Genomic DNA, 72089 nt, shown 5'->3' with positions numbered 1-72089 from the left:
AGGGCAAATCTGCCTTTGTGCTATGAAGAATACATTCCAGACAGGTAACACTGGATGAGGTAGTTTTAATGTTAAAGAAGACGTAAAAGTTCCCTAAGAAACAATACTGGTGATATGCAAAAAACCATTAAGGGATACATTCATATTTATCATCTGAGATATATGAACAACTATTAAGGTACAATACATTCCAAACATAACCTTCTTCAACTCTCTTATTCAGATGACAAACTATTAGCAGGACATTTGACTAATTCAGTCATCCATAAATATTTCTGCAGCATGATTTGTGGGTTAATTATAGCAGGAAAATTATAATGACAAATATAGACAAAGCAATATACATTATTCATATATGCAATAAAAACATCAGTTGTATTGTCATGACTTATTGCAGTGCAATGTGTATGGCCTTTTTGGCCAGATGATACACCAGATGTTTCCTTTCCTTTAGATTTGAAAAGTTCGCATAAAGCAGAAGTCAGGTCCTGAGGGTAAGGGTGGAGTTTAACTCTTTAAAGTTAAATGTGAAAATATTGACAATTAATAAACTGTTAAAGTCATATAATTCATTATCTGCTTAAGTGTTATTTTTTTCCTGTCCATATCATTATCAGAATGCACAAACTGCTCAGAGAGACTGTAGAGAAAGTCTTGCTTATGGTTTTGCCTTTCACTTTCTCCCCACCTTTCCTAATTTAAAATAAATTTTATTAAATTTTTAAAGTGTAATAGGATAAGAACATCTAACTATAGGATGCATTACAAGCAGGATTATATCACTTATATAAAGCCATTCTTCTGACCAGAAAACCACCACCACACAACAACAAAACAGGGAGATAAAAAATTACACTTTATTTTTAAGTATCAAAGACGTTTGCTCTCTGAATAATTTTGTCTGAAAACAGAAAAATACAAATAAAATATTGTATAGGTACCAACTTATCCCTTATGCCTTCTGTGCTTGGGTCTTCTCATGTATCTCCAACTGATGTTAAAAAAATAAAATAAAAAAATAATGGGATCAGAATTCCAGACAGAAATACATGAATAAGGAATACATACAAAAAAAGTACAGGTAAAGAATGAAGGAGTGTGCTGCCAACAGAGTAGACAATGCATTCAAATCTTTATTGAACCTTTGGACATAGCAAGAATATTGCTGAAGATTTCACTAGAAATAAAACACTTCAACTTTATTTTATTTTTTTTTAGTACCCTTCCAGGTCTCTGCTCCCTTCCAACAAAGCAGCAGCGTTTGACTGGCCCATTCCCCCATTTAAAAAAGAAAAAAAAAAAAAAAAAAAAAAAAAGGCAGTAGCCACCAGTTATCCCATCAGCTCCAAAGAAATTTCATTGAAAGTTTAGCAATACTTAAGGGCATGGTCCAAACCTGGGCCAACCCCATCAGGTGCAAAGGGACTATAAAACCCTGCAACACATAAGGATCCCACCTTTCTTTTCTGCAACAACTACTGACCTCTCAGGAGGGAGGCAGAAGCAGTCTTGCACAACTTGAGATTTTATGGATCTGAAGGGGACCAGGGGTAAACTGCAGTTAGACTTAGTGCACTGTTAAATTTTAAAAAGATAGTTCAGAAGGATTTTCTGGGTCTCACAGATGCCTGCATACACCCTTTATAGGCATCCCAGCAGATTTGACTCAAGAGATGGGGAACAGATCAGGCTGTCTTTCATTTTCTGATGCCGTTTGCCTATCCTGAGCCCTAGAAAGTAAGAGCCTGGAAACTGAATAGACCATAATGGAAACTGTATTAACACTGCACTCTGCTGTATGTTATATGCTATACATCCCTTCTATAATTTCTTCTGCAACTCTGTTTAACCTCGGGAAATAGTTTGAGCTCTGTTTTGTATGGTATCTGCTATTAAAATAAAATAAAAAATAAAAAAATAAAGAAGGAAAGAAAGAAAGAAAGTCATGGAGCACATCTGTGCTTGCTTCTTTAGATATCCAGAATGTATCTTCACTCACTAAATAGATGTAGACAGCAGACTGAAGAATTGTGAAAAGAAAGCCACAGACCAAAACCATCACTTCAGAACAAGAAGTCTCCTTTGGGATTGTACAGATTGTCCCCCATTAACTACACAGTCATTTGCAGAAGAGTCTTTGATCATCTTCCTCCATGATCATCTTCCTATTGTATTTCTCCTATTATGCCTGTAGTGGATAGAGATCAATTTTCACTTACATTTTTCAAACTAGTAGAAAGGCTTTTTTATATGTCCAGTGTTTTTCACGGCACAGGAAACTTTGAAAAGCAAAAGAAGAAAAAATATCGCTTTATGCACTCAAAATTGAAGCAGCACGTTTCAAACGCTAGGTGGCAGCACAGCAAATATTTTTTTCTTCCTAGAGATGAAGGTTTAAAACTTAAGTGTAGTACTTTACAGTCCATCTCTTCACAAAATGACATGGCAGAATTTTGCTCAACTATAAAACTGTGAGTTCTACACTGGGCACAAGCCGCTTCTCAGCTGATTTGAACAATATGGGTATCTAGAGTTTATCAGCTCTGCCTTCACCAGAAGGAAGTTGTTCAATACACAGGATAGCACCAGAAGACTGGGAGGAAGCTAGTAAGTACCTACAAATGTAGGTCTAAAGAAATATGTTGCACATACTGTCTTGGACTGGACTAGAGGGAGATGCTTTTTTACATCTTCTCAGCCTTGCATTTCCCTATGCTTTCTTTTGCCTGACTATTCAATATGTTTCTTGTAGTCTAGTATACTCCAGCAAGATGCCTGGATTTTTCTGAAATATGCTGAATGCTTATATGTAACAGCAAGCTATGATCATTCCTGGCTCTGACCTAAAAAGAAACTCCTCTGGAAACAATTCTGAACTTCAGTCTCATCCTTTAAAGAGTGCATGAGCACCCACACCCATACATAGACACATGTACAACCTTTTGGTTGGTGTTTAGCTTAGCAAACTAATTCCACTGTTCCTGACCTTTTACAGCTGTTGACTTGGTGTTGTAGAGGGTCCCAGAGCATGAACTTGACTGGAAAAAAAAATCTTAATAAACTGAATGTCTGAGAAACTGAGGAGCAAATGTAACTTAATGTTAGTATTTGTAACACGGGCAAGGGAGAGAACAACCACTTAAACACTCAAATGATAGACACAAAGTTATCATAAAAATTTCATTAGCTCCCTGCTCAGTGACAGTTAAAATGGGAAAAAGGGGGATGGGGGAGGGCGGGGGCGGAATAGAAAAATAGAAAATAAAAATAGAAAATATAATAATGACCAACCCATAGCTCAGCCTCAGGACACTATGAGCCCTGTCTCTCAAAGACACAGCAAAATCAGGAAGTGTACAAAATTTATAGAGATGAACACATATATGAAACTGTCTCCATTTGGTGAAGGATCAGATGGTATACGAGTCTTCAGCTTGGAAAGAAAACAACTGAGAGAAGATATGGTAGGCAACCTTAAAATCATGTGGTATAGAGAATACAAAGACAAAATGATTACATTTCTCAGCATCTTGGAATGTGTGGGCATCTCTGTAATTATCAAGCATCTGATTTAAAATGAACAAAACAAAATATTTCTTGACACCATAATCAGCTCTTGTTAACACAGAACGTTGGGGAGACAAAGTATAAAAGGATTTTAAATGGACTTGACAACTTCAGGGAAGACAGGACTAGACATGACCCTAATGAGATGGTCCAGATGCAAGCTCCATCTCTTGAAGTTTATAAAACACCATATACCAGATGCAAGGAATGTCTACTATGGAAGGATTACTATAAAAATCCCAGTGTTAATAGCTTCCCTTAGTATCAAGGACAAGACCCTGGCCTAGATAGTCCATTGGTATTGCATAATAAAGCTGTCCTTGAATGTTATGCTAGAGCAAACAAATGACTTGCACAGCATACAAATCCTACAAATTAAAGATTACAAATGTCTGTACATAATAATAATATAATAACCAACAACCTAAACAACATTGAGTGTGATGTGCTGCATTGACCCATTTTCCTCCCCTGTCATTTCCCTGCCAGGGACTCTTCAGCTGGCTTTATGTACTGTACAGTACTCAGTACTGGCGGTGAACAACTAGAGACATCATCAAAGGCTTCTGAAAGCATTGACCTTATGAATGTCAGTGGTATTTTTCTTATGTTAAGTAAATGTCACAAGCTGCCCAGAGGTTGTGGGCTCTTCCATCCTTGGAGATCTTCAAAAGCCACCTCGATGTGGTCCTTGGCAGCCTGCTCTGGGTGGCCCTGCTTGAGCAGGGGGTTGGACCAGATGGTCTCCAGAGGTCCCTTCCAACCATTCTGTGATTCTGTGACCTGATTCTTCAATTTGAATTCCAAACATGAATTTGCTCTACCATTCCCAAATTTGAAAATGAAAACGTCTCAAAGAAATATAGTAGCTTCCTTGCAAATCCGGATGTTACACAAGCTTAAGAAGGACGTAAGATCATTAGTTCCACAGTATATTGTCCCTGATAGACACCCCAGTTAGTGGTGATTAGGGGAAGAACTTGCTTTTTCAGCCTTTATCCCTAAGCAAACAGAATTTGTGTGATTATACTCTTTCCACATGTTCCACTTGTGCAAATTTTATGAAGACAGGTGCCAAGCACAGACAGAGCCAATTTATTAAAGCCTCCACAAAAAGGAAGGGTACATAATGAGAGGAAGTATCTTACATGCCAGAGGATTCACACACAGGATCGCTGCAAAAATTCTGCTCATAGAACTATCTGGTTTTGCAACACACTCACCACCTGGAGAAATCTGAATGAACGATTAATACGTAGGAGGTCGGCTGTATTTCAGGGAGTAGACAAACATGCAGAATATGATTAATTGACTTGAAGACCAGAAGAGGTTACAGTGATAATCAGACAATCTCTTGAATACAATAGGGAAGCAAATTTTCCTAGACCTTGTGCCTTTGACCCCAACTTCTCTGTCTGAGTTACAACATGATCTTATGAAAAGCATCTACATTTCCATTTCACATTTCCAATAGTGAGCAACTTGGTAGGCTGCTCCAGTATTTAACGACTACTAACAATTTAGAGCCCCATTTAGTTTCATTTGTATACTAAGAGTAAGTCTAACTCTATACTCTAGAAATGTATTTTATTGTTTAATGAATGAAGTAGGATGAACTCATTTTCAGAGTAAAATGCATATTTTCCAACTCTTCCAATCAGGTTTCTAGGTTCTTTTGAATATTTATTGTTTTTTTCTTGAATTGTGGTTACCAGAAATTGACTTCATGATCCAGGTGTGATTCCAGGTACCAAAGAGTGAGGTAATAAAACTTTTACATAGTTACTGAATATTCTCCACTCTATACCTCCAAGGGTTGTTCTTGTTAGGAACTTCTCTATCCATAGGTGAATTAAATCATTTCCATAGGCAACAGACTGCTGGAGGAGACAGACAACCATAGTGATACTAATTTACTACAATAGGACCTTGAAAATTCACTTCTGTTACTGCTGCTATAGCCAAGACAGGAAACATAGGTGCAATGTGGCAAGAACATTGGAACAAAGGCTGGCAGCTCACAGCTGCTACTATACCTCCCTTCACTTCTGCATCCTTTCTCATGTCCCCCCTCATCCTGCCTAGGGTAGCAAGAAAAGAATTGAATCTCACCTCTTCCAACAGTATTCCGTATTCACTTGCTCCACATCTTTCTTTGTCCTGACTGGAGTTAAGCCAAACTTGACCTGAGTTTGAATACCTGGGTTGTCATTATTCATCCTGCTCCCATTTCTGGTTTGGGGTCATTTGGCTCACCAGATATCCACATACAGCTGAAGACGCACCTGGGCTACTAGGATAAAAGCTACATCATGTAGATATGGCTTACTTGCCTTCTTTTCTGACAGGTGAGTCTATAATTCACCAGAGTAAAATTGCTTGTTTCTTTTCTGTAGCCAGAGCTGCAGCTAAACTGCAGCTAAACTGCAGCTAAAGAATGGGGAAGTGATAAATGGACAGAACAATATGTACTAACAATAGTCTCATCTTCTAAACCAATGACATAAGTATGAAGTAAAATATTTTTAAATGGTTAAGATGCAAAGACACTAAAATATGTATAGATGAATTATAACAAAGAATTTAACACGGTGAAACTTTGGTTAGAAAGCTATAGTGTAACAAAGAACTTCTCCAGAGCTAATTCTGCTTGAGAGGAATGGGGTAAAAAAATTAAGAAAAAAAAAAAAGTAAAGAGGAATTTGGAAATCAGATACCACCAGATAATATAACAAACAGTTTAAAAAAATGTAATGACAATGTAATTAATATATCTGCATATCAAGAAGTTGGGGTTTTTGTTTGTTTATTTTCATTTGTTTATTTCTTTTTTGCAAGATGAAACTGTACGAGTGATAGGAAGAAGAGGCTGTGCTGTGGGCAAGACACTGTTCAAGCTGCACTGAATATAGGTGGGAGATGCTACAGTCATCTTAGTTCCTGTTTTGCCTAAAATTTGGCCAGATCCACTGATGGAAGAGGAGCCCTTCTGCCCAGGAGTTTTGCTACCTGTGTAATGAAAATGATTCCAAACTAAAGCCAGAGAAACAGGGCATGTGTGGGCCACAGTACCCAGAGGGATTCAAAAGAGGTTTGTATTAAATGTTCCAGTTTTGGATTAACTCTGATTTCAAATGTAAGTAACTCTAATGCACCGCATGTGACTCAGTGCATAAGGGTTCCTCCCTTTTTTGACCCAGTTGTTATTGGAGAACTAGTTTTTCAAGCTGTGAAATCCACTTTATAACAAGTCCTTAAAACCTTGGCAATGCCTTTGAATGACAAATGCAGGCCTTCTCTGAAATACATTTCAGCTATGTGACCCTGATTTAAGTTAAAATTCATAGACTGTTAATTAGCATGTGGAACAGGAAGTTCCTAAATAGCTCACCAGGTATGTATTTGGCAGGCGGTACACCAACACTTGAAGTGTGGTTAAAAAAAAACACACTTTTTTACATCACTGAAAGTTTAATAAATATTTATTTCTTCAGGGACCTCCTATGTTAATGAAACCTGTCTGCTCTTGTTTGAATCTTTAAAACTCGTGTTAAATAGTAACGCTGAGGTAGTGTCTCTGAAATTACACCACTAACAGCAGAGCAAATACAGAGCATAAGTGTTTTTTGTGTCTACTTAACAGCTTTTATGTGTCCATTAAGTGCTTGTTTTCTGTTTTGTTAATCATTCCAGCTCCCATAATAATTAGACGAAAGAGGAAATCACAATCTCAAATGCTACCGTTTCTCTAGTTCTCCAGAGTTAAAAGGAGGAAGCAGGATTAGATGGCTTTCTCAAATGTTTTTTTTTTCTTTTGCTAATCATGCCAAAATCACATTTCTGTGCACATTAAATAGTCAGATAGCCCATCAAAATATTGTGTTATTTGTTTAGTATCAGGAAGCAATTCCATTTACTGTACTAAGATAACATTCAATGACCTGAACTATTATTTTATCAATGTCATCTTATTCTAAGACCTTGTCCCCTGTCCTCAAAACTTGTTCAGCTACTGGTCCCACAATTTACTAATCTGCCGTTTAGCTTTCCAGCCCTGGAATGACATACTACATGGCAGAGCAGCTTGGCAGCCTGATAACACATACAGCAAAATGCTTCCAGTGCCAAGAGTTGTTTTCCAGGAGAAAGGTCACAAAGTCTCATGTTGAAAGGAGTTCTGCTCAGACCACTTTCTTTACAGGAGACTTACTTTCCATTTAACACACCTCCCACCTTCAAATCATGTTTTAACTGGATCATGAATTGCACTTCTGTGTTTCAAGTCAATGTCTGCATTCTTTATGTCATCAACCAACCTCTTGAGATGCCTTCCAACCTCAAGATCCTGTGAGTGTTACTGAAAGAGCCTGCAACACTTTAGTACTGTGGTCATTACTCTTGTTCATTATCCCAGTTACATACGTTCATCTCGTTATGTGACCCAGGCAGATGCATTCATTAGGACACAGAAAATGTAAAAGCCCACTACCATAAATCTGCCCCAGTGAGAGATAGCAGTGCTGGGCTTGGGCACTCAAAAAACTATCTTCTTTTCAATTCTGTTCCCAGCTTTCTATGAGAGTACTGCACTTATATTGTTTCTTTCAACCAAAACTTCATGTGACAGAAGATTCTGGGAGATTCAGAAATCTAGTCCTTACAATGCATATTGCTTACAGAATAAATCAAATTCCTATAATCCTACGAGGGGTCTCAAATCTTGGAGATGCAGCTTCAATTACAGGGCCTTTCCTCCAAATGAAACCTGGGAGAAACACTCAACTCTTACTCCCTACTCCATAAGAAACATTTCTGCTGGAGTTGTAAGGCTCATGAGGCAGTTAAAGTGAGAGTGGAAGACATTCCAGGAGTGCCAATGGAGAATAAAAGCCTGAAAATAGACAATAATGGGAGGTTTTGTTCCAACGGTTCTACAGTTCTGATTCTTGGCCAAGCCAGCCAAGCCAGCTTTAACGGGTGTTGGTGGTACCTCATATTTGCTGAATAGAGAGTTGCACTTTCAGTCTGAACAAATGCATAAGCCTGCAAGGGTTTTGTTTTTCCAGATTGCTAGAAATCTACACTCTCAATATTTACAGTATACTAATCTTACAATTTTAATACCACATTCTATTATAGAAGAAAATCTATTGTCAATGTAAAGCTTCAGCTCAAATCTTGATTGTCTACTGTTTTCTGAATTTCCAGCTTCATATCCTAAATGTGTGCCTCATTTAATTTATCCAGACTAGGAGTACATCTGTTCAGTATTTGGCATACAAAATATTAAGAAGTAGACATTGAAGAAATATCCAGACTAAGTTATCGGCCTACGTACAAAAAGGAATTAAACTGAAATTTGAGAACTAATTTCACCTCTCTGATCTGTCTGGCAGATCTTTTCCTTTTTATTGTCTTCTCCAGTACATCCATTCCCACAATGCCAAATAGGATTTCATATACATAAAGGCAATAAAAAGGTAGTGGTGAGATCCACCCAGCAGACACGGTACTAATGTCAATGGTCAGCTGGCACAGAACAAAAGAAAGGAAAGTAAGATACTTTTGATTAGTTTTACCCTGCAGGTGGAAGGAAAGAATTTGGCACACATTTCAAAATGACAAGGGGGAGTAGCTAATTCTCTTTTTCAACATATGATTTTCCATTTATTAGCATGATTATTCTTTTTACTGGAAAAAATATCTAAACCCTGCAATCCATTTCATTGCCCTATTTCCTCTAGAAACACACTGATATGGCATTGCCATAGTGGCACTTTAAAGAGGACTAGTAGTCCTTCCTGCGGGAAGGCAAATGGAACTTCACATATCAGAATGTCATAATCTCTATTGTAAGCATTATGTATTTCTTTCACTTCCAAATAAATGACCTAGATATGGAATAGATGGAAAACAAACAAAAGAAAACACTACTGACAGAAAGCTTAGAAAAGAAACAAGATTCTGGTGCATGAGCTTCTAAGAAGTATCTTATACTCTGCACAAGAAAGCAGGAACAACATGGGACAATTCATACAATAAAATTCTATTTATGTAATACATAAATAGAAAGGGGCTTTGTCAATGAAATGAATGATATGGCTATACAGGTTAACTGTGAGTACCACTGGTATCTGAATATCTTCAAATGAACATTCTTTCTATAATTTTAAGAAATAACCACCCTGATCACTGAATGGTCTATCAGATTAGTTCCTAGGTATAGTATGTAAAATTATGAGTTTTAAGAAAAATTAATCAACCTGAGACATCTCTCTGAAATGGATGCTTTTCAAAATGAATGGGAAAACATCAACAACGAAAACTGAAACTTTAAAAATAAATAGGTAAATTAATGATGGGAGCACGGTGAACAAGACTTAGGTTATTTTTGGAAGAACATTAAAAATTTCTCCCCAGTGGAACACATATCTTCAATTTTCAGTCAATATTCCTTTTGACAACACAATATGGCTTTTAGATTGACTAGCTAATCTATTGGAGGAAGCAAATAAATATCTGTTATGATGGTAGAGACGACATTTTCAAAACATCATCATTGTTAGGAAATAGTCTTAACACATAGACTGTGAGTATTGCCTGGGCAGACACAGCTAGACAAATAGACAATAGATAAACTTCTAACTGTTTAAGTGAAAAATATAGAGCAGACTCAATTCTCACACCTTTTCTACTTCTGCCACCACAGTGATTTTAATATCTCTGTAGAAGCACAACAATGTAAGTTATAGCCCAGCACTTCTACAGACAACTTCACAGCAGTCCTCTGAGCTCCCTGGCAGCAAGTCTTTGGGGCAACGCCTCCAGGGGTGCTTTTCCCACCTTTTCTTGACTGTTCCAGTGAAGAAAAGGGGCATAATAGCTTTCAAAACATTCTTCCTCCAATACTGTTTTCCCTCCCTTCCTATACTGCTTTCTAACTTCAAATACATCCTATTCTGGGAGTCAATGCTGCAGAGATAGTTGAGCTGATTGCCTGCCTCCCATTCTGACTACAGGCAGCATCAGATCCTTTCCATCTAGTGTATCTATCCTGTCTGGCAACCTATCAATATCACTGTTCAGCACACTACAGATATTGTCATGACAGGTCAACACAGCTTATCATTGTATTGATGCAGCATTCTCCCTTACAAGAAGTATTAGGAAGTTCACAAGAATATAGATACCCTTAAACTGAACATCAATCAAAGCGTAACTCATCGATCTTTCCTAAAGTCAAGCTTTGCAAATATCCTTAAGAGTAAAATTCAGCCCATGAATGTAAACAGAACTGAAATGATGTTTCAGTAAAATCCAGGAGCTAGTGACAAGTATACTGTTACTTGTACTGAATAAAGATGCCAAACACTAAGGAATAAACAGAGCAAGATCCATCTTTTCCAGCTGTGCAGTGATCAGATGGGGAGCAATGCAACAACTGAGTAGTATGGTCCAATTTCTGCAGTAGCACCACCACAGTTACAACCTAAGCATTACTGGACACAGGTTATCTTCTCTTGTGTTCATTTTGTCATAGCATCTATTTCTGATACTGAGCCATCTGCTGAACAAGCAAACTGCATAACAAATACTTCAGACAAACAGAGGTACTAATTCAGGCTTGTTGTCTGTTAAGACCTGAAGAAAATTCAACTTTTATCCACCCCATTGAGGATCTAACAAACCTAAACTGTAGAAAACAAAGGCTTCGATCTGTAATTTATTTTATTGGCAATATGAACTATCTTAATCATATCAGTAAATCTATCAAAATATTAGCAGCTGCACAAAGTTCCTCAGCACTTTGAAAACATCAAACCACTTATTTGGGTGCTTGCTTAGATGTGATCTGTCTAATAAACAAAAGATAACAGGACGACCCATGACCCAAGTCACTACTAAAGCCTGCTCCAGTTCTCACCACTAAAATCTCTTTCCTTCTTGATGTTGTCTGAAGTGAACAAGGTTTTATATTTAAAAAAATATAGTAATGTTCAGTAGTGTTTCATCTTAGCATAGTGTACATTGTTGGATTGAATAGATGTTTTAATAAAAAAAAAAAAAAACTTCATTTCAGAACCTCTTTCTGAGAGATAGGACACATTATCTGTTGATATAGATCTCCAAAACTCCACTCATTCTTTGGATTGCTTAATACAGATGGCTGATAACTATTTGAAAATTCCCATATTTACTAGTCAATGCAAGCCTCAATTCATGTCTAAATATATCCTTATACAGGAAAAGTACTTAAGCATGTGTTTGATTCCCAAAGTCCCAGGCTCAAACACTTTCTGCAGTAGAGTTGTAACTGCGATTGTCTAAAGAGACTGCTTTCCAGATTTTTTTTATTTTTTTTTTTTGAATAAAAGCCACAGCTCATTTTAGAAATATGTGCCTGTCTTACCAAAATGAAAGGCACACGGTTAGAGCCAATGCTCCCATACCTCTGTGAAGTGACTATGCTTCAGCAGCACTGGGCTTGCTCCTCACAGCAGCACAGTGACGAGGGAATTTTTTGTGAATTAAAAATCTTCAGCTTTCATGTCATCTGTAGTCTTGATTTCATAATTCTGAAATGTGAAAAAAGAAGTCTACATTTCTTAGCTCTCAGATTTCTGTGGATTTCCATGATTCTGGGAAGAAGTACAATTTTATGGAGCTGCACTAGTCATTGCTAATTTAAAATGAATATAAAAACATATTTTAGAGCTAAATTACCTTTTTCAGAACAAATGTTGCATCATTCTTTAACCATAACTTATGATTTCAGATTGCAGTTCAGGGACCTGGAAGCCTTTTTTTTTTTTTTTCTTTTTTTTTTTAGTTACAGTAAAAAATCTGCATTAACAGCATAGTAGCATAGTTTCTGTTCATCAAAGTTCTAATTTCCATTGGTTTTTTGGTTTTCAGCTCTATAAATCCTAAATGTGCCTTTCATTTAATTTTTCCACACTTAAAGTACATCTGTTCAACGTTTGGTTCATGAAATACTAGGAAGTATGCTCTGAAGAAATATTCACTTTACTTGTCAGCCTACAAAGAAAATGCAACAAATCTGTTCTAAAGTTTTTCTTTTCAGTAGCTCACTTAACCAGCTAACTCCCACACTTACTAAAAACACATCAGTAATTTACTTGACACAAAGATAGTCCTATACATAAAACATTTATTAAAATATGGTTTCCCATTTCTAGAGTGTTAGAATCAGAGAAAGCAATAAAACAATATTAATGTCTTTAATCTATATATGGCAAGGCATGTCAGATTAAAATTTATTTGAATAGATATTTTGTCCTCTCTTACTAGCACTCCCATCAGCTTTCTCTTACTTAAACAGTGTAATATTTACTTTTTGCAACACTGAACTCTATACTGGGACAAAGGTGTTCCTACCTATTTCAAAAATCTCCTCCTATTTCAAATATATATATACCTACTCCTCTCTCATAACTAGAGATAAAGAAACATTAAACAAAGAGCTAAACTACTTTGCTCTGCTACAACTCAGGAAAACAGAGCAAATGTGTTAAATGCTGGTGGAAGCCATACTACTTCAGATGAATGAGAATGCAAAGTGGCAATAAAAATGCTGCACACTTCATAACACAAATCATTTCAGCTCCTCAGTGATCTACTCCAAGTCACACCAAAAGAAAAAGAAAAAAAAATGTTTTGACCTGTTCTAGTGTAAATTCTGATTTCAAGTGAGTATGACATCAGTATAAGTTTTAGTGGAGCTACTTCTCTCCAGTTACATGATGGAATAGCAAAGTTCAGTGTCTGGCCAAGGCACTGATTATTCTGCAGGCTGATGTAAGTAAGTTAGGTCAGGATACAAAAGCTGCAAACCAAAACCTTTATGCACCAGCCAGACCAATAATACCTGCTGACTGACAAAATACAAAAAAAAAAAAGTTTTCTCTATAACCCTTCTCTACCTTCATTCTGTCTAAAATGTAAGGCTTCTTAGATTGATGCAATAGCAATGCCTCCAAGTGAAAACTGTACAAGACACTGAAGTTCGCAGGCGACTTTTCAACCCATCAAACAGTGAAATGAACCCTAATATCTTGGGAAGGGAAGGGAAGGGAAGGGAAGGGAAGGGAAGGGAAGGGAAGGGAAGGGAAGGAAGGGAAGGGAAGGGGGAAGGGAAGGGAAGGGAAGGGAAGGGAAGGGAAGGGAAGGGAAGGGAAGGGAAGGGAAGGAAGGGAAGGGAAGGGAAAGGGAAGGGAAGGGAAGGGAAGGGAAGGGAAGGGAAGGGAAGGGAAGGGAAGGCTGTATGAGTACTTGGGGAAAGACCATTCTTATTTAACAGTCCTGTATGCAATTTTCTTGGCAATAATAATTTTTAAAAAAATCTACATTTCCTTTCAATTACGCCAGTCTAACATCATATAAAAATAATTGATTTTTCCCTCCTGGCTGCAAAGCTGTCATAACTGATATTTTTCTTTATTTTGATGTGCATGTGTAAATGCTCAGAGTAGTAACTGTGTGCTTCAAGCCTGTTATTTAAAACTGACTGATTCTAGCTTGTATCAGAAGCAGAAAACATCAAAATAAATTTGAGTAATTTCTGCACAGGTATTAACGAGAATTCCATTGGATTTTGACTGCTGTTGAAAAGGTAGATTCTGAGCATCAAGGTTTATTTTCTGCATTAAATTTGGCAACATCACGCATTCAACAGATTGATAATTTCCCCTGATCTCCTTTTCCAGTTTTTTTGGCTTCTTAGAGTCCCTTATTAAAAGTGCTCAATCCATTTATTAGCTTATAAAAAACAGGGCTGTTTTTGAATAGAACAGGTTAGAAGTGCTGGAAAGTTAGTAATCTGAACTCCCCAAGTGAAATGAAATTTGCAAAAAGCTATTGCTGTTATGGGAGATAATAAGGAGAATGGTTTAGATATGAAGTTTTTCTTTCATAATATTCCACCAGGTGCTGTACACTCTGTAGCATGGGTTACTCTGTTACTGAATTCACCCTTGGGAGGTAATGATAAAAAAATTAAAAAAAAAAAATACCTGGGAGTCTATTGATCTGCTTCTTATTTGAAATATCTTTTTATTTGATCCCCAAAAGGTAACACTACTGGCACACTCCCTCAAATAGCTCATCCACTGAACCACTTTATTAGCACAAGTGACCTTATATACATTAAGACCTAGAAAGAGATTTCTTTATCTTTTCTTATCACAGCCTCAAAGCATACATTTGGTTCCTTATGAGAGTCATTGTTTCCCCAGAGTAAATCTTCAACAATCTCTGTACTTATATCCTTAATGAGTGCTAAAACTGTCTGTACTGGCTGAAGTGCTGCCTTGTATAAGAGCATTAAAAGCTGAGCAACATCACCAAAAAGGCATATCTCAAATCCATACTAGTCTGCCTGCATGAGTCCTGGTAAAAATATTGACTTATTTCTGAAAAAGGAAGCCATATAGGCAAAACTTCTGCAACCTATAAGCTATTTACGTGTTTAGCTTAGATGGTATAATATCTTAAGCAACTCATACTGAATTTCCATCTGATGTTGTTCTTGCCCAAGAGTTCTTTTCCCTTCAGCCATTCCTACCTGGTGCCATCTATAGCACCAAGGCCACCTAGGTGGGAGGTCCATTTAATTTATTATTCAAACACTGAGAAAGGTATAGGTTCAGTTTAGACATTTGGTGAGCCAACAGTCACACCACTTCGTTGAAAGTACAAACATTTTAATGGTCAATATTTAGCCTCACGAAACATAATCTTGGTAATTTTTCAGTGTTCCTTATTGCTTTAATTTTCTGTTACTATTTAGCCCCCAATACCAAAGGTTTCTGGATTACAAATTACCTGAAAACCACAACATTTAATGACATTAGATTAAACTTACAAGATTTTTTTTCCCTGCAAAGCTAAACATAGTATAAATACTTTTTTAAAAAAAATTTATTGCACACTTTATACTTTGAGGAGCACTGAGAGTACATGGTTTCCACCAAACACACGTGACTCAGACGAATAAAAACTGCAGTTAGGCTTGTAAAAAGCATATTATTTTTAAAGCCCTAACCCAATGTAGCGGAAAAGTCTTGTATGTCTTTACCTCTTTTATAGGAGATATTAAGTGCAACCCCAACCCTTTATAACAATGTATCATCTGTTTCAAATTGGAAGGAAATCAATTCTCTAATATGGTAAAATAACATATAAGTTAATTTTCTAATTGAACTCTCTGGTCTTAGACTGCCTGCAATAAACCTTGACAATCTGAGACCCAGGCAAGCTCTGGTATTTTGGAGAGTGGGTTGAATGTTACTAATTATATATAGTTGAGTATTTCCACCAGTATAAAGGAAGAGCAGTTGTCTGCATACTCAACATTCAGTGCAAAAAAATATACTAATATCATATTATCTTTGAGAACTAAAATCTGCAACAGTCAGGAAATTTTAAGCCCTGGTTCTCATAGTAATTACAGCTCAGCAATATCCTCCCAGCAGTATTATGAACTGATTAAAAACTCACCATTAGCATATGCATAGGACAGGACTTTATGGACTCTTGTAACCTTTAGGTTCTTTCTCCCTGTCCCCCTCTCCTCTCAACAGTGTTTACGGCAATCCACAATGGAATTCAAGCACTTGTGAGCCAGCAAGATTTTGAACATTTTGGAATGGAGAAAGTTCACAACGTGAGTTTCAGTCATAAGGTTATATTATAGCCATTCAAAGCCTGTTCTCCCAAGCCATAAGAAAATGCATTGCACCTTCCCCATCCCTGAATGCTTTATTATAAATGGTTATTACGAACAATGTGCACTTCACCACAATATGCAAGGGGCTATGCACAAACACCAGACAGCATATAGTTTAGGGGGTTTGAAGTCCAAGTTTTCAGACATGTTGACTCCCCCAGATTCCCGCAAAGTTACAGGTTGTAGGTACTCAGCACGTGACAAATAGGACTGCAGTATTCAAGGCATACAAGGAGGAAAACACTATTCTTTGCTGAAAGACCATTTCTATCTCCATTCAACAGCCATGCAAGCAGTAAACAGCTTTACCTCATCTGATGCTTTGCTCTGTGCACTGGAACAGCTTTTCAAGAGAGAGTTGCCAGCTGAAACAAACTTGGGAAGTCATATCTTGAAAGTAACATGGAATTAGTCCTATAAATACTGATTAGTTATCAAGCTTAATGAAGCTCAATTAGCAGGAGGGAAGCCATATTCAAATGATTACACTGAAAAAATAAGGTGTGTATATATATATATGAGTTAACTCTTGTAGATCTGAAAAGAAAAAAGAAACTTTATTTTACCTCTTACCACAGTGTCTAACTCTGACAGTGGCCAAGTACACTTACAAGTCTCTCGAGTTATCAGGAAAGGTCTCATTATTATTGTGTGTGTATACAGAACAGATATATGAGAGCCTACATATACATATAGGCTCACATTCATCTAGATTTTTTTTCCCTGAGATCAGTGATCTTTGGTTCCATCATGGCCAAGATTTATTCCCAGTTGCCATTCCAGCATCAATCTAGTAAATCCAGACTTCAGTGGTGGGTTTTAACAAGCTTCAACCATGAGAAGAATGCCTTTATTAAAATATGAATATGTAGGCTTATACTCTGTACAACTTGGTTTTCCAAAACAAAACTTATTTTTTCTCTACAAAAATGAGACAGTCCCAGAAATAGTCCAAGAAAAATACAAAAGGGTTCACTGATACAGCTGGTAATCTGCTCTATTCTTCTGAACTTCCTATTGTGGTACAAAATGATTATCTCCATTTTGCAAGAGATATACACAAAATGTATTTCTTCTTCATTCAAATAAGGGGATAAAAAAGTTCTGTTTTCTTTTAAATGAAAATAAAATCTTCCTGTTAAGTTCTCTCTTCAGAATAGGTCTCCTGAAACCATCTTAATTTCTTACATAGCTAAGTAAAATAAAGTATGATATTAGTTGGACAGGCAAGAAAAAGGATCTTCTTTCCAAAGTCAGAAATTTTCTCAAGTTGCAAAGAAACCACAGAAATGCCTCTTCTAATGCCTACTGAAAAGAGGAACCTAAGCCAACCTTTGTTTTGTTGTTATGAGTAATTTTGTCACAAGTATCAGACTTTGACCGTTACAAGAGTCAGGTATGCAGTTGAAGTTGTTACTGTACTCTGCAGCTTCTCTCTGAGAAGAGCAGTGAAATACATGGTCATCTCGGTTGTTCATCTTCAGGCAGTGGCAACAGGTCTCTAGTCTACTGACTCTAATTAAGGATCATTTTATACCTAGGAATCATCGACATAGCCCCAAGAAAGCTGTAGGGCTAAATTTAGCACAGCACAGCTTTCAGAAACAGCAACTGAACTAAGGTAGGGAAGACCAGGAGAACTGCACAATTGGAATAAGGAAGAAAAGAAAGTAGTACATGGTTTAACATACTAAACAGCTGGAAAATAAACTTCCTTTTAATTAAGGATTCAAATTTGGGAGGTCATCTCTGCATGAAGACTTTATTTATTTTTTTGTTTATTTATTTATTTTTAAAGGGGGAAACCAAATCTGATCTTGCAATACTCATGGTTGCAAATGCAGATAAAGTTGAGCTTTGCCAAACTGGAAGGACAAACATTCTAGGTGCAGAGCCAATTGTAATGCACACCAGTCATGACCTTCAGTGGAGAAATGCTGCAGTTCAAGAGATCAACTAGAGTTTAAAATTTTATTGCATGAGATTTTCTTTAAAAGCCCTGTTTGACTTTATGATTTCTCTTCAGTGACAACCTTAATATCTATACTAAGACTGCTGTAGCAATAACCATATACAGAAAAGTGAATTTTGAATGTGCTTTCAATGAAAAGCAATTTACAAGGCATCTTGGGGCGAATCTTCAGTGAGCTGTACAGGGTATTAGCCACCTGAATTGCATTAGCATCAATAAGAAACGGCAGTTAAATCTCTGCACACTGAGCTAAAAATAATAAAAAAAAAAGTAAAATAAAAAAATCTATCTGCATGTATTGAATTGTTAAAAATGAAAGTGTACAGTGGTTGCAGGCAACATGAACTGAGAAGATCTTGTGGCTGCTTGGCATATTAGATATGTGTGGCTTAAGAGATGTCCTTACATTAATGTACAACAGTGGAAGGCCCAAATATCTATCAGCAGTAACCTCCACTGTTCGTGTTCTGTAAGAATATTCACATAAATAAATTTGACCATGGAGTAGACTCCAGACAAGGCTAAATATGTTCCTGATTATTATAGTCGGTTCTGTTCTGCAGTGACACCTCTTTTATTCTAAAAGAGCATGACTGCACTTTCTGCATCCCAAAAGCATATTCTGATTAACCTTTCAAAGCTGCATCATCTTGATATTTGAAAGGCAATGTATAACCAAAACTTTAGAGTGAGAATCCATGCACTGTAATTTTTCTGTAAAAAGTTTGGTTTGAATTTCTGCCATTAGACAATGTGGGCAAATATGATACTCCAAAATCATACATTTCCATCTGGATTAGGTATGCTCTTGAGGCGGGATGGTTGTATGGAAAGTCTTTTAACTTCTATATACATATGCACCAATGAACTCTCTCAAACTCATAGTTCCAAATTCTATCTGAGATAACTTTGAATTTCCCTCTTTAAATTATTCAAGATACACAAAGTATTAAGTTTAGATTATCCTATGGACGTTGTGTCTTTCTTAACTGGTAGATGATCTCACTTGCTGTGGGACTCAAAACATATTTTGAACTGAAATCCAATCAGTATGTTGAAGGAATTGTTACCATATGCTTCATGGTGTAGAAGCCATACTTTGTAAAACACCCTCAATTAATAACTTTCATTCTCAAGACTGTCTTAACATCTTTCTTTCACAGCCTCTGTCTACTTGACTAGACCTCTGATGACAAAGATGTACAATACAATCAATCAAAGAGAATGAAGTTATTTTTAGGGTTAGATTTTTATGTGGGTTATAATTACTTATCTTTTTAATTTGGAATAGGAAATAAATTCTGACCTTTGTGATCAGCTCACATGATTATTGCTCTTCTGAATGGAGGAATGGGAGAGGTATAGAACATCCCAGTTAAGGCAAAAAAAGGTTTGAAAAAGTTTGATAAGAACAGATAATGAGAGTATGGAGAGAAGAACAACTCTGTTGACTACAAAGCACAACTGGTCAAGCTGATGCAAAGAAAATGGTTAGGAAAACTGAAACCAGCTCATGAGGAAACACTTCTGCTGTTTCTCAGCACATCACAAACATTCTGCAGCCTGACTAATCTGCCTGCCTATAATATTAAATTCACTGTATTTGTACTTTTTGGCCTGTTACACATAGTTACAAACTGGACCAAAAAAATAAAAACCTCACCCCCGATCTCTCTATTTGAGCAATGTTATTTAAAGAGCTAAAATAGTTCTACTGTATTTTCCCATTTTTGTGTTGCATAAATATATGAACATTTATGTATATTCTAGTCAAGTAGTGCCCTCATCTTGCTTCTCACCACTTGAACACAAGAAACATCCTTAGGCTGACATGCAATACTCAGCTGAGTTTAATTCCATCCAGTAGAGGGCCGAGGAAGAGACACAGGCGAACAGTCCTTACATACCACCTACTATTCAATACTGACTTTTTAAAAAGTATTTTTTTTCCTCCTCCTGTGCTGTGAAAGTGAAAGACAACATTTTCCAAATAAAACAAGACAAACACCAAGAGAAATGAAAGCACCCTCGTTTTATCCAATTATTAGAAAATTCCAGCATGCAACTCTGAAAGACTTTTGTTACTAGCTCAAAACCCCCACACCTTTTCTCCCTTCAGTGATGCTCTTTTAATGTCTCCTGAGCCTTGACTACAGCACCCCACAGTGGATGACTGCAATGAAACCGGGATTTAGAGGTGGCAAACTGAAGATACAATCTCTATTCCTCTCTGTGTTGCTTCTCTCATTTACATTGTGCCCCCACATAGTTACAAAACCTTTTTGTATATATTTTACATCTGTTAAAACTTGACAGCCACTCACCATGTGGTTACAGCACTTCACAATTTGGAGAAGACAAAATAGCTTGCTACTGCTCAAGGCCTAGAGATCCTAATGAAACAAGCAGGATTTAAAGGCACTCTGCATCTTCCACCTGAAAAACAGATTCGTAAGTGCACTATGCAGCTCGCCCAATATTAAAAAATTGTGGACTCACCACCTTGTAATACTGAACATTTGTATATAAACAAGTCATTAAAAGGGGCTGTTTAAACAATATCACATTAACTATATCCTGTTCCCACTGAAATGATGAGGATTATAAATTAATCATCACTGCACAGTATTACTACTTTTAGCACATTACCCAAATGGCCAGTTATTACTGAAAATATGTTTATTTTGGTTGACTGAACATGTATACCTGCTTCTCCTATCAAGATATTCATCTAGTGAGTAATTAAAATTAAAAACCAATAATCAGAGTTATTACTGGGGACACAACAACTAGATATTTGTAATGATTTAATGACAGCAACAGTTGCTTTTATAGGTTTTTTGGCTCCTTCTCACATAGAAATTACTGAAATACAGTTAGAATCAAATGTGATGTGGTATACCAGTCAAGTCCCCAAAATGTAAGATGTTACAATAGACTAAAAGAAAGTAACTCTAAATAATCACCTAGTAAATAACCACTAAGTCCCAGTGCAACATTCATTGCAATATAACAGATTTGACATATCAAATCTCAGATTGAAATACTTTTAGGAAAACAAAAATACTTCATTTCTATTTGTAGATGTGTATTTCTTTCTCCTCTTACCTATGGATTTAAGCACAACTGAAGTGCATTACACAACAAAAATAAGTCCTTGCATTATGCATTCTGTTAAAACAAATGACAGCTAATCAAGTGACAGACAGGACATAGCACTAAATTCCTCCTGTCAATGAAAATCCCATATGGTATCGGGCTTTTTGTCACACTTGGATAAAGCTATCTGTGAGAGAAATCTCCAGCATACAACGTCCATGGGCACCCCACAAGAACAGTTGCTGTGGATCAGGAACACCAAGTGATGGCCCACGATGCAGTTGTATTCAGCCTCAAGCAGGCCAACCACATTGCAAGTATGGTTGAATGTTGCTGTTTGGAGAAGGACAGGAGAGGAAAGAGAGTGGATATTGAGACTGGAAGGTCTCTAAAGTGAAGTGGCTGTATCTGGTCTACCCAAAATACCTCCTTGTGAATATAGTGGCCCCTATAGAAAAGCTGGTTATCTCTGCTGTTCATGGCCAGTGATGGGTCAGCCAATAGGCTGTGGGATCTGTGGCAGCATCCCAAAAGTTTTTGAGAGTCTACAACACTAGTTGTGATGTGCTGCATTACTGCCTTGTGGCTAGTCCAAAGGTGGCTGGGTGTAGAAAATTCCAGCCCAAGTTTGGGAATGTCGGAATTCACCCACCATTACCAAGCTGTCTGCACAAATACTGTGTAAAAATAACAGACCTCAAGCTTTGTTAAAAACATCTCAGGGCTAACTACAGGAAAAAACTCTATGCACCATTAGCAGGCCCAAACCAACATGTATTTCTGCACTTTAAAAAACCCGTTAAGTAGATGACTATCAGGCTAAGGCAGTGTTCTGCTGGCAGAGAGGAGCAGATTACCCCTTTATATGGTGTTTGTTGAGCCAAACCCAAATCCTCTGGGGAACAGGGATTGGGACTAAGGTCGATGGGTTAGGTAAAGTGCTTATTTTAACCAAGTATAAGCTAGCATGCTAACACAAACCACCTAAATTTCCCTACAAGGGGTGGGAAAGGCACATATGTTATTTATTTTGAAGTTCCACATTGTAATAGTCATTTATCTTCCCTATTTATGAGCAAATATAAATTTATATGCAGATTTAACATATCTAATATTTGAGGAGGAACAGAGGAAAACAGGGAGGTTAAGAAAGACAGAAGCACATTGTGGCTTACACAATGAAACACAAGGTCAGAAGATAGTACAAGAGTTGAGATGGCAAGAAGCCAGAAGTTAGGACAGAGCAGACTGGTGACAACCTGTGTTTGAACAGGAAGGCACAGCAAAAAATATTCACGCACTGAGGAGCAGGACTGTGCCAACCAAAGGGCAAAAATGGGAAATAGATGTACACAACAGAAATCTGAAACACAATATAGAAACATCCTAAAAAATGTTAAGCACCTGGCAGGGCTCCCTTATACTCAAAGGTGGGGCTAACGCTCTTGTGGCTCTTCATCCAGGCCCCTCTTGATCACACTCTGCATGCTAATTTGCAGAGACACTGGCCGTTTCCAGCTGCAGCTCTGATGGCCTCAAGACAGCTTGTTAGGTGCTGCCAAGGATCATGTGTTTAGCTGTAGGCAAAGATACAACTGTTGTACTGAGGACATAATGGTTGGGATCTCTAGTAATAGCAGAGGCCCATAATGCAGCTTAATAAAAGAGATAATGTATCTGCAATGTCTTTTTTTTTTTTTTCTCCTAGCAGAAATACTAAAATGCTATGAGGCAATTCACAGCAACATGTAATTTAGCTGGTAGTATAGGGCCAAATTAATAACACTGAAAATCTCGAAGCAACAAACCAACTGTTATAACCATGGGGACTAGGTCTAGTACTTTACTTACTTTAGATCAAGGGTATGTGCTAGAACTCTGGACTCTGCTACTAATTTCTGTGACATTGTCTGACAATTCCTGCTGTGATCTCATCTAATATGTCCTTTTTATTATTATCAATCTTTACGTTACTTCTTTTTGCCTCTACTTAACAGTACCATTATTGCTTACAATTTCAAGCAACACTCTCAGTCCCAAGCAGCTGAAAGTGTCATCAATTTGCAGCAGTGTTAACTTGATGGACTTTTTATTGCATATGCAGACAGAGAAAGCATCATTAATAAATACATTGCTAAGCTATAGTAAAAAAAAAAAAAAAAAGCAAAAAAAATCCACTGTGATACACAAGGAATTCTAACAGTCTGCAGCACGTGATGTATCAAGTGTCTAATAATTTTCTGTTTAGACAGCATTTAAAAGTATGTTTTACAGTTACTTAAAATCATGAAAGAAGCATATCTCCATTGCACGCAAACCCTATAATCTGCCGATCAGGCCAATCCCATCTTGTTCACTCTCTTTGAACTATAAGTACTCCTTGCTAGCAAAGGCAGCAGGCAGAAATCTTTCAACTCACCTGATCAGCCCTGCTGAAGTCAGTGAGATGATCAGTACAGGCTACAATGGGTAAGCTTGGCCCCACTGCACCTTGTTCAAGATGGTCATACATATGGTGTGTTGGCAAGATCAATAATGTGCTTCATGAGATAAAGATTATTAAAATTCACTTCTGAGGTTTTTCAATATTCTTTGTGGGCTTCACCCCCTATTTACATCAGTGAAAAGCCAGATTAACTCCAGTTTATAAATATGAAAATATTCCTATCTTATAGGTAAAGGAGCTACAGTATACAAGAAAAGGTCAAAGCGATAATCCTCTGTAGAAAAGAAGTATGCAAACGAATATCAGCTAATCAAGGAACACATGCTGTTTTTCAAAATGTTAATATAAAGATTAATAGCTCTTCTTTGACATACAAGAGCCTTTGGAAACTCTTCATATTAAAACACTTTGTAAATCACTTTTAGAGAAAAAGCATTCAGGGGACCCTATTTAATCAAATTAACTACTAGGGAACCTTGATAACATTCAATAAAAATGCATGTGCTTAGAATTCTCATCACTGTTCCTAGGATATGTAATTATTTATGCTGCTTTATACCATTTTACATTGCTGTGAAGCCTTAAGAGAGAATTAGAAATGGTCAAGATGACTGTTCATTCCCCTTGTGTCTGCTCATCTTGGACCCAGTCCTGATCCCAGTGAAGTCAAATGATTCCCAATGAATCTCTGGCAAAACTCCCAGAGACTGCACTAGGAGTAAGAACAGACACATAAGGCCCAATCCAAGCCCCACTGAAGTTGATGCAGGACTTTCATTCCTTTCTAATAGGCTTTGGATCAGGCCCCATCCACAAAACATGTTCAGAATCACCATTTCAAACAACGCATACAGAGGCACAGAAGAGATTTCTGTCCTGCTGCATGCTACTGACAGACGGAGATTTCTGCACACATTCTGCCTGGCTTGGGTCACCCACTATGAACTGGGAGCAGCATCAGCGACTGGCCTTGTCTCGATGGGGCCATGAATGAATGAGGCTTGTGTCTAAAAACAGTCATACAGACAACAATCACAAAACAGCTCAGCGTGGAACTCAGCTAAGCCTGTAAGATGTAAACAAAGCCCAGGAACCAAAAAAAAAAAAAAAAAAGACTGCTTTTTTTTTTTTTTTGTCTCCATTCTGTTATTCTGTGCATTCTCCAGAACCAGATGCAATGCTAACAGTCACAGGAGCCTGTCCAAACCGTGTCATGGCCCCCAATCTCTCTAACATCATTTGCTGGATGAGGCTTTAACAACACCCTCCAAGCTCTATTCAGAAGTTAGCCAGAGGACCCTCAGAAAGTGACCTTCTAGCTGTCCGCAGTCTATGTTGTTGGGGTGTGGAATATTTCTCTCATATCTAACTCAGTGTCTCCCACACACTCTCTTTTATTCCCTGCAAGTTGAGGATTCACTCTGTAAATTACACCAACACTCAAACTGACTTCTTACTTAAGAATATAACTTACACAGAAAGGTTACTGATCCTTGAACTTCAGTTGTTCCTAAGAATCACAGAGCCATGGAAATTCTGAGTTCCCATAAATTTTGCCACTGAGTCATTGTGAAGTGCAAGTACCCTTTTAGCCTCCCCATGACTCCATTTTTTTTCCAGCTGTAAAACAGACATGTTGATATAACATGCCTATATCAGAGAATTTTCAAGACAACTTACAAATTGTTTTGAGTATATAAAGTTCTACTTACAGATAAATACTACGTTTCACTCTTTGAGCCTACACCTGGACCGTAATTCTGAAGTTGCAAGACACATTTGTCTCTAGAATCTTACTTTAGCCAGGACCAAAGCCTGGGACACAGAATTAAAGTTCTGGGTTGCTGGCATCCTTCAGGAGTACTTGGAAAAACATAGCCAGAAACTCAGAAGGGGGAAAGGTGACAACAATATTTTACCCCATCTGCAATTCCCAAACTGACATTAAAATATGCAGTGATGTATTCTTTACCAGTAAGCACATAATCATTTTGGGGTCTGATGTTCCTCCCACTGAAACAAGAGAAAAATTATATATCATATATAGTGAAGATTTTGACATTTGATTCCTCCCACATATTTGAATGGGAGGAAGACATTAAATGCCAAAACCAAAAATGAGCATACAGGACCTATCCCTCAAAACTGTAATACATTCCAAGGCACGGCACTCGTTTGTACTTACACTGACCTCCATCCCACACAAAGCAAACCCAGTGGTTGTCCCCCAGAATACAAAACACATTTTTGCTATTTAAAATTGTGTGCAAGACCAATGTTCTAGCGCATCTTCTACAAGTGCATGTAGGTTTAAATGTATAAATATCCATGATTTCAATTTCCCTTCAACTCTGATTATTTGTTTTACTTTGCTTTATCTGTAGAATTCCTCTGTTCAGGTTCTTATCAGAGACAAGATGAAATCACCAAAGAACCCCAGATTACTGATGAGCAACTATTAATATGGGAGCCTATTGTGTACACAGGCAAAAACTGCACACATGAGAGATACAGGCACATGCCTTGTGCCTGTAATCTACAGGTGGAAAAATTATTGTTCACATTACATAAATTCCCCTAACCCATCCCCCTTAAAACATGCTTTTTAATTATTTTTTTTTAATTGAAATACACTCAGAAAGTTCACCTTGCCCACTGCATGCACACATTTTAACACTGGCACATATGGACACTATCTTCGCCACCAAAAGAGGCTGGCGTGTGGCTAACATCTCAATTTAAAGCTTCACTAACCAATTTTAATTTTTTTTTTTTTTTTAAGAAAAAAGGAAACAAAGCATACCATCATGCTCCATGCCAAAATTCTATCTTCTACTTCTCCTCCTGTTTTCATTCTACCTAGATGTTCCAGGAGCCTGACATTATATGTTGTGATCTGTATATGCTAGGTGCTACTGAAGCATAAAGAAAACAATCTCAGAGACTCCATCATGGATCAGGACCCAGAATTTCTCAACATTTTAAGGGTAGGGACTCGTCTTTCTAAGATATAAACTGTCATGGACACTTTGCCATTTACAGAAAAGTGAAAACTAAAACAAAAGGAAAGTATCAACCATATTACTTCATTACAAACTTGTGTGTTTGCTAAGGTTGGCAGAAACAACAACAATAAAACACCCCTGAACAGTAACGACATGAACAGGAATAGGAAAATATAAGTGAGTATTGTCAGTTTCAACTCTGAATGTCTTAAGTGACGTTCCCCTCTTGTCTCCCAGGTTTGGAATAACACAGTAAATATAGAAATACTGTGCACACCAGAAATCCCTTCCATTTTGCTCTCATTGCTCTCAAAGCTCTCAGAAGCTACACAAAGCTGGCAGGTCAAAATTTAACTAAGAAATCTCCAGGACCTGCCAGATGTGACAATAACCCTGCAGAGGATCTCTGCTAGGTCAGCTGTAGGCTGACATACATGTTGATACACAACTGTTGTCACACTACTCAAGTTTTAACACTGTCTTACCAAATGAATTTTTGTCTTTTGGAAGGTTCTCAAAATATTGTGCTATTGCAAATTTGAATATACAAATTGTGCATCAACTGAATGTACCATTTATGACAGTAGCACCTTTATCACAAAAAGTGTCTGATGAAGAAATGGCTTTGGTGTGCCATCAGCACCCACTGCCCCTGTCAAAGCTTGAGCACAATCTGACTCAAAAGGCCACCGATAGGTTCAGAGTAATTCTATAACTTGAAGTAGCCTAGAGATACAGAGGGGTTTGACACCCCCACTGACCTACAGAGATGCTCAGCACTTTGAAACAAGAAACACTTACTGGTACCTAATTAAGATGATAAACCTAGGGTACCTGGATCTTAAAATTTAGACAGAACTTCAAAGAAAAAAAAGAAAAAAGGGTCTGCACTTGCTCCAGTAAATTATATATTGTTGTATTACTAACATATTATTGGGACAACATATTGTTCAATTGTTAGTCTCACCTAAACATTGGGTTAAGGCAAACAACACAATATCCCTTAAAGTATCAACAAGTGTCTGTGCTTGGACTGTTTGCCTTGCAGGTTACAGTTCTATTAAAAATCCTCCCCCATATACTCCAAGGAGCTTCCAAACCCCATGAGGTTCTTAAGTACAGATGTTTACAAAGGGCACTACAGCAGCATGTGTATTTATAAAAACACATGTTAGAAGTTGGCCTTCTTATAACTGTTCCACTTCAGAAGTGGGTGAATTTCTCCACCACAGGGATAAAATATCTCGCATGAGTAAACTGAACCTCACTGAAGTGGTTTGGGACAGAATAAATTAAATGAGCAAAGCACAGCACCAAACATGCCCTTTTGGGCCAAATCATACCCATTTCTGGAGCTGAACTATCTGAGAAAAGAAAGATGTGGATTTGAACCATTCCATAATTTGGAAGAATGTCTCAGAACACGAGCTGAGTTCTGTAACCACAACCAACATCCTTTTAGCTTCTTTTTAGGAGCAGCTATTGAAGAAGTAACCAGAATGTCCCACTAAGAGAACACATGTATTCATCTGAAACCAATACTACATTTGCAACACATGCACATGCAACAATAAAATGGAGCTATAGAAAGACACAATTAGTGTAGTAAAGTAAATTATGTAGAGAATAGTCGTCTGAGGACATATACATCGCTATTCTCACAGGAGGTAAAGTCAGTCATTATTAATTCTGTCCTTTCACTTTCAACTGTCTGGATATAAGAAAAGCACAGGCAGTAGCTAATCTTACCAAATGTATGCATACTAAACCACTAACTACTTTTTTTAGTTGAAGCTCCCCCCTTCTTTTCCCAGACTCACACACAAAACAAAACTCCTGAAGCTGATTTAGAGCAAATGGGTATAACTGCAAAACAAACAGAAAATGCAGCAATGTAAAGCTCTCCAGGCAGCAAAAAGTAAAGACACTCAGCAAATCAGTGACATTACTGGAAATGTACAAAAACCTCAAGACCTGCAAACCAGAAATGATCTGAAACATGACATGGCCCTGACATCCACCTGCACTTATGTGGTACTGGTAATGAAAGCACTAAATGTTCAGGATATTTCCAGTTTTCCTGTCTTGATGGAAGATGCTACGGACCATCTATCTTCTACCAGGACATATTACATGCCTTGGAAACTCTAAGTTTTTTAGGGGGGTGTGTGTGGTGTTTTTTTCCCCTGCACACCTCTGCTTCACCTCTTCCCCTATTACTTTCTAATAGCTCAAATATACAACCACTAGTAACAAAAGAGAATCATTCAATACACAGAAGTTGTGTTTAAAAATTTTTCTATAAACTGTATTCTATAAATGCATGGGAGTATTTTTTGTCAAACAGAAACCATCTTTCTTGCCACTAAAAGACACAAGAAGTCACAGAATATTATTCTTTCAACTGATATTAATCATGTAGGCAAGACATTATAAGGAAAAGCATACTCAAGTGATGCTACAAGCCCACACAAGACACCTTAGTCACCATCGAGTGGAAACACAGTTCAGTAGATGATTTAGTTCCTAAAGCATTTCCAAAATAAATGTCTTCATTGTATTTGGTATGTAAAGAAACTTAATTTGCTTCATACAATTAAATAATAATAACTACTAATTATTTTTTACCAATTCACTTAATATAGACACATATTTGCATATGCTTACATACACACACAAAAAAAGTTATTATTCTTATCTATAATGTATATAGTTTATCTTCTCAGAACTTAGGGAAGGGGAAAAATAAAGCAGGTAAAACTCCATACTATTATGGAGAAAATAAGCAGCATTCTACCTATTTTTCGATCATGAGTTATAAAGTTAGATCACAGGCTAAAAGGCAAGTTACTGTGAAGCTTGTTTCAGTTTAATTACTTCCTTAGGGATTTCTCTGGCATGGGGAAGTCCCCAAGTGTAATGGGGTTTATCTCCTGCTATTAGTGCAAGGACAAAGTAATGGCATGAGCAAGGTCAGCAAGCTGTGACATTTGGCCAAATCCCAACTGCTGTGTCCCATGCCTTGGATCAAGAACATGGCTGTTCCAGAGTACAGTCAGCTGGAAGGTCACGTGCAGCCAGCCCTTCAAGATCCCATGCTCTGTTTCTTAGGGTTGTCCTGTGGTCAGTCCAAAAGGGTTAGCCCCTTTACAACCATTTTACTCTTAGTTGTTGCTTTCTCTGGAAGAAGGAAAAAGATGGAGGGACACGGAAATGTTGGTCAATAATGAACCATCCCCATAATAAGAATTCTTTTACATGAATAAAGTACACTTGATTTTGGGGCAAAGCCTCCATGCTACTTCACGTACTAACAGATTAAAACCCGATGTTCCAAATGGTTGCTCTGAGGCCGCAATAATTTTCAGCTCAGCTCAACACCTGCCATGAAGTGGTTATCCACCTTACCACAGTGGAGCGTTACTGCCTTGTAATTTGTTTTGATAGAGAGCAAGTGACAAGCCAGAAAAGATTCCAAAACATTAATGAAATTACAATGTGTAATGATAACATTTAACTTGCTATTAGTGATTACAAGCACATTTGATAACTGTACGCTGTAAGACTTCTCTATGGGATGCTGACAATACTGAAAGAAAAGCTATTCTTCTTGAAAATGCAAAAACAGGCATATGTAATAATAAAAAAAAAAAAAAATATATCACTTGTAGATACAGACCAAGAAGTTGCCAAGCTCATTAACCATTGCCTGCACTGGCAGGTTAGGGCATATCAATGTATTTACTCCCCACCCTTTTGCCTCCACTCCAACTGATTAACCCTTTAATTCCAATCCCTCTCTTTAACAGTTCATTGGAAACAGTTCAGAACAGAAACTGCTTCAAACTCTCACTGTGACAAAGAACACAGATTTATATGCTTCTGTTCCCCCCTTACTCTTGCAATCTCTTCTACAGCCTGTGCACTGTCCCTTCCCCTAGAACTGCAGAAAATATGGCAGAGGGCCAACTCGAGATATTCTGCTTTAGGAATCTCACACTTGTTCAGATGCCTCTGTGATGAGTTCTAAAGTCATCTTATCCCTCTTTCAGGATGGCTTTTAAATAAGATTTTGGAGGGGAAGTAAGTTCCAGTTTACAAATCTACCTACTGCTGGTGACTCTACTGACGTTTTCTGGTTAAGTCATATTTTGCAGCCTTTTCATTCTCAAGAATCTCTTTGATCTGATATTACAAATCCATCTAAATATTTTATTTTCCAACCTAAAACATATCTCTAACTACCTGCAGTGAATAGAGGAAAATACTCACCCAGCAGATACCCTGACGGAGAAATAATACCTAGTACCTCCTATCTGTGCGTATCATATAGAATGACTTCTATTTTCCAGATGGAAATATACGTGGCCTAGCTGAGATTATAGGCATCCATCAGTTTCTAATGATAGCAGCACTATGGATAATATCTCTTCTACTACCTTCATATTGGTGTTCTGTCTACTGAATTGTAACACTCATTCTCAGTTTGTGCTGTAAATATTTTTTTTTCTTCTTTGAAAAGTATCTGGCTAGAAGATCTCAAGAAGGCTCTAGCCTGGAATGCCCCTTCTGGTCCTAACAAGTTTTCTAAACACTTTGGTATTGTTACCGAGTTTCACTTTATATCTGCTAGTTATGGGTTCAAACTTTATGAAATGGGTAATAACAACCTCAGTCCTTACAAGTGCTATGTGCAACAGTCATGTATCATTAGCCTTTGTGTGACCTTCCATTGATTTTTCTGTACAGAAGACTCCTCAATACCAAAGATAGATTTTGAATGTTTTCAGTTTTATAGTAAATATCATCCCATAGGTCTCCTGAGTTGCCTGAAAAATGACTGGTTTATGTGGAACCTTACAACCTGAATGTCACATATTTGTAACTATGAGCTATCAGAAAATCTTAGGGTTTCAAATGAGCAAGAATGCTTCAGTTATTTACAAGTGTTAAATTCCTATCTTCACAATTATGCTGAAACAACAGCGGAAGGGGACTTCCAGTAAGGGAAGTAAAATAAATAAAATGAAATTAAAAACACATGACTGGTATACAACAAAACTGCATTTCAATTTTTTGTTCCAAAATAACCTTGAAATGTATCTCATATTGTTTAAAAATTCTTAAAACATCAGGTGTACAAAAATACTTTCAATCAAAAACTTAAATGTTTTAATCTTCAGCCAAAACTCCCCAATAACTCTATTGGTTTTATCTGTGGTCCAAATCCTCTTTAACAATAGTCATAGCCACTCATAGCCACACTCAGTTTAAATCTACTGTTGACTTGGAAAGCTAGGGAGACATCTCTTACCTGCTTTTCTTCCTTCTTGATCTAGAGCCATGAGTGGCTTGGCAATGTAGTTTGGAGAGTACTGCTTCCAGACCACACCAAGTCCTTTTTTTCTCCAGAAATGACTATAGACATTTTTCTGGGACAGCTGTTTCTACTTTGTGCTGATCCAGAAGTATTTAAAGATTCAGATAAACTGACTTGGGATCAGTAGACCAGTTCTAAGCTAGTAGCTAGTCATCATTTAAATGTCCAGTGGTCTTTAACCAAACTTAGATTTGTGACTGAGAAAAGAAAAGCAAAAAACATGCAGAATTTGGCAAGATTAATATACTTCAAAGAAGATTATTTTTAAATCTGATCTAATATAGAAACTTTTCCTTTTTCTGTTTTAATTCTGATGTCATCTGACATCCAGCCAGACAAGACTAAATTTTCAGCTCTCAAGAGAAAAGACTGAAGCTGCAATGGAAACTGATCCGGTTCCTAAGACAGCTACTTCAAAGAGAGGGGATATTAGTAAGAATGATTCTAGTGCACCTAATGTCCTAGCTCTTAGTCCTCAACATGGAAAATCTACTTGCTCCTTTAACTGCAATGTGTCTGGTGGCTGAACAGTTTTCCCAGTGATCAGTCAGCCATAGCATTAACCGTCATAAGCAATATGGCCATAATCAGTCCCTGTTTCGATGTTTTTTTTTCTGATGTCAGAATAATTTAAATGCCCGGATATCTGAAGCAGCTGTACCAATGAATACGTGAGCGGAGGAAAAACACAGCTGCTTTCCAATTCAGCAACATTGTTCTGGATTTTCTTAAACATCTGGTAAATCAGCTGTTCCTCTAAGGGCAAGCATTATGGGTACCAGTAAAACTTTTACCTTGCTTTTGTGCTGGGTGAAGATAACCTTACACCAAGGCCTGAGAAGCTTAATGTTGATATTAGTCAAGCCTCATTGCATGGAAAATACTTCTACATCAAGAAATACACTTGCAACAGTATTGCTGTCTCTGAAAAGCAGAACTAATTTACTCATTTAATACTGCTGCACTAGTATAATTATTTCAGTTTAGTACATGGCTTTTATCCCCAAATGAAAATGACTAAAACTTTTGTCATGAATACTGATACATCCTTAAACCTTATTCCGTTAACAATAGCATTAGCTGCAGTGACTTTAGCAATACAAACCCATTTCTACTAATAAAATCTACCCACCTGGGCAAGGTGGGTAGAACCACTTCAGTTAAGTCAGTGCAGAAACACAGAAAATTCTAAGGAGATAAAATTCCCTAAACTTACTAGTGGTCCTATAATCATTTACACCTTTTGACTAGGGATTAGTGCCCTATCTTCATGGAATATTACAAATAATCCCATCCATTAACCTAAATGGGAAATATTACCAACCTGAGAAGAATATTTTCCATTAATTCATAAAAGCTTTGGGTCAGGCCTCCATTTTATCATTTCGATTAGGCTAAAGGAGAACAGTGAAAAAGCTTTGTCATGAAGATGTGTCTCCTTAGCATTAGGGTCAACCAAAATTAAAATCCTGTATGTTCTAAAAACATGCACAATAAGCAGAGTACAAAAAACAATTGAAGTATTTTATTAAACAAATAAGACCTAATAACTCATGTAAATATTGCCTGGGACTTTCTGTACCAGTGACCAGGAAGCTCCACATAAAGGGTACTGGGTTCATGCCCTTCTGAATCGTTACAGTTTCCACAGAAAATATCAGCCTCCTTAAAGCTCTTAGGTTAGGGAGATTTATGGTGATAACAATAGCAGTAGTTTATTTGAGACAGTTAATCAAAATTCTAGCACTTATAAGCCCTCTGTGGAAACTACAAATTTAAGAAGTTGAAGACTAAATATTCAAGAGTAAGCTCACAATCTACACACGTACAGTAAATTCGGTTATGTGTTTCATTATGCTGGTGCCTTGTAGCTTTTAAGGGGTTACAACTTGGCTATAATTATCCACTATGGGGTGAAATTTGGCATTAAAATAACTCTTTTCCATTCTCTGTTCTTAATAGAATGTTACTCACTCTCTACTGGCACTGCATTCCTTGCACATGCAACACTCTTGACAAATTTTTTGGGTGTGCAAGCAAAGCAAGTCAGGGATTTCATTTTGTAACTTTTTAAAATACATATTTCATACACCAAAAATATATTACACTTTCCTTCATTTATCTTCCATTAATTTAGCCTTCAGTTTGGGTTCACTCACATGGCAAAAATGTGCCATTTCTTCATGAAGCAGAAGTTTTATATATAATCACATAAAGCATAACCATGAAGGCTTTACTTCTACCAGAAAAGCCAAATTACCATCAGGATGAAAGGAAATCATGGTGATGGTACAAAATTCACCACCAAAAATATGACATCACTTCTGCTTCTCCACACTGTGCCAAAAACTTCCTGCGTGTCTCCTTGAGGAAGGGGTGCTTAAGCTTCTCCAACAGTAAAATGGAGTAATGCTAATGAAGTAAGCTCCTTACCTTGGGACTTACTCAGAAAAGTCACAGCTAAATTACTTGACAGTTTGCCAAGAGCCCTAAATAAAGGAATAAATAGTTATAATCAGATTCTACATTCATAACACCTTGGCGTCATGAGTGATGCTAGCTTCAGAAATTCCTATCCTCATTCTCAGCAACTCATCCCAGCATTGTAGTTTGCAGTGCAGAGCCAATGGGTTTGTGATGCTATGTTGCAAACCAGATCACTGAAATGATACCGTCAGAGTCAGAGGCTGGCTCTGAATTCTGGTTTTTTTTTGTTGTTGTTTGTTTGTTTGTTTTTTCTCCTAAGAAAAGAATGTATTAAATCTGCCTGTCCACAGGTCCACCTACATTGCACAGGAAGGGAAGTCAAAGCCCTGCTGGAAGCTGCTCTTTTGAAAGAGGACAGTTCTACATGGAGGAGTATTGAGAGGAGGGGTTCCATATACCTAAGTTGTCCCTCTTGCCAGTGTGCAGCCAAGATCAAACACCATGCACAATGTTAGCAAAGCACTCTGCAGTAACTGGATAGCAACCACTGAATAAATCCCCTCAAAGACTGAAACTCATAAAGATTTATTATAGTCTTTGTGCTGATGTAAATAAACACATGCAGACTCTGGTGAAGATTCAATGCTTAGTTCAGAAATCTGGGGACAGGCCCTTTGTCTGGATATAATGTAAAGGGACAATTAGAACTTCTAAGTTGGCACACGTATTAAATATGTTTTGAGGTATACTAATTAGGTGAAGCTCCCAAATCTCCAAGGTAAGCAAGCATGTTTGTCCAGATGAGGAGAAGGAAAGAAATGCAAACAATAGTATTCAGACGTCATTTAAAAGACAAAGATGATGTAACTTTCAACATTCAACTGCACAGGTACTTTCAAGCTATAAGTGTTGTGGCCTTTCTCCTGCTGAGGCTCTATATTATTCCATTCAGTTGTGCATTAGGTTTAGCTTTATGTCCTTGAGGGATATAGGCTATGTTTCTCTGCAGACATCTGTTCTATCCTGAAAACAAAAAGTGAAAGAAGCCTGATTTTTTTTTTAATTTATTTTGAAACTTCCACTCCTCCCTCTCTGTGTAGTTACAATATTCTGTTTGCACCAAAACAATACAGCTTTCTATGTTTAAAGTTGTCAGAGATTTTAGAGAGAGGTCACAAACTTTGTATTAATTGCTTACAATCTAAGGTATTGCAGCTACGACTGTTACCTTTGTGTAACAGACTCTGTATATCAAATCATGGTAAGTGGCAGCCCCAGAGAAACAAAGTAATTTGACTGAACTTCTCTGTCTAGATTTAGTCAAGTCTCCAAAGTAGGAAAACATAAAGTGTAAATGGAATGAAACCCTAAGGGAGTAGAACACAAAACAAAAACTCTTTGGGTTTTTGTTCATTTATGCTCCATGGTGTATAACCCCAGAGAACCAATAAATGCAGACGGAGCACAAAAATATATGAACTCACCTTCGTGTTGCAATTATTTATTTATTTATTATGACTTCCACTAATCCAAATGTTTGCTTCACAAGTCATGTAAGAAAGAGCTTGCATGGTTTATACTCCCAGGATCCCATATGGTAAAGCTCAGAAAACAGTTCACTCAAGTATTAGTAAAATTGAAAAGGGGGCTGGGGGAGGGGGAGGGGGAGGGGGGGGAAGTACAGATTTTCAGATGATAATAAATCACTTTACGTCAGCCAAAATAATTTGACCTCTGCTTTCCAGTCTTACTTACTACAAGACTACTTGAATAGATATGGTAAATAGGAACAAAATTTGGCCATCTAAAGACAGATGGCACAGATGAAGATATCCATCAGATTGCTCAAGCTGACTCTACACAGCAGAATGTTTCTGTGTTGTACCCTTACTTCAGTCTGCTCTCCCTAGCTTTAAATGTCCCAAGTTATGACTTTCCCTTTCAAGAAAATTTCATAACCTTAAACAGCTTAGTGTTAGGAAGATTTATTTAGTGTATGGTCCTATTGTATAATTATTCAATTATTTTTATAATGCATAGCATTATCTGGAATAATTCTTCACTACAACAGCATGCCTCTGAAGTAGCTTATTTTTCTTCTTGTAAGCCTCCCCCCACTCTCTCTCTCCTGTGAGATCTGAAAGGAATATTATTCATTTTACAATCAAATTTAGAAATAAAAAGTCCTACGCTTCACAGAAAATTGGTGGAAGAAAATCAGTTTCAGCAAGAAACTGAGCTTGTGTTCTAAAACCTAGATAGTATGTCAATACCATGAACCAAACAGCGTACTTCAAAAATAGCCAAGCAAGTTCTTCAGTCATATTAAATCTTCTGAGAATGGGTTTACAGCAAGATGTGAGGTTGTAAATTACAGTGGAGGAGACACAGGCCAAAGGAAAAAAAAAAAAAATCTCTTTCAGACTCTTTATACAAGTATGAACATACAACACCGCAACTAGCTCTTTCAAAGCTCCTTTGTTAGAACCGAACCTGTTAGAACATAGCAAGTATTCAGGTCCCCTGCCTTGCCTTACCCTATTACACTAACAGAGAAAATAATGAAAATTGTTTTGTGGGATTTGCATTTTGGCATGTAGGAGTTCATCCAAAATAAAAATCGAGGCAAACATCTAGAGCCTGCTTATGCCATTGAAACACAACAATTTAAAGAGAGATTTTATTACAATCATCTTCACCCTGTGAAGCATTTATTTTCTACTTTCTTGATCCTTTGACGCCATCTTCTCACTACTTTTCAGTTATCAGGTTCTTCCAGGCTAGATAGGATCTGATTTGGTAGTGTAAGAGAGGGAGAACAAAACCTTTAGGTTTTTGCCACACACTGTTGAGAAAAAGAGTGAGAGAATACTCCTCTTTCAAAAGAGTAGCCAGTACTCCTACTGGTTAATGGTACAAATACCATTTTTAGTAAGTAATCTAAAGCTTTTAGATCAAGATTAAAATTGCTTTTCAATTAGATTTTAAAGGAATATTATCAACTCTAATAGATTTACATCTACATGTAGTATTAAGAGCAGATACCAGTGACTGCAACATCAGGCTTTGGTAATCAAGATTTCATAGGAAACTCAGATATTAACTCAGATTAAGGTACAATATGATTTTAAAGCAATCACTGGTGATTTCATTACAGCCTCATGCATAGAAAGCTAGTTTTGGAATGTACGTTTTTTGTTCTAATGTAACATCATTTGCTTCCACAGAACAAAAAGTTGAAAATAAGTCCACAAATGGGCAAGTTCTGTGACCTGGAACTCCTACAGCTCTTGAGCACCTTGGTCCCCTGGAAAAGTCTAAACATCTCTGAAGATATGAACTACAATTTTAAATAACTAGTACTAGTTATCAGAAATGTATTTAAATACCATCTCTTACAAATCCAGATCCAGTTTAAGTCTCACATTGAACTAAGTAGGCTAAAATCCTTAACAGTGACTTCGAAAATCACCATCCTCCTGTACTTGCACAGCAAAAAAGCAAAACAAAACTCTGCCAAGCTCCCAATGTAGCAGTGAGGCTATTTATACATGGGAAATAAAGGAAATATTTAAACATTTGCAAAATCCTGGTGAATGCTCTCCTTAGACTTGGCTTTTTGTTGGTCAATTTGCCACTTTAAAAACCTAATAATGACTAAGTACATAGGAGATGATGGATTTAAAACATACTCAGTGAGACTTCCTGCATATAACGTAACAAACACTTATTTTGAAAACTAATTTTCAGTAAATTGGAAACTAATTTTCAGTGCTGCTTGGCTGCAGTTCAATACAGTTTATGGAGATCAGATATGCATCTATAGTAATAGGGTAGCATCTCCAAAATGCAACAGCTCTGTAGAACCAGACTGTGATATGTATCAAAGCAGAAGAATCCATCGAGAAGTTTGCTCTTCACCTTCCTTCTCTGCTGTGCTAAGTAACAAAAGAGGCTAAATTTGTTTTTTTTTTTCTTCAAGAGAGTAGTAGCTATGAAACTGTAAGCCCCCTAAAGGACTGACTTGTACAAAACCAGAGTTAATTTCTTCCACGGCAGATATACCTACAGCTTGGTACACTGAGAGCTTGCTCAGAGATACCACATCTGTGAGGAAACACAAGTATGTTAGGAAATGTTACCTGAGCAGATAGCCACTGAGATCCTCCCCGTTCCACTAGCACCTACTCTATGCACAGTGATACAGTACCCATAAAAAAAAAAAAAAAAAAAAAAAAAAAAAAAAAGAGAGAGAGAGAGAGAGAAAGAAGAAGAAAAAGGAAAAAAAAAAAGAAAAAAATAAGAATATATCATGCAAGGGGGAAAATGCATGAGGACAAGCAACACAGCTGTAGAACATTTCTGGTGTCACCAGAAGCGATGATGAGATCATTTGTACAAACAAATATCTTGTCTAACCTGGACAAGCAGAATGGATACAGGTGAGTTTAGGCATTGGCTGTAATTAAGGAAAATCATCTCACTTATTGCTAAGTAATCTTAACTTCTGAAGGAAAGACACAACATGCAGATTTCTATCTGGAGGTTGTCTGCATTGACTTCACACCTTCGGGTCATTTGTTTTCAATTTATAGAGTCTTCATTGACAAGGAGAGGGAAAGGCCTTTCTCAACAAAACAACCTGAGAAAACAGCTGTCTCGGAGAGGTAGCTCAGCTCTGGAGGGACGAGTGCTCAGAGTCTGGGAGTCATAGGAAAAAATGGATAAGACAAACAGACATGAATTTTACAGTGAGAATAGGTGTCTCTACTACAAGGGCCTCCCAAGGGGAAGAGTAAGGTGAGACCTGCTTTCCTAATAGCGAAGGTGCTGCCTCAAAGGGGACAAAACATCCATTTGTAACTTCTGATTGAACATCCCCAAGAGCAACATGCAAGTGCTCATACCGTCCGTTACACATAGTGCTTCAGATAGTGGCTGAAATTTATTAACAGCAGATCTGAACACCGCTGTGTGCTCGTGCGATCGGGCATTAGAGACAAACTCTTTGGAAACTCAGCAGGGCATAGGTCCAGAAGGCAGGAAAGAGGGAGAGAAAAGTGCAAGGAAATACAACAGAGTAACAAGTGGGAGGCTGGATTTGCTTTGCCTGCAAATAGTTTCGAAGAGCATCGCTTCCAGCTTGACTCAGGTTTGCGAGCCGGGAGCACAAAGGAGGTGAGGGAGCAGCAACGGGGGCGGGGGATTACCCACCAGGGCTGTTAGGGGGAGAAAAGAAGAAAATAAACTAGAAGAGAGGCAGGCGTGCTGCCGCGGGCCTAATAAATCCCGGATCGATATGATCACAGGCGGCTGGAGCGAAGAAGGACGAGAGAAGGAGCAAAGTTTGCAGCCGCCCGCAGCCCGCGGCCCGCAGCCTCGGCCCCCAAGGGTCCCTGCGAACAACCGGGGCGGGCCGGGCCGGGCCGAGCCGAGCTGGGCCAAGCAGGGCCGAACCGTGCCAAGCCGGGTCAAGCCTCAGCGCTCCGCCGGAGCCCTCCAAGCAGCACCTGCCGGCCTCCTCGCCGGGGGCGGCCGCTCTCTCGGGCCTCGGGAGGCGAAAGGCGGCCGGCCCCCCCCCCCGGCTTCCCCCGGCTCCCCGGGGTCCCGTCGGGCCCCGTTGCGCCGGCTCCCACGGCGCAGACCCGCCCGCAGCAGCCGCCCCTCGCCCCTGCCCGCCGCGCTCCCCGCCGGCCCGCAGACGCGCCGCCGTCTACCTGTGTAACACCTCCGCACCACATTTTATTTACACGCAATCAACTCGGGGTATTGTACATTATATACAGATAGTTTCCCCCTCCGACAAGGCAGAGCCTGTGCAAGATAGTAGCATCCTCCAGAGCGTATCCTACAGTCCACGGGAAGCGGCCCGCCGCGAGGTATCAGCTGTCGGAGTCCAAGTCGCTTTTGCCGTCTTCTTGCCTCTTCTCCGGAGAAGTTTTGGACGCTTTATTCCATTTTTGCGCGTTTTCCGACTCCTCCGAAGACGACCTCTTTTGCCTCCTCCACTTCGCCCGGCGGTTTTTGAACCAAACCTGTCGGGCGAGGAAGCCGGGTGGTTATGTTAGGGGGACAGTTAGGGGACAGGCAGGTGGTTAGGGGACACGCAGCCCCCAGCCCCCTCCCCGGGCCCTGCCCTGCCCTGTCCCACCCGCAGCCCCTCGCAGGCGGCGGCCGCGCTCCGACGGGCGCTCTCCCGCCCGGGTTCCGTGGGGGAACGGCTGCCGCCGGCCGCCCCCACAAGGACACCCTGGGGAAATGGGAAAAAATAAAATAAAATCCCCCCCAACCTATCTCAACCCCTCTTCTCCCCGGCAAACCTGTTACTCTAGAGGAGCCGTAGAGAGGCGCCTCCGCCCCGCGAGTTTAAAGGCAAGGGGAGAGGGCGGCCCGAAATACCTCCACTTTTTCCTCTCTTAAATGCACCCTCCTGGCCAGCTGTTCCCTGGTGCCCACGTCCGGGTATTTGGTTTCCTGGAAGAGGTTTTCCAGCGCTTCTAGCTGCTCGTCAGTGAAGATAGTCCTGTGCCGTCTTTTTCGCCTGCAGTGCAGCTGGTTGAGTAACTGCAGCTCCGTCCGGGACAAAGTGCCCACGTTCATGTAGGGCAACATCTGATGGGGAACAGGGGACATCAGCACTGAGCCAGTGCCCTCGTAACCTACGGACAGACAGACGAGACGACGACAGGCTTTCGCATGAGACTGCTGCTCCCCCCGGAGAGCCCCCGCTCCCCGCCACCCCCTCCTAACCCCACGGCTCCGGGAACAAAGAAAGCCCGTCCGGTCCTGTCCGGTCCCGTCCCATCCCATCCCATCCCGTCCCAATCCCGTCCCAAACCCGTCCACCACCCCGCCGTGCCCCTTACCTGCGGGGGGGACGCAGGAGCACTGCTGGGCTCCCAGGGCCGGCACGGCCCCGCAACACGAGGGGCCCACGGGGGACGCGGGCACATGCAGCTGCCCGTAGTAGTAGTTGTTGTAGCCGAGCCGGGACCCGCCGACCGCCGGCAGCGCCGAGGCCGGTGCCACCGCCCGGGAGTAAAATCCGCCGTAGTCGGAGGCGCTGCCGTAGAGCGAGTCCCCGTGGAGGCTGGGGAAGACGACGGGCGCGGCGCTCGGGGGCAGCAGCACCGAGTCCTTGCAGCGAGGTCTGGCCGCCAGGATGTTGTCGATGCTGAACATGCTCACAGGCATGCCCCAAACCGTGCCGGGGCAGGGCAGCGGGGACCGGCCGCGGGGGGGAGGGAGGGTGGTTGCGGTGGAGGGCGGGGGAGGCCGGAGGAGACGGGGAATCGAAACTTTTCGGAGGAATTTTGGAAAGAAAAAAAAAAAAAAAAAAGAAAAAAAAAAAGAGGGGGCTCGGAGAGAAAAGAGCGGAGCTTTTTCCGAGGGCAGCTGGCGGGCAGAGTGTGCGTGTGTGTCTGCGCGCCGCTCTGCGTGTGAACGCGCGTGTGTGTGCGCTGGATCCACCCCTGGAACTTTCCCCCCTCAACTCTCGCCTGTTTACTGATCTCAACCCAGAGGGCTGCACGGAGTATAATCCATCTGAACCTCTTCCCTTTTTTATACCCAGGCGACGTCATCCTGGATTTAGTTCCTGGTAATATGCAGATGACAAACAAAACCAGATTTGATTTTGCACCCCCCCGCCCCCCCTTTCGGTGGGGAAGAGGTGGGGGTTACACAAAGGAGTGAAAGGAGCCTGGGTCTGTGTATTGAGAATTAATGAAATTAACGTAATCCTTTCCATTAGCGGGTTTTTTTGAAAGGCCCCAGATTTAGGCTTGATCTCTGCTGCACCGGCTAATTGCCGAGGTTAATCTTATTAATGCCATTGTGCAGAAGTGGTTAGCAGCTCCTAGCCTCGTCTATTATGCACCTACTTTGTTCGTGTTAGTTCACATTAGTGGGTGCGATTTCCTCCGTCTGAAGCTGGGATTCATTATTATGCTCCGAATTGGTTAAGAAGCAAGTTTTTTAAAAAAATAATAAACTTCGGTATAAGCATGCAATCCCCCCTCCCCCCAAGTGTTTCTGTTAGCTGGGTTTGAGTCCTGCGTCCCCCGGCTCGGAGAACTGAAGCGGCATTGAGGAGTGTGCGTTGCTCTGATTTAAGCTTTATGCACTGATGCAACAACGTCTTCTGCTGAGTAAATGAACTATTTTTTTCCTCTTTTCATAGATCAGCTGGCGGAACTGGGACACGTGAATGTTGTAAACAGTTTTATTGTGTTTTATTCTGCAGATTCAGATCCAGACAGGTATCACTTTCTATTTTTAAACAAGCCAGAAGGTGGAAATGTTAATGACCACTGCCATCTCAAATCCCCGGGTCTGGTAGGTGTTCCGATTCGCATTTCATGTCCATTCCGGTGCATTTCTCTTTTCTTTTTCTAAGGAAAAATAAATTCTTTCCTAGCTTAGAAAACGAAGCTTATAGAGTTGCGGTGTTACGGCGAACTTTATATTTTGCATGCTCCGAGAATTTAAAATGGAGCAGTTTAAAATCCCTAAAACTCTTCCTGTTAAGACGTTTGGCTCTCTTGGTAGCTGGCTCTTGTGATTTGCAGAATACTTCGTCTGTCACGACTGTCACTGAGAATCCACAGGAGGTGAACTGAATAAGATTAGACTATTTACCCCATCAGCCCTCCTTCAAAGAAGGTAGGGAATTGTACGCATGAAATGAAAACAACCCATTAAGGTCCGTTTGTGAGGAACACATTATTTTGCCTCAGCAAAGAATATCTTCGTTAGCGCTTACTCGCACTTTTATCCTTCCTTTCCTCGAAATTCCGGGATTTATAACTGCATCTGAGAATGATCTCAACCAAAAACCTATTTCTAGTAAAAGACTCGTATGAACGTGGAGGAAAAAGAACCCCAGGACTTCATTCTCACTTTATTAATACACCGCAATGAGACAAATTATTAGCGTCGTTTGCTTTACTTCATTTACTTCCTGATCAATTTCTATCCGCCCTCGGTATTTAGGAGCTGACCTTCGTGCGGATTTTGCAAATCTGATATAAAGTGAAACTATTTGACGTGGAGTTTTCTTTTTCTTTTAATTTTCTTTTTTTTTTTTTTTTGGTTAGTTTGTGTGTGTGTGTTCAAGGTGGTTTTTTTTTTTTTTGTTTGTTTGTTTGTTTGCTTTTTTTTTTTTTGGTAAGCAATATTCGGGGTCTGGCTCCGTCACGCCGCACACAGAGCAGCGCGGGGCTTAATTCCTCCATCGGGATGCTCGTCCACGTCCCCAGCGGCCCTGCTGCAGCGCTCGGTAGCATCTCCCCGGCGGCCCCTGCAGCTCCCGGCGGGGACGGGGGCTTCGGGCTAGCCGTGACCCCAGCCCCAGGAGAGCCGCGAGGGCACCGGCGGCTCCCCCCGGGCTCTGCCTCCTCCGCGGGTGCCCTGGGGGCCTCCTCGGAGCCACCCCACCGTGCCGGGACGGGCCGAGCCGTGCCGAGCCCCAGGCGCCGGGGACACCGCGCTGTCGGGGACCCCCCCGGCTTCCCGAATTGCTGCACCTCCCGGTGACCCCAGGCCCGCGGTGGGGTTCCCTGGGTGCTGCGCCCCGCTCCCATCGGGACGTCCCCGCCGCTCCCGTCCCGCTTCTCCCAGGTGGAAGCTGCACCGCGGGGCAGGGGCGGGCATCGCGGGACCCCGCCACATCCCCCCCGGGGACAGCCGGGGGCTGGCAGGGCATACACCGCCTGTGCTGTGCGAGAGCTCAGCTTCTGAGCTTCCCGAGAAGTTTTTCGATCTATGAGGCTCTGCTGAAGGATGATCTGCCACGCTGCAATGCTCACCTTTCTTCCCAATTGACAGCGGTTTTTTTTTTTTTTTTTTTTTTTTTTTTTTTTTTTTTTCAAAAGACCTTGTCACCCCCGTTGGGAAAGTTCTCGTTTTGTTTTGTTTTAATCTGGGAAGTCTTGCCGTGCAAACCCCGGTTTTGCTACCCACTTCGCAAAACCTGCTCTAGGAGTTTCTCATTTCACATCCGCTCCTCGCTAACTTTGCAAACGTAAAATTGCGTTAAACAAACAATCAGTTGTCACACAATGTCGGGATGAAATTGTAATAACAAATGAAACGCAAGCAAATTGTGCTGCATAGTGTTGCTAAGCAATTGTTTGTTACCAAAGGACAGTCACAGCATGGGCTGAAAGGGAGATCTAAAGAGGAGGATAGCACCGCGCAAAACAAGCTGTTAGGTATGAAATAAAGTAAACACTGCACTGATTTTCAATATTACTACCCCAACACGATTTCATACAAAGCAATCACCATGCACAAGTCTATGAAAATGCGCTTGTCGAGAAATCGGCCGGGTTTTTTTTATTTTAAGGCATTAAGGACTAAATGCCGGGGATGCGAAGCGCACCGCCCGCCCGGCGCGGCTGCCGCAGGGCACGGGGGCTCCGCAGCCGCGCATCTCCCGCGGGGCCCCGCGCAGCCCCAGCGGCACAGACCGGGGCCTCCCGGAAAAAGCGGCCGGGGAACCTCAGCTGCCGCTGCCCAGGGGGATTCTGAGACGGAGCGGAGGGTTTAGTGCATCGCCCTCCCCGAAAAACCTCTCGGAAAGAGCGCTTCGCAGCACCTCTCTCACGTGCGGATGCCATCGTCCTTCGGCGTTCCCCGAGTTTGTTTCAAATTGATTGCATCATTACTTCACCGAAAAAAAAAAAAAAAAAAAAGTAAAAATCATACAATGCGAAATTACGGTAATTTGTTCCCAGAATAAACTTATCTTGAACTGATTAGGAAAGTCAGTCATTTGAAAACGAGGCAGAAACGCGTTTTTTTCTAAAGCTTCCCTCTAACAATATCAGCTTCTAAAGTTTTCATTCATATAAACTTTATTAATGAAGATCTTTTATTTAAACGTCAAGGGGATTTGAAATTTAGAGTAAATTATGAAGCATGCATGTCTTGCCAAGTCATGGGTCAAATGCATTTGTGAAAAACTGCTAAAAGAGCATATGGTTTTGAATTTTTCTACAATGACTAGTGTTTAAATAAATTGCTTGTACTGCTTAACTTCATGTATAATTTTGACAGAAATTGGCCTATAGCCTTTTGATATGTAAACATTTCAGGCTTTTATGCGGTATAAAAAGACACTTGCTTTTTGGGATCAGCTAAAGCAGTCACCCTGTAATTCAGAAAACTGGCACCTAACATTACATTCTTGCTACATTTCAACTTTCAAGTTGCAGCATAAGGGTGGGAGAGCGAAGGGACATTTCAAAAGCAATGTCCAATTGGAATTAAAATCTGCAAATGAGGTGAGAATGTGCCACTCACTATCTGATTGAATTGGTTAAATTATAGCATTAGAGTGAATTCTCTGTCTTGTTTTCCAAAAAACAACAGACGAATCAGTGAAAACAGGCTTCGACGCAGCACAGACCTGACTTGCAATTCGAATGCATGCCTTAGAACAAAATCTGCCTGAAGTACAAATAGGTGTGAGAAAGGAAACCCAAATATCCCTTTTGAATGTATTTCTATGAATTCTTTCTTTTTTACAAACTATCTGGGTCTGTAAAAATCAAAACGGACCCTTAGGTATGGAACATTGCCTACAATGGATACTAATACACCATAATCCTTGGACTCGCCATTTAGCAAACTGCATGCCCGCTTGCATTTCACCAGTTCCCAAGTCTTTTGCAGGTATTCCTCCATTGATTTTTTTTTTTCCTGGTGAAGAGCAGGGTAGACCTTCTACAAGGGCTTCAGCCTACAGTGCATACAAATAGTGGGTCACTCAGTTTTAAGTCTCCTTAAACTTAAATGATTTTGCACACGTATAAATCCAGCAAGCTACTGAATAAATCCATTTATTACTAATATATCTGCCTCACATAAATAAACTTCCTAATGTTGATTGGATGGATAAGCCTAGCCCAGCGCTAGACAGCACAGGACCTGGATAGTTGCCTGGTGCTAGACAGCTCAACATGTTTATTTCCTATGTGCTTTAGCTGGGACTAAGCTGAAGTTGGAAAAAGGTTCAAATGAACTATATAATTTCAATCTGTTTCTGTAGTACAATTCGTATTTATTGTATATGTCAGTTTGTCACACACAGAGTTCTCAAGATACACTGCCCCTTTTGTTAGTGTACGGAGGTGATTTTTTTCAGAATTGTAATGAGTCAACATTCTGTTGTAGATGATTCGGATGCTATAACAGTTTAAAAACTGATATGAGTTCAGTCTGATGTGAGGTAATCTAGTGAAGAATGTAGAATCTCTTAAAGGTGTCCATGAATGTGAACAAAGGCAAAGGACTTTTTTTTTTTTTTTTTTTTTTTCCCAGCCTTTTCATATATTCCAGCGTAAAACAAACTTAGCAAATGAGGAGGTGTAACACCACTGACATAACAGGAAAAAAATATATTTTTTCCCCCTCTAAACAAAGGAATTATGCTACATATAATCTGTGCAGATCATTGCAAAGAAGACTCTTAAAGTATTTTTTTCAAGAGGACAGTGGGAAAATATTTCTGGTCCTTGACTGCACCCACAGGTGTCAATGAGCAGATGTCCTGATAACTGGTAATTTTGCTTTCAATTTTTTTTTTCTTTCAATTTTGCTTTCCATTAGATGCAGTTTGGGTCAAATACTTTACTCATTGATATTGTGATCAAATTTGTTTAAGATCACTAAAGTGGGATGATGTGGACATCAATGTTATGAAAAAGTTTCATTCCAAAGGAAGTGTTGTAGAGGCTGACACAGCACAAGTCTCCTGCAGAGACATGACTGACCCACTATTAGGAAGAGGCTCTCTGTCACAGTAGAGCCAACAGTCAAGATTTCTCCCGAAAATTGAACCGTACTGTAACAGTACAGTTACAAGCTTCAAAGACAAGGTGGCTTCACTCCAACATTTTAGTATTTAATACTTTGGTTTTCTCTGTAAGGATAATTCTAATTTTACCTATGTTGTACATACAGTCACATATAGCTATGCATAGGTAGACATTTGTTCATGTATCTAATCCCTACATGTAATGTGCCTAAACTGCGCTCATTTTAAGCATCATTATGTTATTAAACCTCTTTCTATGCTAGGGTTTATACTAGTATAAGTATAGCATTTGAAAAAAAAAAATACACACACACACAAACAAAATAAGCCAAACGACTTCTTTCCTGATTGACAAACATAAACCAAACTAAGACCTCTGTTGTTGATTTTCCTTTTTCCAGTGACTGAACTAAGTTTTTGGATCATCATGTAGCACACTGGATTTTAAACCACAAGAGATCCTGAGCACACACAGCTACAAATCAAGTCAACAGAAATTGTGTGTGGTCAGCACTTATCATTCTGCACAAGCATTATTATATTGGCTAAAGCTCTTCTTTGTAGTATAAACTGTACATACTTAATGTCTCCTCTCTCCAAAAAGGCCCTGGGAGATTACACCCAAAGTAGTCATTTATTTGTAATGCAAAGAGACTCAAAAGGCTTTTCTAGGGAGTTAGAGAAACAAAGTCAGCTTTAAAAATAAATAAGTGAACCATACAAAAGACAGCTATTGCATTGTTTTCTTTAATGTATACATGATGTCTTTTTGAAACTTCTACTTTTTTAGGGGCTTCAGAGTTTATGAGTATCACTCTAGCATAATCTAATAGTTTTTACTCTAGTAGGACTAAAACTGGAGCCCAATCCCACATCTATGGAAGTCTGCCTGTTAATTGCCATGGATTTTGAATCAGAATTTAGAGAGAGAGGGATGGATCTTCCAACTAAATGTTGTATTATCATTGCCAAACGCCATGTAACTAAAACTTAATAGACTTCCATGACAGCTTGTTTTCTTTTCTTTTCCTTCCTTCCTTCCTTCTCTTTCTTTCTTTCTCTTTCCTTCCTTCCTTCCTTTCTTCCTTCCTTCCTTCTTTCTTTCTTTCTTTCTTTCTTTCTTTTTCTTTCTTTCTTTCTTTCTTTCTTTCTTTCTTTCTTTCTTTCTTCTTTTTCTTTCTTTCTTTCTTTCTTTCTTTCTTTCTTTCCTTGTTCCTTTCTTTCTTCCTTTCTTCCTTTCTTCCCTTCTTCCCTTCTTCCTTCTCTCCTTCTTCTTCCTTTCTTCCTTTCTTTCCTCTTCTTTCTTCTCTTTCTTTTCTTTCTTTCTTCTTTCTTTCTTTCTTTCTTTCTTTCTTTCTTTCTTTCTTTTTCTTTCTCTTTTTTTTCTTTCTTTCTTTCTCTCTCTCTCCTCTCTCTTTGATGCAATTGTGCCAGACTCATATCATGAAGGTTTACAATTTTTAAAGAACACAGGAAATTATATTAAAAATGAATGTTTGCAAAGGTCAAAAGTAAAATACTGGATAATTATAGTAGAGAAATATATAATGAAGGATAATGGATTTAAGGCAAGTGAGGCAAATATTCCAAAGGAATTATAAAATTGCTACCTTGGTTAGAAGTTATTTTGAATTAATGAAATAAATAATATCATTATTATTGTTTTCAGTGACCATGGTTACACTAGACAGAATAAATAGGATCATCCAGTGAAACAACTCAGGTAGAAGAATTATTATACCTACCTTCTAATGCTCTCAACCTTAATCCAAGTCTCTAGATTAAATCACACGACTGTCAGTCAACTATTTGAGTTCTAATTTATGCACTATGGGGGAAAAACAGCCTGTTTACATCAAAGGTCATTTGTGGAATGAACACAAGACTCAAACCACTAGAGGACAGAAGTAAAAAGCTATGTTTATATGACATTATAAAGCTTCGGTTTGTTTCTTTCTATTTCTAAACCCATTTTAATTTGTAATGTTAGTACGTATAAGAGTTTTGATACCTTTCTGAAAGTTAACAGAAAAATTTAAAATTAAATAGGATTATCTTGAAGTCCAGATTAATTGATGGGTTTCCCCTTCCTACTCAACCATTCCCAGTCCAGGATTAGAGTTTCAAATTCCTGCAGTATATATTTAAATACTTGCAGCTAACACTTCTTATACTTTCAATCTGATTGAATTAGATAAGGCATTTTTATAATTGGGAATTATATCATGTTCAGGGGCAACAACTGTGTCAGCTACTCCCATGGATCAGGAACGTTTATGCCAGTATCTACACATTTTAGCTGTCTTCAGGACAAGACAATTTGTCCTTTGATTTCATTCTTTCTTTCTAATTCTTATGCATAGCTTCCATGCAGTCTGGTCTTCAACCTTTTGGTTTGGAAGGAAAGTCTGTTCTTTCTGATAACTCTGAGTTTTCATGATGGATTTGTTCCAAGTTACAGTAAGATATGTAAGAACATGGTTTGGGCCTGTTGCCTGTTTTAGGAGGTTGGTCTGTGGTGTGTAGCTAGATATAATTCTGGACCATGAACTTAGCTGAGAAACTTGGTGCAGCAGCAAAAGTCAAGAATAGTTCATATTTCAGAAGTTTTATCAAGGACATTTTCTTTGTTTATGTCCCCAACATGATATAAATATGCTTTTGAGAGTAAAGATGAATTGTTCCATGATTTTTTGCCGTTGGTAAGTATTTTCAGAGAGGGAATACTGACTCCTTCCCACTCTGCTTCTTGCAGTGGATACATCAGCATACATCAGCAACTCATTTGAGAATTAAATATGCTCAAAACTCTTACAGATTGATATCAACATTTCTTAGGCCACTTCTTTAATATGCTTTAGCCTCAGGGTAGTATATATGCACTAGCCACCACGTTGAGAAATCCAAAGGGCACAAAACATGCAGGGGCAGACCTAATCAAGAAAGTTACGTGTACATAGAATGTGAATTTATAGAGCTCTCTCAGTCTACACTATATTTTGCACATGGAAAAGTTTTTTTTCCAACTGAGAATACCTTGAACCTTTCAGCCATCACATTTCATGCATGCCATGAGCCCCTGCACAGCCATCATGAAGAAGACAATGAGCTGCAAACTTATATCCAAATCTTACTGTGTGCTCCTAAAGAAAGTCCACAGTTTCACTGAAGGTGAGAAGACTTACCTTAAAGTAAAGTTGTGGGCTTCTGGATACCTGACTATCCAGAATTATCTGAAGATAAGGAAAGGCATTTTAGTAGCAATGATCTTACTGAGGTGACTTTTCAGAATTCAGTGACGGCTGTCACAGTCTCTGTCTGTGCCTCAGTTTTGTTGCTCCAGACGTTTAAAACTTGATGTTGGTTACAAAATTTGCTGTTTTGAACAGGGCATGAAGATGGATTTGAAACAGCAGTTGGTGGCAGCAATGTCTGTTTGTTTTCGTTGCTATTTTGTACATCTATCTGAAATCTTATCTGTCTGAATATCTTAAGGCATTGCAAAACCTATGTTGGATGTGATGTGAAGTTCCAGAATGTATATATTTTGTAATATACATTGGAAAAAATGGTAAAAATGAAAACTTTCAGAATATTTGCAGAATGGTGGGGAAACTTTCAGAATATTTGCAACCCCTAAAGTTTCCCCATTATACATATGCTCCATTCATCCAAACGCAGGTAGCAAAGTATTCTGGTTTCTTTTGATTGTAAAATATTTTCTTTACAAAGACTTCTGAAGTCATTGGTCCCAGATGACTAATGCTGTAGTCTAGCAATCAGAGTTTAAATCCCACTAATTGTAGGTTCTCTTAACCTCAGCCTGCCCTAATTTAGCAAAGATGTCTGGCCTGTGTTGAAACATTAGCAGAATCTAGGGAAACCAGAGCATAACTCTAAATATTTTCTACAGATATTCCCCAGCCTATACTCTGGCCCCCAACAACTGGATTCTTAATACAAAGACGATTTCAACATGACCATCAGGCTCTTGAAAGAGCTATGTTAAAAGAAATTGACTATCTTGTGCACAGAGTACCTCGACTTCAAACTGACTATGGTTAATGTAAATGTTGGCTTAGCATGACATTTGCTTGCTCTATACTCAAAGAGAGAGTGATATATAGACAGCCTTTGGATTGTGTCTTAAAAGTTTCTGGACTGTAAAACAAACTTTGCTGTGTTGTGTATTCTGAGGTCCCAAAGAGGAAAACTGAAACACTCACTCTTCCAAGGTAACCCAGGAGTCAGTCTACACACAGCAACTCTACTGACAAATGTATTCCTTGGTTGAACTGGTGATATTTCTCTGTGAAAATCCAGAAGAGAAACTCTAGCAATTACAAAGTAATTCTGAATCTGCAGTTGGATTTTCTGCTTATTTATAGAATACAGCACGATTCTGTGCTGAGTGTTCATGAAATGTGTGATAGAATAGTCCGGTTCTTTCAATGACCAAAGTTACAGCAAACCACACCATTGTGCTCTGAGGGTTTCTGCAATATTAAAGATGCTAGTCATTATTTAAATGCTATGTCCAATTATGGCATAAAGTCACATAATTCTGGCATTTCTTCAAGTCACATTAACCCCCCCCAGCCTACATAACACTCCACTTACCCTACCGCTGCTTTCCCAGCCTGGCTGCTGTCTGCCTGTCACTTGAAACTGAGGGCTGATTTCAAACATTCTCAAGCCTGACTGGTAAAACACGTGCTTCTCTCTGATGTGTCATTTGCAGTGTTCATTCAGTGGGATTTAAATGGAGCCTTGATCTTACAGCTTGAAGGAAAATAAAAGTAGAGGGAAGTCTTATTGTTTTGGCACTTGGCTAAGCATTGTATAGCAATGCATAAATGGAAAAAAAATACTACCAGAAACAACTCTGAGGTTTTTCTATTAAAAGCACTCATTGCTATGTAACACTGTATAAGTAGGGTAGAGTAAGGGTCAGTAAAAGTTGTTCAGGTCGGGGAAAAAAAAACACATTTAACATTCATGCCTCCAACACAAGGCTGTAATACATAAACACATACAAATATACATACAGAAGAGATCATTACATTTCAGGCAAGAAGCAAGTGTCAGTGCATTCGAATTTATAGTACTAAAAATCAGCTCAAACAGCCATTGCCACAGATTTCTTCCTCGGATGATTTGGACTTTGTGTAATCATGCTGTGTCCATAATGCACCCCTTGAATTAAGTAATTTGGAATGCCAACCAGAGAAACTTTCGGCTGCAGTCAGTAATCCTCAAGGGCTACAGCGAGCGATGTGTCTCCAGCTAAGATCACTTTGATATCGTTGGTCTATAAACTCCACATGCTTTGCCAGATTAAAATATGATTCAGTGTTCCCAGAGGGAGCCGGGAAAGTCTGTGCCATCGTCTAACAAAGGTGAGAGCTGAGCTCGTCCCCTCTTGCTTTGCTGTCACTTTGTTATCTGGGACTGCTCTGGACAAGGGCAGACAAGCCCACCGTGACAGGTCAGCTGTGCATGGGAGAAGCTCAAGCCCCCAAACAAGATATGCTGGCACCGAACTGACAGCAAGAGAATTTCAGCAAATCTTCAGCACCTTTGATTTTAACAGGTGTTGGGTCAGGTTTTAATTCAGATTACATTGCAAATACCTTCCCGCATGATAACAGGTTAATTGCAGGGATAGATGAAAACCACAGGACCTCTGGGGGAATTAAAACTCTCAAGAAATCTGTACTTACTCTCAGGCAAATTATCTTGCTGTTGACACTGGGGGTAAACCACAGGTCCTCCTATTCCTTGTTCAACGGGGCAGTAAATAGGCTGGCAAACATAAAAAGAGCCAAAAACTTTAATACCATTACAGAAAGCTCTGCTAGACATCCTGCTGTGCAGGGTCCAAAGAGTCACTTTTGTTACTGAATCCTTGTTCTGTACTGACCCTTTACACTACTGCTGAAGCTGTGGTAGTTGAATACATTTTCAAGTAATTTGTTCTACCTCAAGCAAATTGCAGATTATCAGTATAAAGTCAGCATGATTTATTTTAAAATGTTATTTTGAGATAGCTTTTACACTAGCCGAGCACTATGAAACACTGATGGTTGTTTTAAATATGTTTATGTTAGCTGAGTTCAACTGTTTTAAGAAAGACTCAAATCAGAATGAGATATTCTAGAACTGAGAAAAATACTTTGGGGCCTATATAATGATTTGTATCAATTTAATTAATTCAAATTAGAGAAAAACTAAGAACATTTTAGCTGTCAGGCAGATTGGAAAAAAAAAGTATTTTTGAAACATTTTAGAGAAAAGCTTTTGGGGATTACTTTCTGCTAATGTATCAGAGGATTATTTCTAAATGCTGAAAGTATCAGAGCTACCTTTTATGAGAAGTGGGCCAAAATTGCAAGAACAGATTTGAACTCTTGAATTTGTGGGTTGGAATGTAATTCTCACACCTATTTATCCTGCCTTGCCAGACTTATTACCACTACTTGAGCCCTAGGAGTGAACCTACTTTTACAACTTAGTTTCCTGATCAGATGCAAAATTGCAATACGTGTATTTTATGGTTTGGGAGTAGGTAGAGCCAAAACCGTGTTCAGCATCGTTCCACTCAAAACCAAGTATTCTCATCAAGATCACCTAATAGTTGAGGTCTTCCATTTGGAACTTTATTTTGTTGAAGACACTTGTGGGAATTTAACATGATGTAAGTGAAGCACAGCTTAATGCAGATCCAACACCAGAGTCTTCAAACTCTGTCTCTGCCTATTCCTCCCAGTAGCTACAACTAGTCTGGAAAACCAGTTGATCTCATGCCAGTTGTTCAGACAAACAAGTGGTGTTAGCAGAATTTGGTTTCTGAGCAATCTTTTAAAGCAAGCTATTCATCCCTTACACATTCTAGAAACTAATTTTTAAGCCCACCAAATATTTCTTTCTAAAGTATATGCACATAAACAAAAGTAATCTTTACAGTCTTAAAAACATGGAAATTACAGAATCTCGGACTTCAAACTGTTCCTACTTGAGACACATTTGGGAAAACAGAATACACATTCACTATGAATAAAAGCCAGTTGTTAAACAGTACAAACAACTGTAACCTAATCTATTTTTCTTTTCAAGATCACTGGCATCCTATTGAACACCTTTGCCTCCTATTATACAATTCTGCCGTAGCAATAAAATCAACTGTCTGCAACAGTTCTAGTTCGTTGTATGGTTAATACCAATAATGTACTCAAAATTGATGTTTAACAGAGTGAACTGATTTGTTAGAGTGTTAACAGCCACAGACTTTAACTAATAAACAGATCATTAACTGCTGGTAATAAACAACTTGCCAGGATCATTTATTATTTAAGAACATACTTTGTCTTAAGAAAAGATGGCCCCATTTAGGTCTATGTATGACACCTTTCTGGCTGCCATTCAAAGTGTGAGGCACAGGCAAGGCTACAGAGAAACCATTCCACACACACTAGATCAAAATACTTTAAAAAACATTTTTTCATCAGAAAGTAATCAGAGAGAAAAATATTAATTTCTTCCAGTGTTCAGTATTATAGTCAGCATATTTTCAAAGCTCTTTCTAATAATGCCTCTAACTGCAATGTGAAAAATCTAATTTCCAGCTCTGATTAAATATCATAAATTCTTCATCCTTCTTACTATATGGGATGCCACTACTACAAACATTTCCTTCTGGAATTAGTTCTATGTGGGAGATACTATTTACATGTGAAAAGCTTTCATAAGGGAGAAGAAAGGATGTTGAGTAGAAGAGCCACATGGATTTTGTTCTGGGAGAGACAGGAAAAAAGTAGCTTGAAATGGTTCTTTCTCAACAAAAATATAAACAAACAATAACAAACAAACAATAACAAACAAAATTAGAAAGAGGTTTTTCTTGTGAGGAGAACTTGTTGCCCAGAGAGGTTGTGGAGTCTCCCTTCCTGTAGATATTCAAAAGCCATGGTTCTGAGCAGCCTGCTTAAGGTGGCCCTCCTTGTGCTAGGAGAGGGTGGAGAAGATGACCTTCAGAGGTCCCTTCCAACCTCAACCATTCTGTGATTCTAAGGAAGAAGCTAAGAATTTCCAAATGTATAATTATTTTATATGGTGACTGGAGATTTGCAAAGGACAAAAGAAAGCCCTTGTCTTCCTATGGTCTCTAAGCCATTCCATTTGTAATGAAACAAAGTCTTTCATGAATAAGATAGACTTTGTATGTTGGGATATTCTAATTTTGTCAGTCTTTCAAGCTGAATGAGACAGTACCATTTCAGATTCCTTTTGGCCCTCACCCATGAAAGGGGTGATGTGGCACTATCCTGAAGAATACCAAAATATTCTGCTGAAAAGCAAAGATGCCTTCTAAGACTTACTGTTGCCATTAAATTTAAGCTACCAAAACAATAAATATGCAACCTCATGTTCTGAATAAAAGTGACAGGTAAGAGCAGCTCAATAGGTTTACTGATAACCATATCTTAGATTAAGAATTATATAGTATTAATTTATTTTCCAGTATCTCCTTAGAGACATTGGAAAAAAATGAGATTATCTTGCAAAAAGCTGTGTAAATAAACTGCACAAATGCCCCAAAGAAGTCACAGGCTGACTGCAAACAGTCTCAAGGCTAGAATGGCACCCCTTAACAATTAACTTCAGATTCCTGCTGAGACTTACATATAACACTTTAATCGCAGACAGCCTATAGAGTTGACGGATGTCTTCTTTATGCCAGATCCTTTAAAAGTGAAGAAATGTCCTTTCAAGAAAACTTTTCACTACTTTTTTTTTTTTTTCTTTTTAACATCCCCAAACAAGCCGGGGAGAAGGCATTTTAATATCATCATTAAAATAATTCTGACCTTAAACTAATATCACAAATTGGCTATTACTTGCAGTAAGAAACAAAAACGGTATTTGCATGCTGGTTGGAAAAATGCTTCCATTTAATTGCTTGTGGAAGAAGCACTTTATTTATAGACATACTGTGCAGGAGGAAATTTGGCTCTCCTACTATATAATAAGATGCATGGCTCCCTGCCAGGACGCTGGCTATCCCAGGACATTTGGTGTTCCATATACCAAGAATGTGGAACTGTGCTGCCTATAAACAGAAGAGGCTTTTTTTTTCCAAGGATACTTTGACATGCTTTTTCTTGGATGCAAAAGTGAAGAATTAGTGCAGCAGTTACGTGGTTGCAAGAGAAGGACCGTTATTTAGTATATTTATCACCAGATGCTTTAATTAGCTAAGGAATTACTGAAATATTACTTGCCACTCTTCCTTTTACCATTTATGGAAGCTGCTGAAAAAATCCTCCTGGATTTTATGGGTTTTGAATATAATTCTCAAAAATCAGGGTATTACTTACACAAGTATTTCCACTCAGCAGGATGACTCACATAAATAAGGATTGCAAGACTGGGATTTGCTAATCTGTGAGAGACAGAGCATCCAATTAATTAATCTGTTTGTTTAGGTAGGAGTTTCTTGCTCTTCAGTGTCTCTGACCACAGTGGAGAGAAGGCAGGGTGGGAGGGGGAGGGGAGTTAAAGACGGATTTTTGAAAGGGAGCCATAATTAGCTCAATCCTTGGATTGAACTCAGGAATGTTGTTGCTGCTAAATAGTTCCTTAAATGGAATATTTATAAACTAGAGGCAAAGCTGTAATATTAGAAGGGAAGAAAAACCCAAAATAAAATAAATTTAGATGCAAAAAAACCCGACGTTAATGCCCTGGCACGATGACATAATCCAACCCAGAGGACAGGGAAGGAAAAAACGTGTGACTGACAGTAAATCTGTGCGTAGTGCGCAGCCCTGTCGGAGCCCAGAGGGGATCGTGAGACTTCAGAGGTTGGATCACCCCTGAAGATCCCCAAAACAGTGCCTGGCTCGCACACATGGATCACACAGCCTTGATGCCTCCCACCTCCCCCTGTCCTGCCCTGCAGCCAAGGTGCCTTAGGGTTTTCACTTGGTCACCCCTCTCCTCCCTCCTGCCCTCCCCAGCAGCCACCCCATGAGGGATTCCTGCCCAAACAGATGGAAACAAGAAGCTTTGCCCGGGAGCTGCCAGGCTGTTTTTTTGCCTGGTCTTGCAGCCCTCCCACAGCAGCCATGGGGCTGGGGTCTACCTCAAGGCATGTTGCAGCTGCTCTGAAACTAAAAATATATTTTACATCCATGCCTGCCCAGCCATGCCCAGCCATGTCCTGGACCCAGCACAGTTTATTCAAAGCAGATTTCATTTTTTATCACACAATCTATAAGGTCTGATCCAGCTACCATGGAAGCCATTTGGACTTAAATAGGGACAAGTCCAGGACCACAGTTACTTTCCAAGCAAAATAAATCATTAAGCTATGATGCAAAGGATTTGTGCCAGGCCTCCACACAAGACTGAATTTAATCACTGCAGATCAGGGTATTTGGGGACAACATCTATTTTGTAACTTCATAAAAAAAAAAATCAAATAAGTGAGCCACAGCTTGTCCAAAATTTAAAATTATTTTCCACATTTAATATTTTTTCATAGACGAACTTTACTTGCACTGTAATATCCCAAGGAAGCTTGTTAAATGGCTTTCCAAGGCTATATGATCTTTATTAAAAAATTATAGCATTGTCTCCTAGACACAAGGAGAAAAAGGAATAATCTATTTTTCAGATCAAGCTCTTGAAGGCTTGCAGTAGTGGAAAATAAATCTTACAAATTCTCTCTCAATTTCCATTTAACATTTCCTGTTCCAAATGCAGAGACAGTTGTCTCCTAAATGCACTGCAGTGCGTTCATAAATTGCAGCAATACTCTTTCCTTGACAAATCCATTTCAAATCCAATAAAAAAATAATGGGATTAACTGCTTGGAAATTTAGTCAAATAGTTTATTTAAATAGAGCAAACCCCAGTATGTTAATATATTAAGAGCACAAAACAAAGTTAGTAAGGGGAAATGGAAAGCAGAGAAGTAGAGAAGCAATGGGATTTTCTTGCACCTGGGTGTAAGTGGTTGTATAGGAATTTGATCCCGAAATGTGATTTCCCCTGAGTGGTAACTGCAAGCGATGCTTCACACAGAGCCCAGAGGTAACCCCATGAGGGAGAGGAAGGAGGGAGGACATGAGGCTGTATGGTCAAATCACAGCTTGGGGAAGAGCTTCCTCCTGGTTGCCCCATACAGAAAATATTACAAGCTTTTTGTCTGCTATCACTACAGATGTTTGACCCAACCAGTGTACACAGAGCTGTGGTGGCAGCTTGGCATCTTCATCAGCACCATTGCTGGGAGAACACCAGCAATAGTGCTGGGAGAACTTTGCCACATCTTACAATGCCTTTCTGTACAGGAGAGAGTAGGGACACAGAAGTGTAACATAACTTCTCTGAAATACATGTACACATACATATACATACATGCACATATGAGAAAGTTTTCTTCTACATTTTTTCCCTTGACCATTTTATTTAAGATGTAAAACTCATAGGGAGAGGAGGTAAAGAGGTAGCAGGGAGTGAAGGTCTGCTTCTTAATTGATGTTTGTGGAACAAAATGAGTTACATGGTGAACACCATTTCTGACTAGCCCTGAGGAGCTATTGTAATAAATACAGTAGATAGGCTTTTGTGTGGGCCAGAGAAAATGATCAAAACACTGTAGCCAGCTCTGTTTGGTTTGGCATTGCCTAAACTACAAGTCCATTTTTAAAAACAAGCTATAATTATATTGGTAGAAAAACCCTAGAAAAGAAGAAATACACTTTATTTGGAGCCAATTCTATTCAGATATTTGAATGTCTCATTTTATAGCAAGAAATTATTTTTAAACTTTTTTTTTTTCTGTTCATCTGTTTCAGTTGCTTGGTTCTTCAAGCAAATCACACACACACACCAAAAATACTAATAAAAATAAATAAATAAATAAACTGCATGACTGGAATTTACCACATAGCTGTAAAAGCTTTAGTTGATTCAGATACATAAGTATAAATAAAACGTGGTGGGAGCATGAGCTGAGTTAAATATTGATTGGTAAACTATAAACATGGATGGATGAGTAAATGTTGAAATAGTAACACACTGTTGTAATTTATGAATTTTCTGATCAAAGTTATTTCCAAAATATTTTTATATTTGAAGACAAATACACTCCTAAGTGTTTACCATTTGCAAGCTGTTTGTTGTGTATTTCTTGCTGGTTGCTGTTCATGCCTCATAACAAAACACCTCAGGCACATGGAACTGTTTTTTTTTCTCTTCTTGGAGGACAAAAAAATGAGTCCTTCAGGAACTGAGCGTTATATTTGTAATGTATTCTTTTTTTATTATTATTTTTTATTTTTTTGTAAACCCTCTAGTTAGCACAAATGATTCCAATCACTTTTCGCAGAAAAGGAATTGAAACATTTCAAAATATCTTGCAAATAAATTCATTACGCTTATCACTCTCTCCCCACCCATTCCTTTGCCATTCCTATGCAGCTGTGCACACACGGCCAAAATTAAAGGATTCTCCTATCACAACATATGACATCAGAATTTTCTATTAAAAAAAAAAAAAGTGCTACAAACACATACTATGTTCAAAATAAGCTTCCTGGTAATGTTTTCATATGTTATGTTCATAGATAGAGAAATACTCCGGGGCAGAAATCTCTACTGGACATATGAATACCCTATTCACCCAGCTCACCTATGATTGCTTCTGTGAAGGCTCAGCACCTTTCAAGTCAATCTTACAGGCCTTCGATCTAGAATAGCAAACATAAAGACTATAAAATCTTTTATAGTTACAAATAGGTATGAAATTTATTTTAAAAATAATAATCCATGAACTTAATAGATCTACTGCCAGCCTCAAAAACCCAGAATTTCTGAGTCAGACCCAATGACTGTAAGATTAATTTAAGAACTGGAATTTTAAGAATTTTTGGCCTTTGTCTTCTATTTTTTAAGTCTTTGGGGCTCAGACTTGCATGTTTTTCTCTGCAACCACAAGAGCTAAAAGCATCCCTTTTCAATGAAAGCTGAGAATCACAGGTAATGAGATGTCTCTAGGAGTTGGCGTTCGAAGGAAAAACACCAAACGTCATGAGACTTGTAATAAAATCAGAAGTGTTGGAAGCACTGTTATAGTCTTGCTTTCAGAATACAACAATTCTCGTAAAGTACAAAATAGTGCATGCAAAACCATTTTATTTTCATATTAATACCTCTACATTTTGTACTTACAATGGTAGGCTGAGGGTCATATGGCTGCTTTTTTCATACCACAACAATTTACGGGGCCATGACAACAAAATTCAGTTGCTAAAAAACAATATAATTCGAAGACCAAGGAAAGGAAACAGACTAGTAAATCAAATATGATTCTTGTTCCTACTTACTATGGACATGATCTGACTTTTCATCTCAAAGCTTTACCTTACGTGACCCTCTCATGGGAGGGACTACAGAACTTCTTCTAAATGGAGAAAAGTGCTTTGTGGGTGGCAATATTTTCCCTGAAAGGGAAAAAGTTGCAAGCATCACGTCAGGAAAGTGAAGGAAAAGACATCACACATTTGGAGTGCTGCAAGCAATAAATTTATTGTCAATAGTCAACTTTAAATAACATCATCTGGGGAAAAAATCCCTATAGAACCACAGTGTGGATGAGAAGAGAATTTTGATCACTTGAGTTCTGACATTTTTATGAATTTAATTTAAGGTGGCAAGAAGTGACCTAGTAAAAATGGCTGAATGCCTACCAAAGGGGGAAATAAATAAATAAATAACCCTAAAGAAAATGAAACACTTTTTTTTTTTTTCTTTTTTTTTTCAGAAGAAAGTCTTTCATAGCTGTTGATGTGTTTTTAGGTTTCAAGCTAAAAGTATTTGGAGCAATGTTTCAGAAGCAGGACAATAAGAAAAAACAGTCACAGAAACATTTCAAATACTCCGATCTCAATTGCTTTTAAATGAAGGGTGACTTTGTAGCGTAAAATGAAAACTGGAGCAGGTAATTGGGGCTCTTGATTTGATTAATTTCTTTTGTGACTTTGGGCAAGTCAAGTGATTTACTATTCACCAGTTTTTACAAACAGAGATGCCATATTTCTGTGAAGAAAAGAGATCCGCTACTTTCAGAGGTGCACCCAGCATAGCCTTTGTGACCCTTAGAGGAAACTATATTTTAAAAAATCTTGTATTTTCCTGTCCCTCCTTCTTCTGCCCCCTCCCACTCATACATATTTAATGGCACGTTGCAGAAAGGAAAAGATTTATAGTGATGCCTTTGATATAAAGAGCATTTTTTAGGCAATGAATAGTAACTGTATGCTCTTCCTAGATGTGCACAGAAAAGGACAAGAGGCAACAAACACAAGTTGCAGCAAGGGAAACTTCAGTAAGATATAAGAAAAAAAAATCTTCACAAAACACTGAAATGTATTGACCAGAGAGATTATAGCTTCTCCATACCTGTTGATCTTCAGAACTTGACAAAGAAGTGAACAGTAAAATTGGCCCCACTTTGAGAGGGGAGTTAGATCAGATGTGATTATGATGAGTCAAGTCTCCTTTTCATGCCAAGGATAGAAGTTTGTGAGGTCTCTGGGTTGATGAGGTTTTTGTCTTGTAATTCTATGCCATTAGTGCAATCTAATTTCCACATTTTTTCTCCTTTAGAAGCATAATGGTTTTCATTCTAAGTGCTACTGCTGAATTTAATGTCCTGCCTTCACTGTGTACATTCAGCCCAAGGTGCGACAGTTGTTCCTATGGATAGGAACAATAAGCAAGCTTTAATCTACCATCTTCAAGACCTGCTAGCTGAACAGTTGTAATAGCATGGAACTATTTATGAATTTCCTCCAATATTTGATGTCATTTTTGATGCAAGATTTTGCAAATATTTTGCATTGCATGCTACCACAACCAAGTGTAATATCTAAGCTGTTTGGATATACATCCATAAGCTGTAATCATGCATCTGACTGAAAGGTGCTAGCAAAATTGGTATGGTACTTGCCTGAATAAAGATGTCCTATATAGAGTACCTAACAGATGAGGTTCCCATGTCTTTATCCAGAAGCAGACCCTTAAACACTAGGAACAAATACATTAGTGCTATTTTTGTAAAGTGTCTTTCCATGTAGTCTTCAGTTTTGCTTGCTTTTTGCAGTGGCATCTTGGGTATTTATCCAATAGTTGCCATCTTGTTGCTCTGCTGTCCTTCCTTCTCTGAGCTATCAAAGGTATCAAAAAGGAATCAAAAAAGATATGAAAAGCCTTGGGAAGCCCAGGAGCTGTGGGTGAAGACTCAACATCCACTGAGGAACATTCTCCTGTTAAGTTTTTGACGTGACGATCAGGGAGCACATCTTTAAAAAAAAAAATAACAAATATAAATAAACAAAAACAAAATCTGGGGAACTTGAGATACACTCATGAAGCACCTGAGATCATTTCAGGAAGGTTTTGGGGACCTTGTTCTGTACTAGATAACCTAACAAATTGCTATTATTGTTGTTGAAATAATACACAGCCTCTAGATATGCCAGACCTTGGATTTCCACAGGATGGAGCATTGGATTTGCATTGGGACAACTGCAGCAAGTGAGGTCTGCACTGTTTTTGAGATCCTGGGTAAGCAATCATGTCATCCTCATGTACGAGGATGTTGACCTTTCTGTGCTTTCCACAGTGAACACCATTTTGTGAGGCACTGCACCATAAAAAGTGACAACACTGCTCCAGTTGCAACACAATGATTATCAAATGATGTGCAGCTCCCCAGCTAGAAAGAGGCTCTTGTCATTCAGATGAACAAACCCACATGTCATGCTGTTAGTCAGTCACCTGTATATCTAAATTAATTGCTACATATGCCAAATAGGATTCCCATTTACCTATTTCATGCATGCAAGTAACTATCAGAAATCTTGAGCTATTGCAGGGTTGGGTTCAGAAAACTGTCAGACAAACCAAATAAAAGTGTCTGTTGTATGGGAAATACTCTCATCACCAGATGCTATTGTGATCCCACATGAACTGAAGTTGGATCTGTGAGGAGATCCATGGAAGACCACACTCCAGCTTGCATAATTTCACACTAGTCTTACCAAATGTGGTTGTGAATTCATGTATTCAGCTGGGGGCCAGTTTTGGAGAAGGACTTGAAATGTATTGTAAGTTTATGAAGCAGACCAAGCTGTGGTTAGGGCACCAAGTTTGTCTAAGTTGTAGACAAAACCTGAGTTACTCTTGATCAGACCAGATTTTGTCTGTTTTTTCTGACTAGCTGTCCAGAATTTCCTGAGTGAATGAATAGACAGCCCTTTTCTCAAGTGAATAAGTCAAAGAAAATTCTAAGATGCTTCACTTTAGAAATTACTATGATCACTGGATATAAAAAACACTTTCCTTGGTAAATAGTGGCTTTTCTTAAAGGCATAATTCTGAGTATCATTTTACTCTCAGTGATGATTAAATTTTCAGATTGCGACACCTTAACAATTGACCTTGATCAAGGTTTTGAATTGCCCGTCATATGAAAAGAGCTTTAGACACCAAGCAATTATTTAGTGATAGCCATCAGGATAAATATTCACCAAAAAGAAAAATAGAATGAGTGCACATCTCAAATAGCAAGTGCAAAAAAATATAATCAAAGTCAAAACTTAATTTGCATGTGTCCACAACTCGGCACTATAACTTTTCCCTCCTCAATTTCCATCTATTGGAACATACCAAAGGTAAAATTTAAGTCTTCAAAATAAAATTACATCTTTTCAATAGCTATCATGAAAGATGAGGAGCAGAAATCTAATGTCAAATCAAATTAAAGCACATTATGGTGCAAATTCTATTTGCATTTTTCACATTTTAATATCTTGTCTACTTACAAGCTAAAGGGACATGTAAAGAGACATGTTCTATGTAGACACAGCTACTTCTGAAATCAGAGAAAAAGCACAAATGACTTGCTTTGTTTCAAAGCAACAATGATGTATTCAATTAGAATCAAGCTACTTGCTAAATTTATTACATTAGAAGAGTGTTTATTACAAACAGATTCCCTATCCATTCTTTTATAAGGAAAGGAGTATCATATTCCAAGGAGAAACTACTCAAGGTGAAGCAAAAATTTCGAAAAAAACTTGGAAAGAATTCATGTACTGAAGTCCTGCCCACATGTCAGAGAAGGTTTTATTTATTCCTCATGACTACAGGGGGGGGAAAAAGCAAATATTGCTTACTGGACACCATAAATCAGCACAATATCTCTCTATAGACAAGTGAAGAGTATCACCCTCTTTCCAGCAACAGTATATGGAGTCAGTCGGTATCTTTGCTATGTCCTCTACATATGCTTTATCCTAAAATATAAGAAAGGCTCTCCTCATATGCCTTGTTGCATTTCAGTTTAGAAGAGATAAATCTCTGTGTAGTTGTTCATTGAGCAGAAAATTTCAGTCTGGCCCCATCTGAGTTGTCATTTGCAAGGTGAAAAATTAAATACTACTTGGCTAAATGTTTATAATTCTTGTGGATGTGAGGAAAAGATCAAGGACATAAGTAGAATAGTTGGTATGGGGACACATGAACATAAAGACAGCTTAGAGTAAAGAGGGATAAACTTCTTTTGTTAATGAGTTGCTGGCTGCACCTATTGACCTAATGGGACCAACTGACATGTCCAAGGAGTGGACTGGGACGCTGTGTTGACCAACAGGAGTTTTTGTGCATTGTGAGTGGAGGGCACTAGGTTGCCTTAATCCCACTTCACCTGCAAGAGACCACAGACATGCGACAAAAGAGCAGTTATGTAATTTTATGCTATGGAGTTATCTATATTGACATAACAGCATGCAGTTACCCTTAAAGTCCAACCTTGAAAGTCAGAAAAGTGAAGAACTGGAAAACAGATCCATACCCATCATGTGTGTGTGTGTAAGTACACATTGAAGACTTCTGAGAACTCATGATAGGCCTCTGGGAGAACATGAGGCCTGAGCTCAGAACTGAGGTATTGGCCACTTGGATTCGAGAAGCATCCATGATCGAGCCACTGAGTGCACCTGGCAGTGCTGAGGACATCTGTCCCTCTGAGCCCACCAACCCTGACCCAATAGCAGACTGTACCTGAAATCTCACAGCTGTCAAGGCCTTCGGCACCTCGCTTCAGACCACAAAGCCAGACCTGTGTTAGAACTGGGCTTTCTGTGGAGATGCAGACACACCCTCTTTAAAAAGTCTCATATCAACATCATCCCCCCTTTCTTACCACCCCCCACCTAAGATTTAAGTACCTGTACAGATTTGGGCCTAACTGCTTAATTTGGGAAACCTGCTGTAAACCAGCATGGCCATGAAAGCCCATTATTTTAGCTTCCATTTTCTTGAAGATCTCTTTTTATGTGTTGTGACAACAATAAAAACACTCCTTCAAAGGCTCATCTCCATTTCAACTTTTTACATTAAACCTTTTTTCTTTGACATTTATTTTAGTTAATCTAAGGCATTTCACAAAAATACATAGACCCACCATTTGTCAGGGACTCTCAAGATGTCTTTCAAGTTGTTGGGTTTTTTAATATCTCCTTGTCTAAAGACCAGGTCAGGTTGCCCATATCCCTTTGTGAAACTGCAATACCTTTACTACAACCTATCATCCTAGCATTGCTGTGTCCGAGAATTGAGCTCTTCAGCAAATATATTTGTAAGTACTACGCGGACTAATGCTTTGCTGAGTTACTCTTTCTCCTCACAGCAGAGATGGACTACTACTGTCCTTTTCTAATCCTGACAAAATCTCTTACTGTTCCATATTGCTAAGAACTTTTTCAAGCATTTCTGTGGTAATTTGTGATAATTTTGGCTGGAGTTTTGGCTAGAGTTAATTTTCTTCATAGAGGTTCACACAATGCTGTTTGGGATTTTTGATGAAAATAAATGTTTTTAGTTGTTTGCAGAGCAACGGTTACACAGAACCAAGCACTTTTTTTTTTCCTTCTCATGCTGCCCTGCCAGCGAGGAGGCTGAGGGTACCAAAGAAGTTGGAAGGGGACACAGACTGGACAGCTGACCCAAACTGGCCAAAGAGATATTCCATACCACATGGTGTCATGCTCTGCAATAAAACCTGGAATAAAGAAGGAGGAAGAGAGGGACATTCAGAGTGATGGTGTTTGTCTTCCCAAGACACCATTATGCAGATGAGTCCTGCTTTTCTGGTTGTGGCTGAACATCTGTCTGCCAATGGGAAATAGCAAATGAATTCCTTGGTTTGCTTTGCTTGTGTGTACGGCTTTTGCTTTACCTAACAAATTGTCCTTATCTCAACCCATGAGTTCTCTTGCTTTTACCTTTCCAGTTCTCTCCCCCATCCCACCTGGGGAGAGTGAGTGATCAGCTGTGAGGCTCTTAGCTGCCTACCAGGGCTAAACCACAACATAACTTCACCAATACCCCACGTCACCCTTTCTCCCTGTTACCCAGCTTACTTCTGAGAATCTTGCCCTTCATTTGTGTGGTCAACTCAAATTCTTTTGAGTTCTTGCTTTTGGGTAGGTTTCAGAGTAGTGAAAAAGACAACATCAGATTGCATCTCTTTAACAAGAGGGCTTCTGACAAGCTACTTTTGTGCTTTAGAAAAGTTCTCTCTTCTGATACTTTCCCCGAAACCAGCAAAACCAACCCAAACTGGATGCTGCAAAGTAAGTGCAACAAGCTTTGCATTACTCCAATGCTCAAAGCAATTTTTTCCTCACTGATTTTCTTGTGATTAAAAAAAAAAAAAGCTTAGAAATTCTCTTTTATTTTAAATTTAGTCAATGTAATTGCAGATGGATACTGGTCTTTTTTTTGGCAACTTGCAGGTGGGAGTTTTGCAATCAGACTTCTGGCATGCACCAGTTCTGAGTCTACTCTGAAACAAGGAGGTTTGAATTTTGCTACTTGGAAGGCCAGAAAGGGTCAGGCTCTGCTATTCAAAAGCAGTCTCAAGATGTTTGGATAGCCATCAGTAAAGGATGCAGCAGTGGACATGGCCAGGCCTACTGTGTTAAGAACAGGAAGGTGCAGGGTCAGGAGCTCTGGAGCACAGCACTGACTCTCTAAGGGAGAGAGATAGGATCCCAAGATGAAGTGTCCACAAATATATTTCCCTTCTTCTACTTTGGTGTCCAAGTGATCTGACAAACAACAAAGGCTTATTTGAAATGAAGGATGAGAAGGCTTGACATTAATATATTTTTTCTGAAGTCTAAACCATAATGGGCCACATAATAAACATAACTCATGGTTCTTAGATTCCTCCCAAGTTCTCCTCTTTAATAATGTTTTGCCTGTTGTCAACTGAACTGTCATTTGCAACAGGCCATCTCACTTACAGGTTCCAAGCAATGAATAAAGATTTAGCAAAGACTGTGTGTAGGACAGTATACAGACTATATAAGTATACAAAGTAGTATTTATACTCTGCATACTATTAAGACTTATCATTCAGCTATCCTTAATCTTATTTTTCCCTTTTGATTAGTTGGATTGGTAGGTTTAATCCACTTAATCTCTGTCCACCTCAGTGTTTGTCACTATAAAATAAGATAATGGGGGAAGTATAACATGTACAGTCTATAATATTTATAGCCAGTTCTTAATAGTAGTGGGAATTTTGCCACAGAAAAAAATGGCAAGATCTGCTTATGGTGTTTAGCTGTATCATCCACTCAGGTAGAACTCTGTAAAGTTACACCATTACAGGAAACACTCAAGAATTTGTCTTCCTAAACTGATTTGTTAGGGGTTGGTTTTGTTCACTTTCAGCAGCCACAAGAATTGTTTCTAAACATTAAAAAGTATATAAAACAACTTTTAATTTAAAACACTCCTGCAGAAAAGTTCACAGAGAAAACAGCTGTTCTATGCACAATAGTGACACAGTGACTTACAATGACTAATTAATGAGAACACCTGGAGTATCTTTCAGAGCTAAACTGGAAACAAAATACTGGAGATTAGGTTTTCAAGCTACTGGTGGTCCCCACTAATCTCTTTCAGGTGTAAACCACAGTGTACGTGAAAAGCAAAATCTGACTCATTCCTGCGAGACAGGAGGTCTTCGGGCTAATAATTGCAGCATGTAGTTTCCATAAAATTTACAAGGTTGGCTTTAAATTTTAGTAGTGGCAGGCCTGCAATAAATGCCAATGAGGTCCATCAAAATGAGTATTTGTGTGTGTCCTCATAAAAATAGATCAATCTTTTTAACAGACTCCATGCAGAGGAATTTGTATAATTACAACACATATCTACAGCTTTAGAGTCCTTTCCACACCAAAAACAACATGCAAAGTCATAAATACAGCGGAAAAAATAAACACAGGAACATAATAAAAGAGATTTGGTTGGGTTAAGTTCTCTCTCAGCTGCCATGTTGTAGCTAACAGAGTTTCCACTAGGGGTGGGCAAAGGGATTATTTTCCTTGTTTGTCAGCTTTCCTCTCACCTTTGCCTCTTGCACTCTTGGGGATGGCGAGTGAGTCTGTTCACATAAAGGAAAGGAAAGGGAGAATCAGAAGGGAGGAAGGGTTCCACCACATTCATTCCCAGACCTTGCATTAACTCTTATCATGCTGGTCTTGATGGAGGCACCCAACGAGGAGCGAGACACAAAGCAGCCCAAAAGAAAGGACAAATTAAGTTCACATCTTCTGTGTTATGCCTATAACTTGCCAGTTCCACAGTCACAGCTGAATTGTCAACTCCAAGTAATAAAATATGGTTTATGTACGAGATTCTCTACCATGCCAAGTTTCCACACAGTTCAGCTGAAGAGGAGGAGAGGTTATGATTCACTGATTCTCTCCACAGCCCTGCCACAGCTCTCATCCTAATGAATTATCCACCAGCAGGGAGAGCTGGAGTGTTATGTGTCACATGTGCTCCTCATCCAAGCTTACCTCTGCTGCCAGGGGCAAGAGCTGTGGAGCATGGAAGCAGGAGTGGCCAGGGGTGCAGAAGCTGGGGAAAATGGCATTTGGAGACCTGTATATATTTTTTGTATAGTGCTCTCCCTAATAATACTAGAGACAGGGTTTTATAGGTGTTTATATACCTCAAGCACAGATAGGCATTTAGTGAGATCTTCAATTAATTATCTCCTAATTTCTATAGGTCATAGGAGATTTAAAGGCTCAGGAGCCATCTTTCTACACCTTTGGACTCCTAAGTGTCTTTAAAAGGTCTGGTCTAAAAATTATTCAGTCCTTTCTAGATTGGTCTTCTTCCCCTCCCCCCCCCCCTTTTTTTTTTGGGGTGTAATTTGAATAACCACATAGTGTTGCATTGTTTTAATGGACTTAATGGATTCCATTTTTTGTATAACAGCCAGAAAACAGAGACTAAGCGTGGGATTCAATCTGACTTATTTCACATGTCAGAAAGTAAGATGTATGAATCTCAGCTAGTTGCCTGATCTTCCTGTAATCACTGGATAGAGCAGACACCTCTGAAAGGGATGAGTCATCCCCTAGAGGTGCCTTTCTCCCTCCATTGACCACAGAGGGAGCATAGACAACAAACTCAGATTAGATGCCTAATTCATAACAGCTGAAGCCAGATGAGATGAATTCCTCCTCCTACAGTGATTTAGCCAAAGGCGTATAGAAAACAATGGGAGAGCAAAACACTGAATTCAGCCTCCAAATCTCCAGCTAGTGTTTAACCACTAAAGTGAACTTCCACTTGAGAGGAGGTGTTGAAGGCTCTTGCCAAAACTATTCCAATTTGTACATGACAGAAAACAATGAAAGTTGTGCTGACTAATAAGTACAGAGTTGGGAACTGGAGGGAAGCAAAGGGAGATATTCAAGCTTGAAGCCCTTCCCCAAAAAACAACCAGTTCACAAGAGAAGAGGTAAGGCACGTAAATGCTATACCCACCCAAAGAAGAGTGTTGCTAATAGAGGAGCAGGATGCTGCCCAGCCATGGGTCCCGACAACAAGAATAACACATCCAAAGACAAAACCAGTTCCCGGTGACCATCTGTGCTATCTTGCCCCATCATGCATCTATCACACTACCCCATCAAGGTTAAAAAGCACACATTTTTACCTTAAAATATAACCATAATTAATATTGTACGTAATAGTTGTTTTCAACTACTTCAAAATCCTAACTCTGAAGTCCTGCAACAATGTGCAATGCTAACTCACTGAGACACAAGAATGAAGAGCTCTTATAAAGAGTGAGGTCAAATATGATTTGCATTAAAACTTCCTATTTCATTTGAAGTTTCTTTTTATCATTTTTCATGACATCTTATGCTTGTTTCTCGTTCTGATCAGGAAATTGTTCTACCACTAATGAATCCTGTGGGAAAAGGGTTTCAAATGAACTTAAGAGGCAAGTCTCCTTTCTTATTTTTTTTTCTCCTTACATTGCCTATGAGATTTTAAATAACAAAAAGTACCAAAAAATACAACTTTTCATTACGAACCCAACAGATTCAAAAAGCAATTGCTTCAAAAGTTAAAACAAAAGATACCTCTAATGGCTGCTAAAGGCAAGAGAAATTTTTCAAAGCAAGTCCCCTAACTGTATACTGTTTCCTGCTCTCAGCACACTGCAGAACTTTTTGTTGTAACACTCCTCTGTCCCCCTCTTCTTCTCCCTCATGACTTTTAAATGATGTTTGAGAATACAAAACACCTGAGCATCTACAGCAGATGGGGAACTCACTAGCAAACCCTCTGTTGTTGTCACTCAGGGCAGGCTTTCTCTCCACCTGTGGCTTGCAAAGCACTGGGCAGAGCACAGACACAGATGGACTACAGACTTGTCTTTCAGGACTGGGGTCTGGCAGCAGCTAGTCGACGTAGCCAATAAACTTATTATCATCTTCTAAACACTTATTGTGGTCACACTATGATCTCAGAAGTTCAGTATGACATGCAATTACTCTTATTCCAATCAGAAAAACATCAACCAGTAATTTTGTGTTATTCACATTTTACTTGTGTTCTGCATGACTTTGAGCTTCTTAACACTGTCAGTCACTGCAGTGCCTGAACAACTCTCATTCAAGGTGCACTTGTAACCCACCATCTCCAGTCCATCCTTTCAAACCACTGGAAGGTGTATTCATCTTTAAATTTTCTGTTGGAGAGTTTGCTACGTAAAAAATCAAGCAGAAGTTGTGCTAACTATGGTCAATACATAGAGAAACAGGCAACACCCAGAGGGTTTACAAAATAAACAAATAAATAAATAAAAAGCATCCCCCCTCCTCCACAGGGTCTTTGCCCAAGACTTGTTTTGGTATCTTTCATCCATGGTTAAGGGGAGGCTCTTGCTACTCCAACCATTCATTTCCAAAGGGAGCTTAGTTCATCACAGAACAGGATTTTAACCTCAATGTCTGTTTCTCACAAGACAATACTCTGACACTTGCCTTTAGCCTGGTGGCTTGGTATGGGAGGGTGACTTCTCGCTAATTTCGCTCTCCTTTCTTTTCCTACCATTTCATGATTTACAGCAGAAATAACAACGGGGAAATGGGGTACATCTGAGGTGTGTGTAAAGAATGCTATTCTTTTTCATAGCTTTTGACCTAGAACAGATTTGGAC

The 72089-nt window shown here is 39.0% G+C and overlaps 1 protein-coding gene and 2 long non-coding RNA genes across 3 annotated transcripts; all 3 read right to left on the bottom strand.

Moving 5' to 3' along the window:
* Positions 1-40366: 40366 nt before the first annotated feature.
* On the bottom strand, positions 40367-41935 carry GSC (goosecoid homeobox). Its single transcript, XM_040558550.1, has 3 exons — positions 41511-41935; positions 41044-41303; positions 40367-40679 (listed from the first exon to the last, which is right to left on the bottom strand). Exons 1-3 carry the CDS (start codon positions 41836-41838, stop codon positions 40527-40529), a joined length of 741 nt encoding a protein of 246 aa, XP_040414484.1. The 5' UTR covers positions 41839-41935; the 3' UTR covers positions 40367-40526.
* A 2814-nt stretch (positions 41936-44749) lies between these two features.
* Positions 44750-52150, bottom strand: LOC121071079. The gene is made up of 3 exons (XR_005820371.1): positions 52088-52150; positions 50653-50700; positions 44750-45313 (listed from the first exon to the last, which is right to left on the bottom strand). It is a non-coding gene; the product is annotated as an uncharacterized LOC121071079 (long non-coding RNA).
* Positions 52151-68379: 16229 nt separating this feature from the next.
* LOC121071291 lies at positions 68380-71153 on the bottom strand. Its single transcript, XR_005820505.1, has 3 exons — positions 71008-71153; positions 70399-70574; positions 68380-69002 (listed from the first exon to the last, which is right to left on the bottom strand). It is a non-coding gene; the product is annotated as an uncharacterized LOC121071291 (long non-coding RNA).
* Between the last annotated feature and the right edge of the window lie 936 nt (positions 71154-72089).

The sequence above is a fragment of the Cygnus olor genome, chromosome 5 (assembly GCF_009769625.2).
Source record: "Cygnus olor isolate bCygOlo1 chromosome 5, bCygOlo1.pri.v2, whole genome shotgun sequence".
Classification (NCBI taxonomy): domain Eukaryota; kingdom Metazoa; phylum Chordata; class Aves; order Anseriformes; family Anatidae; genus Cygnus; species Cygnus olor.
This window is presented reverse-complemented; position numbering and strand designations above follow the sequence as displayed.

Bases quoted from the DNA above. Each gene is read 5' to 3' on its own strand.
- GSC (XM_040558550.1), bottom strand. From the start codon at position 41,838: ATGCCTGTGAGCATGTTCAGCATCGACAACATCCTGGCGGCCAGACCT. The intron at 41,304-41,510 runs GTAAGGGGCACG...GTCTGTCCGTAG, and splicing joins CTCCTGCGTCCCCCCCGCAG to GTTACGAGGGCACTGGCTCA. The intron at 40,680-41,043 runs GTATTTCGGGCC...CTCGCCCGACAG, and splicing joins TAAGAGAGGAAAAAGTGGAG to GTTTGGTTCAAAAACCGCCG.